The 72089-nt window shown below is 35.3% G+C and overlaps 1 pseudogene; it reads right to left on the reverse strand.

Annotated features, from left to right (window-relative positions):
- Positions 1-5049: 5049 nt before the first annotated feature.
- LOC149545007 (leucine--tRNA ligase, cytoplasmic pseudogene) lies at positions 5050-56876 on the reverse strand (annotated as a pseudogene).
- Positions 56877-72089: the final 15213 nt, after the last annotated feature.

The raw sequence follows: 72089 nt of genomic DNA on the forward strand, positions 1-72089 counted from the left end.
ATTCTCAAAATTCTAATCCAAACCTACTGAATCCCCAAAGCTTCTCCCCGAAATATTCTCCAATTTCATTCCAGCCAGAATTTCCATAACAAAAAGGTAGGTCCAGTATACCAAACATCCTGCAAGAAGGGAGCCAGGGATGGGGGCCTCCCCAGTCTCAACCAAAAATCTGTTAGAGAGGAAGCGTGAACGCACGGGCATTTCCAAACATCCCACCAGAAATGCCATAATTGTAGAGTGAAAGAGAAATGGAAGAATAAATGCACAAAGTCTTCTTCCTCACTACTACAAGGGATACATCTCAACGGGCCAAGAAAATCCCTCTTCCGAATATTGTCCCAAGTTAGGCACCTATTCCAAACCAAGGTCCAAATAATGCAGTTACATTTTGGCAAAGAAAATTGACTCCAAACTTTCTTCCACCATTGAACCTCCCCTCTCACCAGTTGTTGGGAGAGTAACTCCTGATAACCAGAGGAAACAGTATAAATGCCCTTGGGATTAAGGGACCAGTCCAGCACGTCCTCACCCCTAAGAGCATTACGGTCCCGAGCTGAAAGAATGAACTAGAGCTTAGCCTACTCTGCTTCCGAACAAAAAATAGGCCACTCCTCCAGATTCTTCCACCTTGCCTCCACCAGCTGACCCTGAGGGGAAAAAGATTTAAAGTCGCACACTCTTGACCATCCAGCATCACAAAAACTCTGAGCCAACCTGTGCAAATGAGGATACTGAACAACCAGGGGAGGATACCCATCCCAAGAATCATGCCATAACTGAGCCTCTGAGCCACTTTTGTAGATCCAATGTAAGCCACCCTTAATGAGCGTCGCTCCTTTCTTGAGAGTACTCCAAATCACAGAGCCTTTCCCACACAAACCATACCAAGGAATATCATTATGGGGGATCCCTGGAAGGTACTTCAGAGACAAAATTCTATCCCAAACCTTTTCCTTTTCCACACACCAATGCCAATACAATTTAGCAGCTAGAGCAGTACCAGTTAGCACTAATTGTCGTAAACCAAGACCACCAAACCGTTTTGGGTTACAAAAAACCTCCCATTTGATAAGACTCCACTTGGTTGAAGATAGATTACTAGCCCATAAAAATTGTCTTGCTAAGGAGTCTAGTTCCCTAACAAAACTCAACGGCGCTACCTGAACCATACTCCTATAGAGAGGAAGAGCTTGAACCACAGATTGAATCGGTTGGACCCGACTAGCAAAGGATAGCTAGCGGTGGGTCCAATGAGTAAATTTGGCCTGAAACTTGTCAAGATTGACCTACCTTGATTCCTTAGAATGCCTACCACCAAAGATAGGAATGCCGAGGTAGAACACCGAAAGACTTCCAATTTGGAATCTGAGAATATGAGCAATTCTCCCCTGAATAGAAAGTGGAGTATTAAAGAAATAAATGTAAGATTTGTCCTCATTAATCATCTGACCTAAAGTAGCAAGATAAAAATCTAACACTTTGCATATATTAGAAGCCTCCCAAAAGGTATCCATACCCATCAAGGCCGTATCATCCACAAACTGTAGGTGAGATTGCACAAGAAGACCTCCTCCCCATTGCCAGCCCTAAATAAAGCCCCCTTCAACATTATTTTTTATCAACCGGCCCAGACCTTCTGCCAAAAGAAGAAACAAACAAGGAGATAGGGGATTGCCCTGCCATAATCCTCGAGAAGCACCAAAGAGATTAGAGTATTCCCCATTAATCAAGACTGAGAAAGAAGTTGAATTCACACAACTCATAACCCACCGAATCCATTCCTCCTCAAAACCAAAGGCACCCAAAACCCTTTGGAGAAATGTCCAACGGAATCTGTCATATGCCTTAGCCATGTCCAACTTAATGAACATAGCCTTGTCTTTAGAATTGGCCATAGAATGAATAGTTTCAATCGCCACAACCACCCCACCCAAGATCTGGTGCCCTGTCACAAAGCCACTCTGTTCTTCAGAAATTAACATTGGAAGCCACTTTTTTAACCTATTAGCTATCAGCTTAGATATAGTTTTATAAATAACATTGCAAAGAGAGATAGGGTGAAATTGACTAATCCGATCAGCCCCTTCCCCCTTGGGGATGAGAGCAAGGAAAGTAGAATTTAGAGCCCAGAGCATTTGCCTGTTCCTCTGGGATTCTTGAACAATTGCCAGTAAATCTATCTTGATAATATCCCAAAATTCTTGGAAGAACTCAATTGTAAAGTCGTCTAGACCTAGAGCTTTTTCTTTTTTCATCTGGAATATAGTCCCCTCTAATTCATCCAAAGAGATGGTGCTCATAAGATCCTCTTTCATTTCCAAAGAGACTAAAGAAGGAATACAAGAAAGGACCTGGGCCTCTTCAACCGAGTCCCCCTATGAAACCTCCCTAAATAAAGACTCAAAATACTTTACAGCTTCGCTGAAAATATCCTGAGAAGAAGAGAGTGTCTCTCCCCTAACATTCACCAAGGTTGATATGGAGTTACCATGTTGTTTGGCCTTAATTGAATTGAAGAAGAAAACAGTATTCTTATCCCCTTCTTGAAGCCATTCAATACGAGCTTTTTGTTTCTAGTAGATTTCCTCTCTCAGTTCCCACTCCTCCAATGTTTTTAGAGCCCTAGCTTCCTCCCGCAACAAATAATCTAACACCCCCTCTTCCCTTAACAACCTGGTAATATCATTCAACTTAGCCTGGGCTGCATATTTCTCTTGGAAAATATTACCAAAGCAATACCTATTCCATCTTTTAAGCTAATATTTAACATATTGTAGGAGTTTAGCAATGATATACATTGTTGTACCAAAGGTAGGTCTACCATCCTTCCACCACTCAGCTACATAGCCATATAGATATGGGTCCCTTAACCACATAAGCTGGAACTTAAAAGGTGGCTTCTGAGGCAACCAGTTGGAGGATATAACTAACTTAATGGGCTAGTGATCTGACCCTCTCCAATCTAATATCTCAGACCTAGATGACCATAATCCACCCACCCAAAAAAAGGATACCATGAAATGATCTAGTCGTTCCACAATGCAATTATCTCCTATTCTTTTATTATTCTAGGTGAATTGGCCATTACTAGGCTTGATATCTACGAGATTGAGTACTGAAATGTTCTCCAAAAGAAGCATCGAGGAGGGCTCAAGTCTTAAAATACCCCCCCTTTTTTCAGAGAGATCTAGAATAGCATTAAAGTCTCCAGCAATAATCCATGGAAAATAAGGAAATAACTGACAAACAAATGAATATTATTCCATGTAAGGATCTTACCTTGGAGCTCAACAGGGGCATAGACATTGGAGAGAAGAACAGACTCTCCTGACTCGTAGCACAGAGAGACCAGGGAAACAGATGATCTAAACGATATCCACCACATAGGTTGGATCTTTCGTGGGTTCCAGAGGCAAGCTACCCCCCCTTGAAGATCCCTGAGCTCCAATGCATTGAAATTGACCATTCTTCCACAATTTAGGAGCTATACTCATCATACTCTCAACATAAACTTTGGTCTCCTGAAGAAAAAGAACATCAAGAGAATGAATTCTAACCAATTCTCGAACAACTTTTTGTCTAGGGCCGTTGTTCAAGCCCCTTGCACTCCATGAAATAATGATCATTTTTGGGGAGTCGAGAAACGAGAATCCAAGGTCTTGACAACTCCTAACTCCACCAGATTCTCCCCAATCATCTTAATCTTCTCCATGTCCTTCTTATGCCAACTTTTACCACTTTTCTCAAAAACCCCCTTCTTTTCATCCTTCTGAAGAATACCCAAGTGAGGAGAAGACTTTCCATGCTTATCCATATTCAAAACTACACTTTGTGTAGGAAAGGCCGCACCCACTAGTTCTTGACCCCTATCAACATTTAACCCTAGAGTCATCTGAGTCCATGCCTGCCCATCAGTGACCATAGGCATAGCAGGTTCAACCTATGGAGTAGGAGGAGGGTTGGAAGAGACAATCTCCTGAAGAGGCTCCACAACCAATTGAGCCAAGCTACTAGATCTCAGAATAACTTCTCACTGCCCCAGTTCATCTAGGACTTCAAATCTATTAAAGGTATCCTCCTCCTGTCTCTCCATCAAAGTCCTCTTTTGACCTCTATTACGATTGCAAGCCTTGGCCTGTACAAAGCCCTCAACATCCTTTTCCTCTCTTAAATTTGGCTTCTTCCCTTTATTAGCCCCAAGATTGTGATGAGGAGGGGGTGGAGGCTACTGATCAACCAACTTGGCCTTTGGGTACCTATGCAATAGGTGGCCATATTCATGACAAAGTCGGCACTAGAAGCGAAGGGTCTCATAATCGAGTTGTTGCACCCAAGAATGTGGTCATGCGCACATTTCAACTTCATCTAAAAGTGGTCTACTCAAATCAAGCTCCACACATATTCGAGAAAGAGTCATAACCCTCTTCCCAAGGGTTTGGGTTGAGGACCCTACCAGTTTCCCCAACATCGAAGCAAGCATATGGAAAACATCTTCTCGACAACACCCTATTGGAAATTTGGATAGTTGAACCCACATTGGGACCCAATTCGGAAGCTCCTCAGAGTGGTTATATCCTGCATGCCATGGCTTAAAAAATAGAACAACCTGGTTGTAAAAATAGGGCTTGCCCTCAAATACCCTATTACGATCTACCATGTAGGTGAATGTAACCATGAAGAAGTTGTTTGCAAGCAACGTGACATCCATTTCACCCTCTGGCTCCCAGATTCTCTAAGCCCAGTTTTCTAGAAATTTGAGGGATACTCTTAAACCCAAAAATTTACAGTACAGTGAATGCTTTGAATAGTATTCCACATCCTTAGCAATCATCTCGTAAGGGATTACCAATTTAGGTCTTTCTTTGCATTGCTCCAGGCACCCGTTTATCTTTGTGATCTGGGAACTGCTAGATGGATTTGATGCTGTAACTCCTAAACTCTGAGACAAAAGGGCATTATCAAACACCCTCTCCCCTTGACTTGGAAAATGCATGTCCTCCGCATCATGCAAAATAATGTTAGGTGAGACCCCTGACGGCTCACCCCTCATCATTCTTCCACTGGCCTGGAGTAATCACCATAGGGGACCATGAACTGGCCGCCACACAAACCACCATCCCCACTACTCGCAGACCGAACCAAGAGTAGAGAAAAGCCTGCAAAAATGGCATTATAGACTAGATGCCAACCCTCACGCTTACTGAATCACCTCCCCCCGCTGGCGCACGCACAGAAAGCTCAGAACGGAGCTAGGGCATGACTGCCCTAGCTCATCAACCTCACACAGACACCCATCACAGTGCACATTAGTCATTAAAATCTCTCTTTTAATTAAATAATATTATCTTGTTTAATTAAAAGAAAATTTCTCATTTAATTAAATAAATAAATCCCCACTTAAAGCTCTCTTTTTTATGAAAAAAGGAAATAAATCAAATAGAATCTTACAAAGATTCCTTTTACTTGCACATATCCCTAAGTGGTGGTTTTTTCCTCTTAGTTGAATTTTTAGGGATTCATCCCACATTGCTCTTGTGAGACACCTCCCATTTCTACACTTTCCTTTATAAGGAGCCCTCTCATTCTTGTTTGGATAGATGTTAGTTGCTATATTATTGTTATGTTCTAGGTTTGGAGAGCAATTTTAGAGAAGGAGTTTGAGCATTAAGGTTTGAGCCTTAGGGTTTGGACATTGGAGCTTCATTGCAACTTCTCCCTTCCTGTCTTCTTCTCTCATGCATTTATGGCTTCTATCATCATGCTTCATCCTTTTATTTTCATATTATCTTATAGTCATATTTGAGTTCATAGATTAATCTGGCATTGTTATTTCCTTTCATAAATTACATTTCTTTTCTTGTATTGCTTTTCCTTGTTATCATTTAGATTAGCTTGCATCTTCATTTGCATTCATATTTTCATATTTGAATCTTCCATTTTATTGTATGCTTTCATGGGCACAAACTAGGTCAAACTGAGGACCTCCATTATAAACCCTTGCATGAGTAGAGAGTTATGAGTCACCATTTGAGGCCTCATTTTTAAGAAATATTGGATATAATGACTCATAGAAGTGTGTCAACATTTTAGCACATATTTTTTGCTCACACAATGGGGCAACCCACCTTTACATGTTAGTTTTGGCTATTTTTGGAGCTAACCTCCTTGTGCAGATATGTCGGGAGAAAAAACACATTTGATATTATATATCTGATCATATCTCCCAAACGACTTTGTATTTTGGTCTAGAATATTTTTTAAGGTTGGATAAATATCAGACAAGTTTCAGTTAAAATTTTAGATGTTTTTGAAATAATTTGTATTTTTTATATTTTTTACTTTATTTTTAAGGAAAAAATATTTTTGAGATCAAATAATCACATGTTTCAAAAAAATTTACATTTTTGGAAAGGTCTATAAATTCTAAATGATGCAAGGAGGGGTGAAGAACAAGCCCGGCCAAAGGCACACCTAGCTCTCCAAACCGAGCTTGCAAAGTTAACACAATGGAAGAAAACACAAAAAGAGAACAACACCACAGAGAGAGGAAACAATATTCTTTATTGATTCATGAAAATATTAGCATACATGCCCATTTGTAAGGTCTTCTAGTTTACAACCAAATACACAAATTCAATTCTCAAATCCATGATCATTCTTAAGTTCACATTTCCAAGCTCATATCCTCCTTCAATAAACCTCTAAGTTCTCTCTCAGTCCCTCCTCCTCTTCCTATAACTCAATTGTAGGCCTCCTAAAGTACTTATGCAACCATAGGTCAGCCCATCACAAAACTAAACCTTACATTGAATGTATGCACAACCATAAGTTAGCTCACAAAAAATATTAACTACCTATACCAAAATTAAATGTAAGAAAGGTCAGCCCAAACTAGAACCAAACATATACCACTCGACAAGTGAAGATTTCACAAGAACACTAGCGCTTGGCAACCATGCAAGCTTGGCATCCAAAGAGTCACTTGGCAACAACTATGACCTCGGCATCCTCCAATACTCGGGAACCAAAGGATCACTCAGCAACCAAAGGAATCACTTAGTAGCAACTAAGAACTAAGCATCAACTAAATGGTCAGCAATCACGGAAGCCCAACAATGCAAGACATTGCAACTAGGTAGAAAGAAAAATTGAGAACATGTACAATATCAGTGCAACACAGGATGCTCCTATATCAAACAACCATGGTTGGAAGAAATGATTCTCTTGAATCATTGAGACATTATAACCTGAGCTGAATCTAACATAGATTGAGAAATCCATGAAGCATCTTCAATGGGTTTGTTCTTCCACTTCACCAAATATTCATAGTAATCTTTTCCTCTTGTGCTCTTACCAACTCTCTGATCCAATATTTGTTCAACTTCTTCAATTTACTTCTTAAGATAATCATTTGACATAACAACTTTATCATCTAACTCATGATACTTATATAAATCAGCAACATTGAATATAGGAGATATATACATGTCATCAAGTAACTCAACTTTATAAGCATTTCCACTATCAAACTTCTTCAAGATCTTACAAGGTCCATACTTCTTCATCTTTAGCTTACTGTATGTTCCAATAGGAAATCTTCCTTTATTCAAATGAACCATTACCTCATCACCAACTTCAAAAATATGATATCTTCTAGACTTATTAGCATTCTCCTTATACTTGTGATTACTTTGTTCTATCCTCAACTTAACTTCCTTATGCAAAGATTACATAAAATTAGAAAATTCTTCTTCTGTAGCACTTCTCTTTTCTTCACCAACAACATTCTTAAAATCTGTTACTCCTCTAGGCTGCATTCTAGTAACAATCTCAAAAGTTGTTTTTCCTTTACTCCTATTCATAGAATTATTATATGCAAACTTAGCTTGTGCTAACACCACTTCCCAATTAATTGGCTTATCTCCCACTAAACATCTCAGGAAATTACCCAAGCTTCTATTCACAACCTCTATCTGTCAATCTATCTGTGAGTGTAATGTAGAACTAAATTTCAACTTAGTACCCATCTTCTGAGCCACAAAGTCTTCCAAAAATAACCAACAAACTTACTATCTCTGTCAGAGATAATACTTCTTGGTAATCCATCCAATCTCACAATCTATTTAAAAAAAAGTTTAGCAACATGCTCAACATCTAATGTCTTCTTACAAGGTATAAAATAATCCATCTTAGAAAACCTATCCAAAAAAATAAATATAGAATCATACTCCTTCATTGTCTTGGGTAATCCAAGAACAAAAACCATACTGATGTCACTCCATGGTTTCTCAAGAACAACAATAGGCATATACAAACCAATATCCTGGCTTACTCCTTTTGCAACTAAATAAACTACACAACTCTTCACAAATTTTTGAACATCCTTATACATTTGTAGCCAATAATACTTCTCTTTTAGCAAACTCAATACCTTATCCATTCCAAAATGTCAAGCCAATCCACCACTACGCTTTTCCTTGATAAAATTCAACCTCATAGAACTTCTAGAAATACACAACTAAATTCCTTTAAACAACATACCTTCTTGAATTAAATATTCATCATACTTACTTATGCGATCTATTAGATTTGTTTCTTTGCACTCTCTCCATGCCTGAAGAAAATTAGGGTTAGTATCATACAACTCTTTCATTTCATCGAAACCAAGAATTTCAACATTCATTTTAGTTAATAAAGAACATCTTCTGCTCAATGTATCAGTATCTCTATTAGTAACTCCACTCTTATGCTTGATTACAAATGTGAAACTTTGCAAGTACTCAACCCACTTCATATGTTGTTGATTCAATTTATGTTGACTTCCCACGTATTGTAAAGCTTTATAATTAGTATACAACACAAACTCCTTAGGAATCAAATAATGTCTCCACTTCTTGAAGGCTTGAACAATAGCATAGAACTCTTCATCATACACATAATACTCCCTTTTAGCATCATTAAACTTTTCACTAAAGAAAGCAATAGGTTTACCTTCTTGACTTAATACAACTCCTATGGTGGTACCACTAGCATCACATTCACCCTGAAATACCTTATTAAAATAAGGAAAATCCAATATTTGCGTCAAAGTGTCAAAACTCTTAGTGGCTCCATGCATCCACTTTGAATTCCTTTTTATCTCTTCTCATTGGCTTAGTCATAGAATTACAAACAAAAGTGAAATTTCTTATGAAATTTCTATAGAAACTAGCCAAACTATTAAATGATCTTACCTCACCCACATTCTCAAGTGTAAGACTTTCTAAAATTTCTTTAACCTTGTCTGCATCCATTCTCAAACCATTGGCTACAATAACAAATCCCAGATATACAGCATCTTCTTGCATAAAAGAACACTTTTTTAGATTAATCATCAACTTCTCCTCTTTCAATCATTGTAATACTTGTCTAGCATGCTCAATATTTTCTTCTTTAGTCTTGTTGCATATCACAATATCATCTAAATAAACAATAACAAACTTACCTAAGAATCTTTTTAGAATTTCATTCATCAACTTCATGAAAGCACTACTTGCATTAATCAAACCAAAAAGCATAACAAACCATTCATACAAACCATATTTTTTCTTGAAAGTAGTCTTCCATTCATCACCTTATCTAATTCTAATCTGATGATAGCCACTCTTTAAATCAATTATGGTAAAATACTTTTCTCCACTCAAACAATTCATTATGTCATCCATCCTCAAAATAGAGAACCTATATTTTACTGTGATCTTGTTAATAGCTCCAGAATCAGTACACATTCTCCATTCTCCATTCTTTTTAGGTGCCAATATAGTAGGTACAAGTCATGGACTCAAACTTTCTCTAATGAAACCTTTCTCCAACAACACATACACTTTTCTATTAAGTTCTTCATTCTTTGTAGGTGTTAATCTATATGGTATTTTATTGGCAAACTAGCTCTAGGAATCAAATCCATACAATGACTTATACTTCTCATTAGAGGTAAACCATTAGGAATATCCTCTGCACAACAATTTCCTTATACTCATTTAGTAATTCTACAATTTCTTTTCATAATCAGTCAATACTATCATCTATCACTCGGTCCTTACCATCAAAACTTGGTCCTCCAGGAATTATAGAAAAAAAAACTTGGTTCCTTTTCATTTCCTTTTCAAATTGTCTCCCATTAAGCATGCAAACTTTTATTGCAATACAATTAACCTCGTTTGGACTTTCAATCAAAGGTAGCAATATATCTATCATATTGCCAAGGTCTACCCAACAAAATATGACAACAATCCATAGGCATATTATCACATTGTAACATTTCATCAAAGTAATGTCCAACCTTGAATTTCACAAGGCATTGCTCACTTACCAATCTCTTAGGCTCATCTTTGATCCATGAAACATGATAGGGTTTAGGATGCTTTAGCCTCTACAACCATAACTTTGTAACTAGCTCTTCTAATGCCAAATTTGTAGAGCATCCACTATCAATGATTACCTTGCTATATTTTCTAGTCATCTTACATTTAGTTTTGAAAAGACTTCTCCTAATGATAGGTTCCTCATCACTTCTCTTATTACATAAGGTTCTTCTCACCATTAGATTTTCTCCAGGCTCAATTTGTAACTACGCCCACCATAGTGAAGCACGACCTTTTATCCTAGTAACTGCAATCTTCACCTCGCTATTATCAGGAGTATTTTCATACTCAAATAATTTCTCCATATCAGAGACAAAATCCAACATAGCATTGGTGTCCAACTTGCCATCATAAGGGACAACTTCAGTAGTAGGTTTCAAATGCACCCTAAATAATACTCTCAGTAATATTTCCTCATTAGGTTCTTGTAAGATCATAACCCTCTGTAAGTCATAGGTGAGATACATAGATCTACAACCCTACAACCAAATCCAAATCAGGTTTCTACATGATCCAAAGTCCTATTACAAATTGTCCCACACTTTGGTGATCTACTTGTAGACTTAGGGACAATTATGCTCTGATACCACCTGACGCAAGGAAGGGGTGGAAAACTAGGGCCAATGGCATAACCAACTCTCCAAACCAACCTTGTAGAGTTAACACAACGGAAGAAAACACAAAAATAGAACAACACCATAGAGAGAGAACAATATTATTGATTGATTCATGAAAAAATCAGCATACTTGCTTGTATATGAGCAATGTTAGTATGCTAATAGAAACCAAATTTAAATAAAGCTTCTACAAACTAAAAAAAATTCATAAACTTCAAGATAGAATAAGATGAGCTCTCAATTGAGAATATGAGCCATTAATGGGCTCTCTCAATGAAAAGCTCTCTTGTTGAGTGGCTTTGTCTAAATAGATAGGATGTATGCTCAAGCTTATGCTTTAAAAAGGGCTTCAAATAGAGTTGGAATTTGGGTGTGAGTGTATGGTTTTGATGTAAAATGGCTTTTTAAAAGGGCATTATGACTTACTTCATAGATTGTGTTAAAATGGCTTGGGAGAGGATTCCTTAAATAGGCAAAGGGCTTGAGGGATCAAGGGCTAGGATGCAAGGATGGGAAAAAGCTCATGAAGGGCTCAGATTGCATCAGAGGAGAGCACATGGATTGTGCTTCCTTATAACCAATCAGGGAGTGACACATGTCACAGGGTGAGAGGATAGAGGAAAGGGAAAGGATGAGTCAACAAAGGAGGCTCAATGGATAAAATCTTCATAAAGACCCTCATAATGGCTTGTAAGAGCAATAAAAGGGCTTGGAAGAGTCATTTATGGCCTAGTGGACTTTATAAAGTTTTATGGTTGGGATATTTTGAAGGAGATGAGAGGAATTTTGACTTGGGCTTGATTAGGAAGGTTTTAAGCTTGCTTAGGCTTGTGCAAATGATTAGAGGATGGATTAGGATGGTTTACGATTAGCTTAGGGATAGGCAAGTGGATGTCATTTAATGAGGTTGGGTGAAGGAGGAGATATTTGTTAACTTTGGCTTGGGTTAGTAAGTTGTAACCCATGTTTAGGGAATGTGACAAGGTTAGGAGGGGATTAGGATTAGGTTTAAAGACATCTTCTAGAAGAGTCTAGACTTTGGATGAGGATAAAGACTTTCTAGAATAGTTTAGACCTTCCTAGGATGAGGATGAAGACTTTCTCGAAGAGTCTAGAACTTCTTAGGATGAGGATGAATTAGATTTTTTTGGAAATAAATAAAGTTTTATTTATTTCAAGGATGTGGGTTGAGGAGATATTTATTAAAACTTTTTTAATAAACATGAGGATTAATATTTAATCTTAATTAAATATTTTGAGTTGGGATTAGGGGTAGAAAATGATGGGACTAGCCTTTAATCAAAATTAAAGGAGGATTAGAAGATTTTGGAAGAGGTTAGTGGTCTTAAGGAAATTGGCCAAGTTTTGGGCAAAAAATAAATTTTTTTATTTATTTTAGTTTTTTAGGTCAATTTATTAATTAAATAATTAATAAATAAGGAAATAATGTTTAAATAAGATTTAAACATTTTTGGGAGGGATTCTTTAATTAAATATTTTTAATTAAGATAAAGAGATTTAATGGCATAAAAATAAATAAATAAATTAATTAATTAATTAATTAATGATGATGTCATCAGGGACTTTTTTTTTTTCAAAAAATAGAAATATTATTTTCTAAAGGATGTTTAGGTGTCTACATTTTGCCCCTCTTTGATGTGATGCTGCAAGTGGCATGACATCAAAGATAAGAAACTAAGATGCCCAAGGCTAGAGCAGAAGAGCAGAGAATGGACTGTGAGATGCCCCCTCAAGAAGGCAGCGGGGAGAGAAAGTGAGACTCGATGGCTTCTTGAAAAGTACAAGAATCCGAGATGAGCAAGAAGACTCAGATTTTCTTAAGAGAAGAGGTTTGGTTAGCTCAAACTCTCACTATGGGAGAATGATAAAGGGAGAATCAAAGGTACAAGAGGAAGCAAGCTTAAGATCTCAGGTATTGTAGAGGATGAAGGAGTGGAGCGCTATAAAAGGAATCCAGGATGGGGAGATGGATGAGGGGACTAAAAAGATGATGCAACAGGATTTCAAAGAGTCATATTGGTGGAGATGGGTTTTCGAGATCCCTAGGACTAGGATTGTGGATCTCGAAAGATGAGGCTTGGTGGATTGATTTGGATTGGTGGATCGCTAAGACCAGGATTGTGGATCCCTAAAGCTAAAGGTGAGGAGTGATTCAAAGAGATACTGATGCATAAGTTGGGATAGGAGAGATGGATGCTGGATATGGATGGGGGATAATGGAGATGAAGGAAAACCATTGAAGCTTTTTGAGCGGGGGGGATACTTCAAAGAGAAGTACCACCACGTATTTGAGCATTAGATTTGTTATAGGACTGTTGGTTAATTGCCAAGGTTACCATGAACATCAAGGCCATGTCACCAACCATCTAGAGGACTGACAGATTGACTCAAAACAAACACACAAGTATTGCCCCAGCATCACACATGAAACCCGAAGGAAACAGTGTGGAACCAACACTGGGTAACCCACAAGCAAAAAAGAAACAAATTTAAGACTTGATCAAAACCGTATGCTTAGAGTGCCCCATTTGTAGCATACCATGATATGGAAGATCGTGGCAACTTTGAGGAGGGAAAAAAAAGATTGTTTGGAAAAGATACTTGAAGACCCAAAAGGGAAAATTCCAAATCAAAAGAAAGTGAAAATCCAAAAGAGAAGCATTTGCCAATGAGATGGGTAGGACGAGGTACTTGTTAGAAATGGAAAAAGAAATATATAAATAAACAATACCAGGAAAGAATCTAAGTGAATAAATGCATGAAAAGATATTACCATAAAATAGGAGAGAGAAAGCTTCAAGCTCCAACACCATGAGACAAGATATTTGGAAAGGGGAAAGAAAAGAAAACCCCTTGTGACATTATGAATGAGGCAGGAAAAGCCTAAGAAGGAAGAGAGAGATAGAGAGCAATGCTCATACAATAATTGAGAAGAGGAAGAAACCTCATTGTTAATTGAGAGAAGAGGGTCATCTCTTAAATAGAGATGAGAGAGAGGAGTTAGAATGTAACTCCCATGTCTATGAATGCCACCATTCATAAGTGTGGGAGGCCAAGTGTGAGATTCCTCTTAAGGAGGAATAATCTAAAATTAGAAATTACAATATATATTTGTCCTCACATATTCCACTAGATGACAAAATAAGATGTAGTGGAAAAAGGACAAAAAAGAAATATATTAGGATACCTTGGCTTATATCCTAATATATTACAACAATAAAGAAAGGAGTTCTAACCTTGGTTTATAAATACACCAAGGAAAGATTACAACTTCTAACAGTACTAACGGACCAAGATCAGACATGAGGAAAGCTATATTCTACAAGGATCTATCGAAGAGCACCTAAGCTGATGGATCTAGAAGAGTGATGCATCTAGCAAGCTAAACTAAGAAGGATAACACTTTGGTGACAGGAGATCTAGCTAAAGGATGTATTGGAATAGCTAACCAAGGGTTGTCCAATGTGTGCAAGATGCTAAAGATATAATGATACTAAGCTAAAGAGGATGTACAAGCTGACATACCAAGATATTTACAAGCTGAAGCTGACCAAGATAGTTACAAGCAGGAAAAAGCTTAGGATGATAGGATAGTAGGATGGTTCAATGTTGTGCAAGATGCAAAAGCTAAGGGTGGGGTGATAGTGAAAGATATGGATTTGGCAGGATGCATCCAATGATGATGAGAGATTTTGTGACCAAGGATAGCTAGATGAGCAAAATGAGATGGCTGGATAGGATGGTAGATAGCTAGGATTATGATGGATATAAAGAGATGACATTGGGTTTGCATGAGGATAGCCTAGAGCTAGATACCAATGACAAGGGAGGATTGACAAGACAAGATTTCCAAGGAATATAGTGCCCCCAGTCAGAAGATAACATGCCGAAGGAGGTCTTATGATGGATGTGATAGGATTGAAGCTAGGATGGAAAAAGCTAAAGGGGCTAGGGAGATGGATGATAGCTAGGATGGTTGGCTAAAGCTGCAAGAGATAAGTGGATGGTGTGAGATGGAAGGTGGAGGGTGGAGGATAGGTGGATAGATTGGTAGATGGAGTTGGATGCCAAGAGATGACCAAAAGCATGAGGGTGATAGGCTAAGCTGGGGATGGCGAGATTATGCATGACACTTGTTTGCCAAGTTTTCATCATGGTACTTGTCCAAGGAACTTGAATTGCCAAGCTTTCACCAGTGGATGCTTTATTTTTCTTTATTTTTTCTGACTTTTTGACTTTGGACTTAGCCGGAATGATTTTGGCTTTCTTCAGCTATTTTGGCTTTTTTGGAAATTTTCATTGGCTGTTGGAATGTTCAATTTTGTTGCTAGCTATAGGTACACCAGATGCGTGATTTATGCAATAGATTGGATTAGATGGGATTGATGGTAGGAGATGGAGGGATGAAAAGGTTGGAAAGGAGCATGAGATGGGGATGCTTGCAAGAGCAACATTGGCACATGTTGGGACGGGTGTGAAAAGAGCATATGGGGGATAGATGGTAGATGCAGGTGTGATGGAGGATTTGTGGAAGCGTGCTTGGGGATATAGGCACCCAAGATGGAGTTAGGAGATGGGGGACATGAGTCACTAGATGGGGGATTAGCAATGGTGGATGCCTTTATGCATTGGGTTTCAAATTTTTTCTTTGGGATCCACATGGTTTCGATTTTTCTTTTCATATGCGTTTGCATTATTTTGCATTCTTTGATTGGATTTTTCCTTTTTGGAGTATGTCTTTTAGAATAGACATATGATTGCCTAGGATGTGGATATTTAGCTTTATGCATTTTGAAGTTGGCATTTACATTGTTGTGGTAAGCTTTGGGAAGATGGTTAAGAGAAGCTTTGTGAGATGGAGAGGATATGGGAGAGCGTGTAGGGGGATGATGATGGATGATGTGCCTCGATATGTGCCTTTGTTGATCTTTCATAGGAATGGAGGGAATAGGATTTGAGTGATGGCTGATAGGAGGATGGAGGATGGTCGATTTTGGGGCATAGGGACCCAAAATGGATTTAGCGGATGAAGGGGGGATATGGTAGGTTGTTTTAGTTTGCAAAGATGGTGGAGGGGGGATGACATAAGCTTTCTTGAAGGAGTGATGGGAGGCTGGCATGGGGGGGTTTGGACATAGGCTTGGTTTGGGGTGTGGTGTACCAACACCTTTAGATCGTGAGCCTTTGGATACATATCCAAGACCATGAAATCCTAGATTTTTTTGTCCAATAATAGGCTTTTTGATTCCTTGCTCTTGTGGTCCTAAACCTTGACCTTGATAATGCCATCGATTGAGCATTTGAACTAGCTGAGGATACTTTTTGCTTGCAGAAAATGGTGGAAGTGCTTTATCAGATGTACTGCAATAGGGAGATACTATTCTTAATTCTTCTACTGAGAGGAGGCCACTATGGATGAATGTAAGTCAACCAAGAGGGTATATTATAGATGGTGAAATAGCTTGGATAGGTGGTAAGATGGAAGCATGGAGTGGAGGAGATGGTAGGATAGGATCTTGATTTAGCTGATGGGATGAAAAGATATCCTACAGTAGAGGAGGTATGGCTTGAGGTTTTGGAGATGGAGAGGATAGTGACTACACTATGGATGGAAGACATGGTACGATGATATCTTCATTTATGCTTTGGGGGATGTCAACATGCTTTTGGGTAGGATCTTGATAGGATTTTTTTGGAGTGGATGGTGCGATAGGAGGTGAAGGGGTGGACTCTTCAAAGGTAGTAGATGGATAGATGGGAGATTCAATATTGGAGATGGGTGAGTAGAAGATGGATGCATAAGGGTCATTATGGGAGATTTGGGAAATGGTTGGAGGTGATGTGGATAGGATTTGGAGGGTTTTGACAGATGGTGGGATTTTGATGCTTGTGGGAAGTGGAAGGATTTTAAGAAATTTGATGGATGGTATGGGGATGATAGCTATGGGAGATGGAGGTGATATTATAGATGGGGAAGCTTCATTACTGACTACTTCACATGGTTGGATTAGATAACATGGCTTATCGACTGCTGGAGGTGACTTTTCTTGTATTTCCCCTAGGATATTCCTTGGAGACTCGTGTGTCAGAGGTGGAGGTGGATTGACAGGAATAGCTAGTGTGATGGGGGTGGAAGACTGGAAGCTTGGTTGATTGGGTGATGGAGGAGAAGCTGGGATATCAGATGGCATGACTAGATAGTTTGGAAGAATGCATGGATTTTGTGGGATGCTTGGGGGAATATTTCTAAGGCTTTCAATATACCCGTCATAGTCAACAAGATTTTCATCATCATTGGAATAGGAGGTAGCAGGAGCAAGGACAATATGACCGAACACATCATGATAGCTTTGGGATTTCATGTTTTGATGATGACTCGGATGGGGATGGGGTCTTGCATATGGATGAGCATGGAAGCTCATGGTTGGATTTGGATTAAGTGCAAATTTTGGATTGGCTAATGAAGGATTTCCTAGGGAGAGTCAAAGCTGTATGATAGACCTAAGGAGGATTGGCTAGAGATTTTTGGCTTTCCTATGGATGGAAGACTTCAAGGGCATGCTGTCAAAAAGTGAGAGTTTTGCTTTCCTATGCACTAGATTGGTGGAGATTGTGTCAACTTAAGGATAGACTAATGATCCTATGGGCATGACACGAGATTGACGACTTGTGGATCTCAACCTTTAGCTCAAGGTGATGAGGGATAACAAGTGACAAAGCTAGATTACCCTAGAAAAAGCTCTATCAAAGGGATAACCTTGGTCAGGTTGGTGGATTGGTCAAATTGATTGCATAGAAAATTCTAGCAGAATGACAACAACTCTCTAAAGGCTTGGGTGTGATTTTGGATTGGGTTGCTAGCTGGCTAGGGGGATGATTTGGAGAGACTTTGGATTTGGGATTGTTCTAAAGCAAGGAACTAGATAGATTCAGTTGTAGTAGGGGAGCTTGGATGATTTTCTGATGAGGCAGTGACTATGCTAAGTATGCCTTGAGCTGGGAGATTTCTAATTTTTTTGGGATTTTGACCAAAGTTGGCAAACATTCATTCAAAAGCTATGAACAAACAAGAAATTTTTTTTTTGGAGCAAGCACGTCAAACACACCAACATCCTAGGAATCTTTCTACAAGGATGAAATTTTTTATAGCTAGGTAGTCCTCGATATACGCAACGTACATGAGGCCCAAATCCGTAGATGAAACCAAAAAGATGTCACACAACCGAGAGGAGCGGTAACCCACTTCTCCTCTTTAACTTCTCAAGGGTATAAAGTTCCTTGAGGCTTAGCCCGAGTGACAAAATCTTGATTCCAAGAGAGGTGTCTTTAGATTCACCTCCCGATTTTTATACTCCATCGAAATGATGGAGTTGAGGTCATCCCAAGGGGCTATGAAATCCCCAAGTAGGCCTCCTAAAAACTGTAAAACAAGACCACATACATGATCTTGGGCTTTAAAAGACACGCATTTATTCCAATTGATGATTTACATTTTGTAAGCTATGATTGAAGACACTTTTGATTATAGCATACAATGTTCATTCCAATTTGACAGAATCGTTAGTATAATGAAAGTTGAGAGATCGTCAACATAAGAAATGCGAGCGCCATTGAAAATGCGTCAAAACCATGCAATGTTCATTGATTATTAGGCATTCAAGATTGAGTGTGAGTTTTTTTTAAGCCCAAAACAAAGATGTGTGAAACTCGATTGCCAAGCGCACACCCGAAGGCCCTCCATGTCAAGATTTGTCCAATTTTTATGCCCAAATGAGGTGTGAGTGAGGTTAATGAGCATTTAAGGAATTTTCTAACTTAGAAAAATCACTAAAGATCCAAGTGAGTGGAGTTTTATCTTTGTGGAGCACTTAAAACCCTCTTAGGTAGACCCATCCCCATAGATGGCGCTGAGATTGCAACCAATGGTTAAATTGATAGGTGATTAAAGAGGGTGAGTCCAACTAAAAACTCACTTAAAGTGTCTTTATTTGGTTTTCATAATTTAGGAAGTTTCTAGAATGTAGATTCTTTTTATGCCCCAAAAGATGATTATTTGATCTATGACATTCAAGATTGGATTTGTTGTTTTAATCATGCATTCCAAGAAAAAATTGATTTTAATCCATGGAACTCAAGAGTGATTTTTAGCAATATGCATTCAAAGACAAGTGATTAAACATTCAAGTTTTTTCCTTTGAGCATTCAAGATTGAGATTTTGTGTGTTGTTTTAAGAACTTTGAAGTGCTTTGTTTTAACCTTAGATCATTCAAGATTATTTTGGACTCAAAAATGAAAATGACTCTTTGGACTTTGGTTTTCATTTAAGATTTTGTGTTCTAGTTTGCATATTTTAAGCCCAAAAATGATATTCCTAGATTGTTTTGATGCATGAAAAACCTAAGAAACATTCAAGATTTTGCAACAAGACATTTGTTTGGAATAAATAACAAAGCTTTTAAGACAATTTTTGGCAACCATTTAGGACTCTTACTTTTCATGAGACTTTTAAAAGAACTTTAAAATATTTGCAAATGAGGTTCATTTTATCCTTGATTAATGCTTTGAGTTTGATTTAGATTTTAGTGTGCACTTAGTGTTGATTTTGAACCTTTTGAAATGGAAACTTGAAGTTCATTTTAAATTCCCAAAAATGAAGTGTTCCTAACTTTGCATGAATGCATCTAAAACCTTGATGTTGCAAGGATGCAAATGATTGGATTGGTTTTGTTTCACTTGTTAAAAGATTTTTTCTTTTTTGTAAGTTTTTAATTTTTAATGGATTTAAGTATGATTTGGGGGTTCATTTTAAGCACTAAAAAGAAGTGTGTATGATTTTGCTTCCTTAAAAAAAAAAAAAATGGCCAAGATCTCCCACAAGAAGAAGAAGAAGAAGTAGATGGAATAAGAAGAATATAGACAAGAAGAGGAAGAAGAATTCCAAGTTGTTTGTCCACCTATAAGCTTGAAAAATCTGCAAACACTATGAGATAGATTATGAGTTCCTTTGTCTTTTTCATGCTCATGTGGACCTACAAAACCAATTTATACAATCCTATCAATCACAAAAACAAGAAAAATTAGCCAAAATTAGCAAATGACATGCAAAACTTGACTAAAAAAGAAAATGAAGATGACCCATGTAGGGTCCCCACTAGGTGTGCCAAAATGTATATGAGCAATGTTAGTATGCTAATAGAAACCAAATTTAAATAAAGCTTCTACAAACTAAACAAAATTCATAAACTTCAAGATAGACTAAGATGAGCTCTCAATTGGAAATATGAGCCATTAATGAGCTCTCTCAATGAGAATCTCTCTTGTTGAGTGGCTTTGTCTAAATAGATAGGATGTATGCTCAAGCTTATGCTTCAAAAAGGGCTTCAAATGGAGTTGGAATTTGGGTGTGAGTGTATGGTTTTGATGTAAAATGGCTTCTTAAAATGGCATTATGACTTACTTAATGGATTGTGTTAAAATGGCTTGGGAGAGGATCCCTTAAATAGGCAAAAGGCTTGAGGGATCAAGGGCTAGGATGCAAGGATGGGAAAAAGCTCATGGAGGGATCAGATTGCATGAGAGGAGAGCACATGGATTGTGCTTCCTTACAGCCAATCAAGGAGTGACACATGTCATAGGGTGAGACGATGGAGGAAAGGGGAAGGATGAGTCAAAAAAGGAGGCTCAAGGGATAAAATCTTCATAAAGACCCTCATAATGGCTTATAAGAGAAATAAAAGGGCTTGGAAGAGTCATTTATGGCCTAGTGGGCTTCATAAAGTTTTATGGTTGGGATATTTTGAAGGAGATGAGAAAATGTTTGACTTGGGCTTGATTAGGAAGGTTTTAAGCTTGCTTAGGCTTGTGCAAATTATTAGAGGATGGTTTAGGATGGTTTAGGATTAGCTTAGGGATAGGCAAGTGGATGGCATTTAATGAGGGTGGGTGAAGGAGGAGATATTTGTTAACTTTGGCTTGGGTTAGTAAGTTTTAACCCATGTTTAGGGAATGTGACAAGGTTAGGAGGGGATTAGGATTAGGTTTAAAGACATCTTCTAGAAGAGTCTAGACTTTGGATGAGGATAAAGACTTTCTAGAATAGTCTAGAACTACCTAGGACGAGGATGAAGACTTTCTAGAAGAGTCTAGAACTTCTTAGGATGACGATGAATTAGCTTTTTAGGAAATAAAAAAAGAAAAAATTATTTCAAGGGTTTGGGTTGAGGAGATATTTATTAAAACTTTTTTAATAAACATGAGGATTAATATTTAATCTTAATTAAATATTTTGAGTAGGGATTAGGGGTAGGAAATGATGGGATTAGCCTTTAATCAAAATTAAATTAGGATTAGAAGATTTTGGAAGAGGTTAGTGGTCTTAAGGAAATTGGCCAAGTTTTGGGCAAAAAATAAACTTTTTATTTATTTTGGGTTTTTTGGTCAATTTATTAAGTAAATAATTAATAAATAAGGAAATAATGTTTAAATAAGATTTAAACATTTTTGAGAGGGATTTCTTAATTAAATATTTTTAATTAAGATAAAGGGATTTAATGGAATAAAAATAAATTAATTAATTAAATAATTAATTAATTAATAAATGATGATGTCATCAGGGACTTTTTTTTCAGAAAATAAAAAAATTATTTTCTAAAAGATTTTTAGGTGTCTACAATGCATAGCTGTAAGGCCTTCTGGGTTATGAGCAGATATAAAAATATAGTTCTTAGATCCACTATCATGTATAAGTTGGCACTTCCAAGATCATATCGTCCTTCAATAAACCTCTAAGTTCTCTCTCGTTCCCTCCTTCTCTTCATATAACTCAATCCTACGACTCCTTAAGTACATATGAAGCCACAGGTCGACCTATCATAGAACTAAACCTTACATTAAATGTATGTGTAGCCATAAGTCAGCTCACAAAAAATATTAACTACCTATACCAAAATTAAATGAGCAAGGTTGGCCCAGACTAGAACTAGACATAGACCACTCAGCAAATGAAGACTGCACAAAAATATTGGCACTCAAAAACAACATGAGCTGAACATCCAAAGAGTCAATTGGCAACAACTACTAAATTGACATCCTCCAATGCTCAGCAACAATGGAGAACTTGGAAAGTAAAGGATTACTTGACAACCAAAGGAATCACTCAACAACCAAAGGAATCACTCGGCAATAACTCAAAACTCAGCATCAACTAAACGCTAGACAACCATGGAAGCTTAGCAATGCAAGACACTACAACTTGGTAGAAAGGAAAACTAAGAACATTTAGGATATTAGTGCAACCTAGGATGCTCCTACATTGCTAAATATGGCTTTTTCTTTGTGTTTTGAGTTTAGAGCTCATATGAGGGCTCAAACACTTGCTTTAGAAAAACTATTCTATTTTGCAAAAATGGGTCCCTAGGGCACAAATGAATATATTTTTCTAAAATTTAGACTGTTTTTGAAAGGTTTCTATTTTTTGATAGGGCTATTTTTTTGTATTTAGGGTTTTGGGTCCAAATTTATGGCATATAGGTAAAATCTTGTTGACTAGGTCAAAAATCAAAATTAAAAAAAAAAGACATTTAATTAACTTGTATTTAATTTTCACATGGTTCAATGCCTGATGTGCTTTTTTATTTGGGTTATTTTCTAGTTATTTTTACTCCTAATAATTAGATTTTTAAATCTAATTGTAAGGTTTACATAAGACATATCTATCTTGTATTAGTTTTCTTCTTGTTTTCTTGGAGTACTTGCTTAGTTTGTTAGATCAGTGGACTGATATGCACACATTGCTTTGGATCTAAGATATTATTATACATCTCTATAGTATTTGGGCTTTGAAATTAAAAGTGAACCTCTCATGTGTTTGGGTTGAGCTTTTTACATACTTTCATGCTTCAAATTTCAATTGGTGCTCTAAATTTGGACTTAGATTTGCTTTCTTGCACACATGTTTCACATAGTAATTATGCCCTATAAACACTATTTGTGGTCATCTTGAGAGATTGGGTTTTATTTGCATGTGTTACATGAAAAGATTTTCTTGAAAATAGATCTCCTTGTAGGTAGGGAAGGATTTGATATTATTTCATTGTCTCACTCAATTTTTCTTTGACATTTGATAGTAATTTCTCTCTTGAGATTGGTAGTCATTGTTGTTGGCTTACCAAACCTCAATGAAATGATTACAAATTGTCATGTCAATGAATCTATTTTCTATGTTTGGGTGAGGTGAAGAGGCTATAGGAGTATGTTTTGTTCCCTTTTGGGCACATTAGAAACTTGGAACTGTTGAATCTGAACTTAGTCCCCATGTGGTCCAATTTTATGTGTCTTCCTTGATTAGAGAGGGTTACTATAGCAAACACTCCCTTTATTGGGTAAACCACATAGACAGAACCTCAAGTAGTAGAAATCATTTTCATTATGTTAGGAATACCTGCTATATATAAATTTCCTTATGGAACAAATCTCCATGAGTGTAGTCTTTGTTGGGGCTATCAGATTTCCTTAGCTTCTTCGATTGATTAAATTATTGGAATGTGTCAAAACTCTGGTGCACAGAGATTGGATTTGGTCCACTTGAGATTGAAAGAGTTTCATAATTGACCATTACTAAGAACCATAGTGTAGCCCATCTTTTATTTTCTATGACTATGTGTGTGATTGAAGAATATTTTGAGAACATACACAATAGTGGTTCTATGGATTGGATTCATACTAAGATGCTATTCTTGTTAATGTGTAAGTTTGTTTTGTCCCTTGCCCATTGCTTTTAGACATTTTCTTGAACTCCTTGAGTGTTTTCTTTCATTCTTGATTTATGATAAAAAAAATTTGATGCATATAGTTGGTCAAATAAAACAAATAAGAAAACTAAGTTCTTAAGTTGAAATCTTTCTCAAATTTTTATTTTGTCATTTCTCACCATCTTTGGTTGATCCGTATTAAATTAGGTCACTTACCCCACTATTTGGAAGCTTGTTTTCACCTTGGATTATTGTGTTTTCAAATCTTGAATTAGTAATCTTTTATTTTACGAGTGACCTTGCTTGGAGTTGGTGAGTTAGAATCCATCCTTGTTGAGAAGATAAACCTTTGGATTCTTTGATAACACACTTGGAGAGTCTTAGTAATATCTTGTCCATTCACTTCCATTCAAATTCAATTTCAATTAATTATAATTTTGGTAAATCATCCTCTTGATCCATATGTGCTACAGTATTCACCCAAAGTAGGGGGCACTTCTGTGGTAGTGTTGGTTTACATCTATTCCAAAAAATCTATCTTATCATCTCTCTTTTGGACAAGTGAGTGCTTTTACTATCCTAGTTGGGTACTAACATTTCTTAGGTTTGTCCTATCACTTAGTACTTTTCATTTCATGTTGGCTACAACAAGATATCAAGTAGATCAAGGAAAGTGACCTAAAGTAGTCTTAAACCAATTACCCTTAGTTCAAACTTGTCAAAGATGTAAGGGAAGAAAACCCATATTTGACCAATCACCTAGGAACCATGTAAAAGTTTGATTTCATCCCAAGAGTAACCTTAGTGAGTTGAGTACACCCTTAGCACCACCTCACTTGGATATGGATATGAGTTATACGATGACTCAACAATAGAGGGAATAAATGGATGAATTCCTTGATAAAATATTTTGAAAATATTAATATACTATTTTTTTGGTAGTTCCTCTCATGAATATAATATCAAGAAGAACAATCACAACATAAAAATCAAGATGATGAACCTTATGGCACTTGTGTGAATGGAACATACACCAATAATTTGTTTAGACATTCAAGACTAATTTCACCACTCAAGACACCTTAAAGATGCATGAGTGAAAGACTTAAGAGAATTGAACACAAAAATAAAGCCTTCCTAGATGAACAAGCTACAAAGGAAGAGCAATTTAGACTCCTAGAGTTGGAGAGACAAGCCTTGTTAGAGATAGAAGAGACAAATGATCCTACTTACTTTTATGTCACTAAGTGCATAATGAGAATGCAATCTAAATTTAAAAAATTATTAGAGGAAAATATTACATCATTACATGAATCATCTTCTTTAAGGTCTACATGTTCTAGTGCATGACATCAATTTTCTTCATCTTTTAGATCCAAAGACCTCTTGAGAGAGAATGTGAGTAATAAATCCTTTGAGAATATACCAATATTTCATGATGAACCTATCTTTGACCAAGATGAGAATGAAAAAAAAGGTCCTAGATGTACTTTTGAGAGAAATTTTACTCCTTTGGGATTTTCATATGATATGGTGCTTGGGACCATAGTTGTGAACAAGATAATTACTTTACCATACAAATCTAGACATTATGAACCTAAGGTAAAATCTCCATGGTGGAAAGATGATCACTATTGTGGTTACCATAGAAATAAAGGTCATAAAACTAAATATTCTATTATGTTGAAATGTAAAATTCAAGATTTTACTGATGATGGAATCAATGATATTGAAATTCCTAATGATTTATATAATGAAGATGCCTCTCTTGATAAAGACCATGTTGGAGAATCTATGTCTAGTGATGGTCTCATTGACAGCTCAACTTGTTCTAGTACTTATGAAACTCCCAAAAGTTCAAAGATATCGAAAATTCCTCCATCAAAAAAAGAGCCTAATGCTTTCCTCACTATTTTTTTGTATCCTCAAGGGATACCTCTAAAATAAAATCAAGATAATATACACTTGGCTGAAAACTTTTTTCATGCTACGAAGACTAAAGATGCTCAACCTTCATGTGATGGCATGCCTCCTATGCTCACTTCAACTAGTCATTCACTATCTCTTCAAGATGGTATCATGAAAATTTTGAATATTATCCATTGTCCATAGAAGTGACTCCATGTCAAGAGCACTCTCAAAAGGATAAAGATAAAAATTTCAAGAAAGATCAAGATCAAGAACCCTCCATGCTATCCAATCCTTTTTATGATGTGTCTTATCTGTTTCATGGTTATTTTAATTCTTCATGCCCTTTCTCATTCATTATGTCATGTCTTAAGTCTTCTCCTAAGAAAAATCAAGCTACTACTTATAATCATGAGCCTATTGAAAATCAAGAGAAAGATTCTACACTTATTTTATTCAAAGATCATTTTCAAGATCAAAGTATTATATCTTTTTGTTCTACCACTCCATGCTTGCTTCCACTTTCTAGTCTTCTTAATTCTTTTTGAGCTCTAAATAATCCTATCAAAGAAATTTCTCATACTTTAGATGATCATGATCCTATTGAAAACCCTAATGCTCACTCTAAATATTTTTATGTCCTTGGTTTTTATATAGATGTTGATGGACTTATTGATTCTCCTTTCTCATTTTCCATGTCCATTCTTGGACTTCCTCCACCAATACCAAGGGCTTCATGTCTGTGTTCCATCTTGGGTCCTTATGTCCCTTCATTTTCCCCTCCTAACTCTCCAAATTCATCATACATCTTGGGTCCTTACGTCCCTCCATCTCCTACCTTTCCTCAAGATAAATATAGATGCATATCCTTGAATCCTTTTCATCCACCCACCCATCTAAAAATAGCATAACCTTTTTCTTCTTCCACAAGTCCCAAGTCTTTTGGAAGTAACTTGAATGTTTCAATACAAGAAAAAGAAGAAACACAAGAATCCATCTAAAAAAAAAGATCACAATGTCTCCTCTAATTGACATTGGGGCATAAAGTCAAAAGAGATATCTAAGTAGAAGATATTCTCTCTAAATCATCAAAAAGAAATGAAAAGCTTATGGCTATATGGATTCAAAAGAATCTCTTGAAAGAGTCTAATGTTGAGAAACAAGTGAAGTTGACATTCAAGCTTCCAAAGACTCCCACTTCATCTTCTTCCAAAAGAATTCTTCCATTCCATGAAACTAAACCACAACCTCTTCTATCTATTCACCATATTCCTTAATTTATTTTTCCTCCATCCTCTCACCACCCTTCAAGGTCTATGTTGATGCTAATATTTCCTTCCTTTCTATCTACCCTTTCATAATCCTTCCAATCACTATACTTCTACCTTCCATCATTTTTCCTCATTTTCCTATTCCTCCTATCTTCCAACCTCACTCACTTTGCATAAAACCTTATCTATTATTTTTCTCTTCCATCTTCCTTTTCTGATTAGTATCTTTGAGCATATCATTTTGAATTATTGGCATATCCTGGTTTATCCTTTCAAGGAGCATTATCTAAAAGGATTGCCTTCTTCCAAAAAGGAGGAAAAAATTGAAAACTTGAAAGTGTGCCTTGGTGAAAACCTAGAAATAGGCACCTTGGTAGAAAAATTAAGAGAAATATTTTTTTCATATGGTGAAATACACTCCCTTGTGGAACTTAGCATAAGTATCGTGATGAAAACCTGGCAATCAGGCATCATACATAGTTCTTCTACATCTTTCATCCACTAGTACATTTGGCCTCTGTTTTTGAACAAACTTTTCGTTTAGAGGCCAAATTGGCTTGTGAAATTCTTTTTTTTTTGTTTATGCTCCTGAAAATGTCAAAATAGTGACAAACATGGGATTATATTGGAAAAAAATGAAAATTGAAACATAGCTTTCATTGTTTCATTGTGTTGAAGCACTTTTGGGCAAGAGGAGGTGGGTACATATATAGATCTTTTGGCATCATAGATTAGTGGTAATTTATTTTAAAGTTAATGTTTTGATTGCGATGCATGAAATATGGGTTGCTCCTTGATGTGCATTGAATTTGAGTAATTAATTTGGAAAGTTCATCAGAGTAGAGATGCAAGAAGAAAAAATTAAGCTCCCATTTGCTCCTTTGTTACAAATGTCCTTCAATACTACCTCCAATGGACTATTGTGATACCTAGCCACTATTGAAACCATAGAGGTTTGTAAAATTAGGGTAAATAGTATTTATCATGTTCCAAATATCTATAGCCTAATATAATCAAAGGGATCACACACATTTTTTAAAACTTGGAAAATTAGATTTCTAATGTAAAAACCAAAATACTAGATATATTTTGTAATAGAACATAATGGAAATAGGAATGATGAATAGAAAAACCAACTAGGCATCACAACAATTACATAAACTAGGAGGAAACAACATATCCAATCATTAACCTAGATAATGAACACCAAAATATTAACTTTATTACTGAATCTCATTTAATGATGTTCACATATAGATGCATTCAAACATTTGTCCATGTAATTGTTTGGCCAACCCTTTCCTCCATTATTCTTCTATAGCTTTCCATTGTTCTTGTACTTCTTTCTTGACTTTGCATACTTTCTTCCCCTTTGATCACAAATGTATTCCTCTATTAGTTTTCTTGGAAATACTCCATGAACTCTTCAATGATGGGGTCTCTGGCTTCCTTCTCTCTCTAACACCATTTCCATTCCTTCTATTGTGTTCATCCTATTTAACCTCTCTTCTATTCACTTCAACACAACCTCATTGTGATTTTGTTCAGCCTCTCTATTTACCAACTTTTTCTCTTTATTGTAGAGATAGCCTTCCTTTCTTCCATCATTCACAACCAATTATTTTATCCATCACATTTCCCTCCAAAATTATCTATTTTCAATTTCTCTACCTCCTAACCTTCCAAATATCAACCCCTTATTGTCCTCAAATTCTCATTACTCTTTACTCATTCAATTTTTTTTCTAACTTTCTACTCATGTGTTGATAGAAACTATGGTTGCTCAAAGAAAATTCTAGATGCACAGAACTAACAATATGAAGACTTTCCTGTACCTAGTCACAACTCCAAAAATATTACATAAGGCCAATATCTTTCATGTCAAATTCAAATGCCAACTCCTCCTTGCAATATCCTATTAGCTCCTAATCACTAATAAGAATAAGGTCATTCACACATAAGACTAAAATTAATAGATCAAATCTATTTAACTGATAATCACGAATACAAGTTGCATGAGTTTTTGTGAATACTAAACTAGTGTTAGTTACTTTAGCTAGTATGAGATCTCTAGCTTGCACATGTGAACAAAATTAAAATTACACATTCCATATAGTTGGTCCAAAGGACCTATACATGTGTTTCAAATATCTTATATAGATCCCACCATCAACTATGATATATAATATGTTTACTAATTTTTTTGAGAAGGTTTATGAAAAATTCATAAACTAGGTTTTGTAGGACTACAAGGAGATTCACCCATTTGTTATCATTTTGGTATTATTCATTATATTTTTCTTTTGTAAGACTTTTTTAGAGTTTTAAACATGTTATAAGTGATAAGATCAACCATAGGAGATGTGGTGAGAGCCTTGGGTAGTGAGAAAACCAATTAATTCTATTTCAAAGTAAACCTTTAAGCAAAGTTGGAAAACCTTGTGGTTTGTTATACATTCTGTAGAGTGATTTGGTCAACTGGTTGACCTATCTTTGCATCATATTGGTATCAAGGCATGCAAGATATATCTCAAAGATAACATACTTATACCTAAGGCTCAATTGTTTCTATTATATTTATAAATTTTGCATGCTTCTTTAAACCTACAACTTTTTTCTTCTAATAGTGTAATTATTTTCACTTGGCTTCTATGAATTTCCATAAGTTTATCTTGAAAAATGTTTTCCCTTCTTTTTTTTCAAAATTCCCTCATGATTCATAGGCTATCAAGATTTGAGCTTTGATACCATTTTAATAACATAGTATTGTACACTAGATTTGTGTCACACTCTAAACCATTCTATCCAAACGATTCCATGAGTTTGGAATGCTTGGATGCCGGCTTAGAGCTCCCTATCCACGGAGTGCAAGAGAGTGTATTTCAAGTTCAAGGGCTCTCAAATGAGCCTTAGAGATACTCTTCTTGCTAGTAAACCATGCAATGGGAGGTTCCAAAGACAAGATGCAAGAATGCAAATGTCCCAAGGAGTTCCTCAAGAATGCAATGCAACTAAAGATTAAACTAGAATGATAATGCAAAATGCAGCTATGCTAAAACATGTATGAGAGTGTTACAATAACATTATTAAGCTATGTGAGATTAAGATACATGTAAAAATGAAAGCTAAGCTAAGATGCTATGGTATGAGAGAATGTAGACAAGAAATAGAAATTCTCCACAAAGCTCCAAAGAAACATGTTAGAAAATCTGCAGCATAACAATATTCAAAATATGGATTGATTGAGGGGGAAAGCTCTCTCCATTTTAAAGATGTATGGACAGTAGAGATCAAGATGAAGATGGTGGATGATCAATGGTGGAATTCAAAAAGAGGAGTGATCCATGTGCACACACAAATCAACCAATAGAATATAAGTTGACTTGTCATATAAGACAAAAGTCACAAAGCCTTTTATTTTAATTGCAAAATAGAAAAAGGACTTTATGTGTGCACTTTAAGTGGGTTAGAAGAATGGGGTCTTTTATTTAATTAAAAGGGGACATGTTCTTTTAATCAAATAATGAACTTAGGATAGCATAGTCAAACTATAGGTTATAATCAAATAAATTGATTATTAGCAATTTGGCTTAGGTAAGTGATTAAATTAATTTAGCCAAAATGTTGAAAAGGGAGCTAATAGTCTAGATGACCATTTTTAGGTGATTACATTTGCACCTCTTTGACTAATGTGTGATTGATTTGGGAACACATTATGTCAAAGAAAATCGAAGCCAAGTAGGCGATGATAGATATAGATGTCTAATTCCGAAGAGTGAAATGCAGAAATAGATAGCAAGTCCTGAATGCATAGCCTGATAGCAGTAGTACTGAACACTAGGAAGAGATGATGTCAGAATTCAAGAAGAATACTAAGACTTAGAAAAGAAGATAGAGTGAGAGCAAGTGAGAAGATCAAACAAATGCTCCTAAGTAGTGATAGAGTATTTTTGCCCCCTCGGGATCGAAATTGAAATGAGGTAAGGGGATGCAAAAATTGGCTAGAAATGAGAAAATTAGAATATAGCAATGTCCAAGATGACAGATAGATGATTAGAACCCAAGAATGACTATATAAAAAAATTGATAAAATGCCCCAGTTTGACTAGAGTTGACCTTGAAGGATATAGCATAAAAATAAGGTCAAAATGAGTAGAAAGGTGATTTTAGACATGAAATAGTGAATTTAAGTAGATATGAAGTATGGAAATGATGAAGACATGAAGAAATGAAGATGTCCCAGTGATGATTCAGACATTAGACCTCAAAAGGTCAGCTAACTACTCAGAAGAAAGTAGAATTTTAAAGACAATTTTGACCATCAAGATGAACTCGAATTTGGATTTCGATCTCGAAAATGAATCTAGGACATCAAAATTATTTAAGAGGTCAAAACTTTATATAATGTGATGATAAGATAGAAAAGAGATGAAGCGAAAGATTAAGAAGCTGAAAAGACATGAACAAGAAGAAAGTAAAGAAATATATGAAAGGAGTTAGCTGATATGTCCACAAAAAGATGAAGAAAGAGAGCTTTCCCCATATGCAAGAATGCAAGACTAAGCTAGAAAATGAACCTAAAATGCAAGCTAATATGCAAAGTGGTTTACCAGCAAGAAGTGCATAACATTTAGACTCTTAATTTCATCATTGAGCATTTATTAGGGACATCATGAGATCATACAACCATCACTAGTATAACTATGAGGATATGAATATGATCGATATTAGATAGGTATGTGGAAATCCAATCTAAGCATCAGATACATGTAAGTCAAGATAACTACACGATTAGATTCCCTAAGTTTAATTTAGCAAGATTACACCTGTATCAAGCCATAAGCGCCAGGATAAACCCTGAGTGCGGTCTTGCAAAAAAATCAAGGATGATACATTTATAAGTCAAAGTGTTGAATAGGACAAGCATGAATGCTTACAACACTATAGACAAACAAAAGTATACCCACAAGCAGAAATCAAGAAAATATGTCCCATGCCCCCAGTCTTCTAGTCAGTGACATCCTTGAAAGACTATTAGGGAGGGAATACATGGCAAAGAACTCATCATAGACAGCACACAAAGTAGATAAATGTCAGCATAGCTCAGTCGTTTAAGTGTTAAAGTGTGTGTGTGCAAGTTACTTGGCCATTTCTTCAAGACTTGATTCTGATAGTGAGAAATATCATGACATCGAAGACCGTAGGTAAACTATCTATAAAGTGTTGAAAAACACTTGATGTCAAAGTGGGGGAAGTGTTGAGAAACACTATTTTCTGAGTTGTCAGAGAAACCCTAATGTACAAGAATACCTCAAAAGGCTAAGAAGCTATGCCCCTACGACAAGGACAAGAAACAATTCCAAGCTAGGAAATGTGTAGCAAAATAGGTGATTGAGACTGATAGACATAGGTGCGAGGGTTTCAAGTAGCACCTATTTCCAGGTTTTCACCACTTGACAAATTTTTTTCAGGTTTTTTTTTTTTTGATTTTTTTTGATGATACATCAAAGTTCCTATTGCTAGGTTTTCACTAAGAAGATCTTTTTTTCCAGGACATTTTTTGATTTTTAAGACTTTTTTCAGGATCATATATGATTTTTTTTGGAATTTTTTAGAAGGTTTTAGAGATCACTAGTTCTCAAGCAAGATCACATCATTTTCTCCCAATGTCTAGCAAGGTATAGGACATGATGGAGAAACAAGCCGATAGATAAGCAAAGATGCATAAGAAAGGAATGTGAAGCAAGTGAAAGTGATCCTCAAGGACTGACTCCTCAAGAGTACCCAAGCTAGGGAAAGATAGCCATATAAAGTAGGTTTTGGATAAGCAATGGAAGAAATGAGCAAGATAGCATGTAGGATAAGCAATGAAGCCAACAAGTGAGATAGCATGAAGTGTGTAGTCCAAAAGAGTAGCCATGTCAAGAGACCTATGAGAACCATGTTTCATTTATTATGATCAAGACCAAGGGGTCAACTAGATAGTATAGCAATGGGATAGAGCAATAAGAATAAAGCTCAAGATAGAGGCTATGAGTGAATGGGAGAGCACAATAGAAAATCTGGTGGATAAGATAGCCAATATGCAAAGATAGCTCAACATTGTCAAGATCAAAGAGAGAAGAAGGGATAGATGGATGATGGAAGAATTACACATGACGCTTGTTTGCCAGGTTTTCATCATGGTACTTATCCAAGGTGCCACAAGAAGTAGTTTTCACCATAGGATAAATTTATTTCTCTTTACTTTTACTACCAAAGTGCCACAAGAAGTGGTTTTCACCAAGGCACATTTTCATTTTTTTTTTTTTTTTTGCTTTTTTTCTTTTTCTATTTTTTTTTTTTTTTTTTGAATTTAGATAGAGTTCAAGCTTTTTGAATGTAGATAGTGCTCCTATAGGAAAGATAAGACATGATAAGCCAAGACCATAGAAAGGTATGCTCAAAGATGTTGGTAGGGTGATGAAAGAGAAATGGTAGTAGGAAGAATATATGGAGGATAAGAGTTCATGTATAGAAATGAGGTGTAAGCTTTAGAGGATTTCATCTGGGTAGCTAAAATGTTGGACAAGATCAACATTGACACACACCTTGAAGGGTATTGGAACAATGGATGAATCATGGATGAAATAGCTTGAGATTTAGATGTATGAGGTGGTAGAAAAGATTTGGAAAAAAGTGGAGTGGAAGGCTTTGGAATATTTTTAGAAAGATTTTTTAAAGAAGATGGAATGAAAGCCTTTGGAAGCTTGAATGTCAACTTTGAAGTATTTTCAATATTCAAGTCTTTTAAAAGAGACTTGGGAATCCATATAGCTTTAGATTTTCCTTCAGATACTTCAAAACACATTTCTTCAATAATGGGTTTAGGAACCCATATTTTCTTTGATTTAGTCTTTTTAATAGTTGACCTTTGTAGTCTCTTTCGTGAATTCTCCTTCTTAGCATTCACATGTTGATTAGATGGGACATAGTGATCTTTCTTTTTCAGTGGATTCTTATGTTTATTCCAACTTCCAAAGGACTTGGGATTTGTGGATGAAAAAGGATGATATGACTGGTTTAGATGTATAGATGGGTGAAAAGTCATCAAGGATGAGTGTCTTTTTTGATCTTGAGGTATTATAGGAGAGCTAGGGAATGAGCTAGGAGTGAATGTAGGAGATGAAGGAACATAAGGTCCCAATATAGATGGAAGGTTTGAAGACTTTAGCTTTGATGGATGAGGACCAAGGATAGACTTAGGAGATGCAAATGGATAGTGAAAATGGATATCAACATCTTTAGAGTGAGCAACGTGGTCAAAGTCATCAATAGACTCATGAGTACCTTTGATAGGAACAACATTTTTAATAGAAGCACTTAAAGCTTGAGCACAATTTTGAAGTGGATGTGGAGAAGTAGAACATGAGGGGATGCTTTGATCTTGACAAGTAGCTTTGGATAGCATATGAAGAGAACTTTTCTCATAATTTTTAGTAAGCTCAAGGGAGATAATGGAAGTGGTATCTTCATCATATTTAGGAGGTGGATAAGACATAGGATATGGAGGAGTGACATTTTGAAGGAGATGAAAGGGTGCTTGATCTTGATCTTTCTTAACATTTATAGCTTTTTCATTTTGAGAGCCCTCTTGACATGGAGCCACTTCTAAGGACAAGGGAGAATGAAGAGTGAATGGAGTAGTGCTTGGATTAGGCATAGTAGTGCATGAAGGTTGAGGATGTTTAGGATTAGTAACATGGAAAAGGTTTGTAGCCAAGTGAAGGTTAGCTTGAGTTTCTTTTAGAGGTAGCCCTTGAGGGTACACATATTGCATATGGAAAGCACTAGGTTTTTTGTTTGTTGGAGGCAAGTTGGAAAGATTTGAAGTGTTGGGAGATGCATGAGTGTTGGGAGAGGTGGAGGTATCAAGGAAACCATCACTAGACATAGGTTCATTCATGTAATCTTGCTCAAGAGAAGTATCTTCACCACATGAATCATTAAAGGTATCAATAATTCCATTATCAATAAGATCTTGGATTTTATGTTTTAGCTCAATGCAGTCTGAAGTACTATGCTCATTATGTTGATGATAAGCACAATAGATATCCAAAAAGGGGTTCCATATGAGCTAGACTTAGGTAACATGATGATCTTATTTCCAAGAAGTTTTTGCAAAGTGTCATCATAAAAATCTTCCAAGGGAGCAAAAGTTATATTAGAAGTATGTCTAGAGTCCTTTTGTTGTTTCTCAAGTGAATGGTATGTATCCATGTATTCATCATTATCTTGGTCAAAGATAGGTCCATCATGAAATTTTAGCATAGGCTCAAAGTAGGCATCACTTGCTTGTCCTCTAAAGAGGTCTTTAGATCTAGAAGATGAAGAAATTTGATGTCTTGAAGTAGAGCATGTAGACCTAGAAGAAAAGGATGACCTTAAATAAGGTGACTCACATGCATGTAAAGACCTTAAGGAAGATTGATGTAATGATGCAATCTTCTCCTCTAACCTTTCCTCCAGTTTAGACTTCATTTTTGTCATGCGTTTAGAGAGATGAAGGTAAGAAAGATCATTTGTCTCTTCTAGTTCTTTGTATTGTGCATATAGATCTTGAAACTCTTTAGTGACATGGAGGATATCATAATCATCTAGATTTGGTTGAAGTTTGGTAGCATAAGGTTTAGATCCCATAGTTTTAGATGCAAAGCCAAGCATAGAGGATAACTTGATGTTGAAACTATAGGAGGTAGAGTGTTCACTTGCCAAGATAGTAGAGAGAGATTAAAGTGACTTGTCAAACAATATGTCCAAGAAACTTACGACATGAATGACTCAAGTCAATAGCTAGGCAAGATGCCCAAATAGCCAAATAGATAGAGCAAGCGGGGTGACAAGTGAACAAACTTTCCCAACCCAAGAGTGTAGTCAAGAAATCAAGGTAATCATTTCAGGAAAAGGATAACTAGCAAGCATGCATAGACCATGAAGTTAGAAAGGCCAAGAGCACCAAGACCAAAGAGTCACTTTAAGCATGTTCAAGAACTAGAAACATAAAAAAATAAAAATCAAATGATGAGACTCCCCTTAGAAAGCAACACAAGAAAATGTTTGCATTTGATGTTTTGACTTGGTTGACAAAGTTTGACAATAGTTGATAGCATAGCAAGTTTGATGTTCAAAGGCAATTTCTTTCCAAGCAAGATAGTGACACATGGAGTAGTCTCCAAACAATCAAGAAAGGGACAAAGCAACCTTGCATGATACAAGCATATGTGACGTCTCAAAAGAATTCCTTAAAATTATCGTCATGTGTATGTTCCAAAGATTTCCACAGGTCTAGCACATTCGAGAACACATAAAGCAATATCTACCTAAAGGACATGGTTCTTTACTCAACAACTTGGCCCACACTTGATGCTCTTTTGCCTCACACCAAGTGGTTTTCCACAAGAGATATTGGCTTTATCATGGAAATGCCATAAGCATAACCAAGGGAACACATATGGTGAGTGTAAATCTTGGGGTGATCCGGGTAGTCCACTAGGATCAATCCTTGCACCAAGAAGTTGAGCGGCTAAAAAGGGTAGTTACTAACTTAGGGTGTTTAGACATGGCTTCCATTCATAGTGTTCCTCTTGCTCCCAATTATGGGACACCTCACCTTGCGATGAGTAACCGATCTCGCGATCACAAGAGTACCTTAAGCATTCTTGCCTAGTGATCTCCCTATGGTCAAAATCCCATAAGCGATCACACTAGGTGAAGAAAAACACTATGTCTACCAAGGTTTTGTGTCCTTGATAGCCTTGAGTTTATAGTGGGTTGGAAGAGCTGGGTAATCTGCTTGTCCCCACTTGGGTTGTTCCTCTCAGGTTGTCCGAGAGCAGGCCCTCTAAAGAATTCTAACTACACAAAGTGGATCAACTTTTGGAAGTCAAGATTTTTGGTTCACCACAAGGGTGAAGAGCATACTCTCCTATTCCAATCATTTTCTCCCAAACACGCCAAGAAGATTTAGTTACCCCTTGCTTTTGAAACCAAATGGCAAGTCAAGATTTCTGATTCACCACAAGGGTGAAGAGCATACTCTCCTATTACCAAAAGACTCCAATCACAAGTTTTATGTGCCTATAAAAAATAAATAATTAGTCAATGCCACACATGAAAAAAAAAAAGCAAGAAATTTTGAGTTTTTATGCTTTGGGCAGCCCTGCAAACAATGTTAGTAGCTCTTGCGCATTTGAAGCTTTGACATGCGTTCTTTTTATGCAATGTTTCAATTTTTTTTTCATAAGGATGGCAACCTGTAATCACAAATTGTTAGCACCAAAAGTTAGTATGAAATAACATAAAAATATGCAGTAAAAAGTGGTGAGTTTCTCAAAAATCCAATTTATCTTCTAACCAAGTGCATGCAAAGAAAGTGCAAGTTAATCACAAATGCTCTCATTTTTACTCTTTGATTTTGACCTAGTCAACAAGATTGGACTTGTTTACTATGATTTTGTATCCAAAAATGAAAATGAAAAGAAGACACCCCTATTAAAAATCAGAGAGCTTTCCAAAAATTCAAGAAATTTTAAAAAATCTCTTCATTTGCGCTCTAGAGATCAATTTTGTCAAAACAAGCCAAATTTATCAAATTGAGTTTTTGATCTTTAATACGACCTCAAAATTCAAAACATAAAGAAAGAACCCCCATTAGAATTGAAAAAAAATTCTAAAAATGTAAGTTTTTAAAAAAAAATCACTAATTTGCGATCAGAAATGACTTTTTATGAAAAATAATGAAAATGTCATAACTTCCGCAAATCACGTCAAAATGTTCTAAAAATTGGACTGAGACATTTGGAAGACATAAGAAACTTGTAAAAAATAATTCAAAATCAAATGCCAAGTGGTTTAAAAGATATGGTCAAATCTTTAAACCAACTAGATTTTTGGCCTTCAAACCAATCTACTTATGGGTTGGCCTTAAAACCAAAGTAATAATTCTACAAAAGAATTTGATTAGATCCAATATGCTGCTATAAAAAACCAGAGATGAAAAATAAAAACAAATGGAGCTAAAAACTTGATTCAAGCCCCACGGTGGGTGCCAAAAATGTACACTCGAAAGTGTCACACTCTAAACCCTTCTATCCAAACGATTCCATGAGTTCGGAATGCTTGGATGCCGGCTTAGAGCTCCCTATCCACGGAGTGTAAGAGAGTGTATTTCAAGTTCAAGGGCTCTCAGATGATCCTTAGAGATACTCTTCTTGCTAGTAAACCATGCAATGGGAGGTTCCAAAGACAAGATGCAAGAATGCAAATGTCCCAAGGAGTTCCTCAAGAATGCAATGCAACTAAAGATTAAACTAGAATGATAATGCAAAATGCAGCTATGCTAAAACATGTATGAGAGTGTTACAATACCATTATTAAGCTATGTGAGATTAAGCTACATGTAAAAATGAAAGCTAAGCTAAGATGCTATGGTATGAGAGAATGTAGACAAGAAATAGAAATTCTCCACAAAGCTCCAAAGAAACCTGTTAGAAAACCTGCAGCATAACAATATTCAAAATATGGATTGATTGAGGGGGAAAGCTCTCTCCCTTTTAAAGATGTATGGACGGTAGAGATCAAGATGAAGATGGTGGATGATCAATGGTGGAATTCAAAAAGAGGAGTGATCCATGTGCACACACAAATCAACCAATAGAATATAAGTTGACTTGTCATATAAGACAAAAGTCACAAAGCCTTTTCTTTTAATTGCAAAATAGAAAAAGGACTTTATGTGTGCACTTTAAGTCGGTTAGAAGAATGGGGTCTTTTATTTAATTAAAAGGGGACATGTTATTTTAATCAAATAATGAACTTAGGATAGCATAGTCAAACTATAGGTTATAATCAAATAAATTGATTATTAGCAATTTGGCTTAGGTAAGTGATTAAATTAATTTAGCCAAAATGTTGAAAAGGGAGCTAATAGTCTAGATGACCATTTTTAGGTGATTACAAGTATGAATGTGGACATGCAACAACTTATAAATGTTCATGAACACTATATTTTGTATATTTTGTATTGTTTTGAAATATAACACAAGAAAATTGAGATTTATTAAACTATTACAACTTATTAAACATTTTTACTATTAGGAATAGACACAATTGTTATTCCAAATGTTAATCTAAATGGTGATCTGCTCTTAAGGGTGTCCCTTTTCAAAAAGCTTGATCACTAATCAAAGAGGGATAATGTTCAACACATGAATTTTTTTCTTCTTCTTTTTAGATTTGAAGTGAATCCCTTCTCTTCCTTGCATATTATATAACTCAAACTCTCCTTTCTTTGAACATCTTAATTAGGGAAGACAACCCTTAAATGTTGACAATAACTAGGCAACTTAATTGACAGGTACAAGTGTAGCTTCTCAAATTGTGCTATGAGCTGACAAATAAATACTTTAAAATTAAGGCAGATCCAAAATTCTTCTTATTCCAATTTAATTAACTATAAGCAATAAAGAAAATAAACTGCAAGCTTGATGGCCCTCCTGCCATGCTCATAAAACATGTCAATATCCAACCTCAAACACTGTACTCCCAAACATTCTATAAGAATTTAAAGGATTTTTACATGATTTTTTTGTTATTAAGAAGAAATTTAGGAAACTCCAATTGCTTCTCAATTTCTCCATTTTGGTTAAGTGTAATGTCCCCCTTATCCAATCTTCTACATATATAGACTCCCATGCTTCCATTGCTATGACAATGAATGTGGAGAATGCTTCTTTAGGATGCTTAATATCCTTAACACAATACATATGCTTTCCTTTGCCTATTTGTATTTTCTTTGACCTTTTGATATGGTGCTAGCATATGTTTGATTATGTCTATTGTAATTTCTTAGATTATGATTTCCAATTTTATTATATAAGAATTTGATATATTGAGGAAATATAAAAGGGGCCTTGCAAAGTGTATTAATATCCTTTGAACTCAATATGTAATATAGAGGTTATTACAACTTAACTACCAATTTGAATAACATTTATGTCTATTTATGACATCATCAAAAATGATATGTGGGACTTTAGAATATACTAGCTTGAAGTTGTGTGTTGTATCTATATATAGGTAATTAACAAGTGGGCTGACATCACATCAAAATTATACTAGCTAGTGACAAATTCAATTTCATATTCCACATGTATTATTAATCAGAGTATTGGATTACATGTTGACTTGGATGATTCAGTGAATGTATTAATGGTATTTCTTCTCCATTGTATAAATATCATGTACTATGATAGCCATGTATGATGACTACTCCATTGTATAACCACTCTAAGATTTTACTTGTATATGATAATTATTACTTTTGGTGTATGCTAGAAGTTACATGATAACAATGATCAGAGGCAGGGATATGCCATTTGTGATATTTTGATGTTATATATATATATATATGTATGTATGTATGTATGTATGTATGTAATTGTCTCTATTATAGGAATCATCTTTGATGTGTATTTGATGTTAAATATGCTCTTCAATGGATGTTGTCTTTGATATACAATTGTATTGCTTGCACCAACAATTGCTATTGCAACCTTCAATTCTCTATAGCAGAGAGATTCCACAAAGGGACTGTTGGTATAAATACGTATTTACTATTTATACTTACTTAAGTTTACTTAGGTTAATGCATTATTTTATTATTTCACATTATTTTATTATTTTATATTTCTGGGACACTTAGGAGTTTGCACACCTTTTTGAGTTGTCATGTTGACAACATAGAAGTATGCAACTCTATTTAACCACATGGTGTCTACAACACTGGAGTTTGCATCATTCATTGAGTTATCATGTAGAAAACACAGTTATTCGCACTCCCTTTTTAGCACATGTTGTCTACAACACTAATTTGCATTTTACACCCTTGTAGGATTATCCTTTCATCATTGCACTTACTTCCATGCTTAATGGAGGATAACCCATATCTAGAAAACATGTGCTTGGTTGTATGACTTATCATGTAGCTGATTTTGAGGCATTCTAGATGCATCTCAGAGGCCTTTATATACAAGCACTCCTAGTGTACTCTTATGAGGTATATTGAATGAATATATCATCATTCTAATCATACTCTCTCTTTCTGGTCTACAATTGTTCTTGTGTTTGAGTTCTTAGTTCCTAGGTGAATTTTTCCCTAAGAAAAATTCTTACATGGTATTAGAGCTTGGAGATTTAATCATCACATAGTTGTTCGAGACCATTGTTGCTTCAGCACCTCAGCCTAAATTCAGAGTACTAGAGAAATTGGGAGCCTCTAGAGCTAGATCTGACCTTTCTATTACATCCAAAATGTTGATTCAATGAAGATCAACTTAAAATTGCCTACCCTAGGCCAAAGTCTACCATGAGAATTTTTTTTTTTTTTCAAGTATGGTCATTTGTAGATATATTTGATTGATTTTTCGAGTCTACAATTTTTTTCTTTGTATTATTTCGATTTTTTTCCCCCTCCAGGTAGGTGGTAGAGAATTTTTTTTTGTAGGTACCGAGCTGTCAGATCCAGGCCCTACATAGGAGAATATTCTTTGCACAATGGAACATTCCAACTAAATCTAGCATTCACACCATAGACTAGCGATCACTTCTTTATTTACTCCCTATGGCATTTGGGTTTTATCACACATTGTATGTGCTTATCCCTTGCATATGGGATTAACCTTTGGCAAATCTAGTGACAACTGATAAACATCTCTAGTGCATGGCTTTAAAACCTGACATCAGATAAACACCCATCAGCCCATGTTTTTGGTTTTTGATGCTCACTATTTTTAGTAACCCCCACACAAAAAAAATGCCCTTCCATAGTGGACAAGTGGCCATACACCAAACAGACATGTGGAGGAATCCCAACACACACCACATGGCATAGAGCCCACGTTAGTAGTCAAATCTAACTTAGTGCACTATTGTATAGTAAGAGGACACATCATCATGTACATTCATTGACATGATAGCACCACCTAAGTTGATAGGTAGACTGCCATGTGTTAGAAATCCATACATTCCATATTTTGACTCAGCAACCTATACTACTACATTAGTAGGGGGCCTGAATTTTTTTTATGACATTAGCATTTTGCCAGGTTAAATTTGATGGCCATTTGAGCATCATTTCTAGACAATTTTAAACTACTGTGACAACCTTTTGACCATCAAATTTAAGCATGTAGTTTTCCTTCCAGATTCCTCTCTAGATTATTTTTTGATTTGATAGCTTGACTTTCCATGCCCATAACTTGGTCCTCTAGACTCCAATTTAGGTACAATTTTTTTTGAAATTGGGTAGAATTTCTTAAACTTTCTAGTGGTGGTTTTCTTTGCTTTGGGTGCAAAAGTTTTTCAAAAATTGCATTTTTTGGCAATTATATGGCAATTGTACCTACTTAATCCTACATTTTCCAACCTCAAATGTTGCATACGGGCTCATCTAGTCACCTTTTCAAGTTCCATTTTTTTAAGTGCATTAATTTCATCTACTTTCTAGATCTACAATTAGATTCTAGGGTTGTGTGGACAAAAATCTCACTTTCAGAATAAGGGCTTTTTATGCATTATACTATTTCAATTACTTTTCAAAATTGTTGAACATTTGAGCTACAGTGCTTAGTGATAGATTTGTGCCTCAAAAGGTAGTTGTAAAAGAAAAATCAAAAAGTCCACTTTTTTTCATTTTCACAAGTGGCCCATTGTACATGCATTGTACATGCACTACTTATAAAGTGCCAAAAGCATCTTGTTTTGTTGGGGGGGGAGTGGGGGCTTTGATTGACTGAAAAGGGGGTGTGTGTATTATGTTTTTGTGTCTCTCTTTTGTACTATTTTCATTATCTGCATCACAGGTTCATTTAAATTTCCACCTCTAACTTCATGCAATTATTCTACATGGAAAGATACTGCATGGAGTAGATTAATGGAAAATGGTTATAGTCTTTATGTTGATGGCATGATTACCAAACATACTGATGCTAAAGAACTCATTGAATGGAAAAAACAAGACCAACATGATTTTGGAACTATTAGGAGTTGTGTACACAGAGATCTCTTCTTCCAAATTGCTATTTTCACAAAATCCAAACTAGCTTGGGATAAAATTGAATCATTGCATGGTAAGGTGGATGAAGAAAAGGGATTTCAGATTGTGGAGAACTTTGAGACAAATCAAGATTACATCAACAAAGCCAATGAGTATAGGGCACTAGTTAAAGATTGTGGATATCCCATGAAGGATGACAAATTGATTCATCACATCCTGAGGAGGCTACCTTCAGATTATGCTTCCTTTGTTCAAGTTTTAATACTCACAGGTTGACCATGGGAACTTCTTACTAGAAGCCTTCATTTGATGCATTTGAAAAGATGTTGGTTGTTGAACAATCTCACTTGATGGATTTAGGACTTCTCATAACATCAAAGACCAAAGTCTTTGCGGCTAGGGATGAGCACCAATCAAGTCAAGGAGGGAAAAGTTCTGGCAACAAGAAGAACAAGCAATGGAAGTAGAAATCACAATCTAAGACACAACAATCCTCCTCATAGAAAAACAATTCTTCTTCCAACAAGAAGGGAAGTAATGAAAAGAAGGAAAAAAATATTTGTGCATATTGCAAAAATCCAAATCATGATGAGCATCATTACAAAACTAAAAGAATCGATGAGTTAGAAAATATCCTCTGGAAGAACAAGATTCAAGTGCCATGTACTTCCAAAGATTCAACTCCACCCACTTCAAAGGATATAGGGAAAGCACTTATAGAAAATACAAGTTCTTCTTCAGAATAGATACCTGACTCAGGTGCTTCCTATCATATGAGTTCTTCAAAGGGAGACTTTTCTTCATTGAAGCAGTCAAAGGTACTGCACATCTTCGTGGAAGATGGTACTAAAATGGAATTTGAAGGAAATGGACATGTGGAAATGGACAATGGGGAATTCAAATATGTTCTCTATGGTCCAGACCTTAGCTCCAATCTCCTCTTAGTTTACCAAATCACTCACCTTGGAGATGATCACAATGTTGAGTTTCTTCCAGATTTAGTAATGGTGCACAATCTTAGAGATGATTCATTGGTTGCAGTGGGGAAAGTCAATGATGACAAGAGACTTTATTCCTTCTCCCACTTTATACCTAAGTCTCCTTCTCAAGCCTTTTTAAATCACTCATATTCACAATCTACATTATGGCATGAGCGGTTTGGTCATCTTGACTTACACTCTCTTCAACAACTTTGCTCCAAACACATGATCAAAGGTCTATCTAATATAAATCTTTCTAAGGGAAAGTATTCCTCAAGTTTAGTGGATATCCATCTTTGGGAGAAGTATGATAAAAGGAAGTCTACAAGAGTTCCAGTTGTTCTCTAGTTGGTTCACATTATTTTAGCAAGACCCTTTGCAATGACTTTAGTTGGCCAAGGTCACTACATCCTTACCTTTTTTAATGACTTTTCATATTTCACATGGGTCTACTTCCTTCATCAAAAGAGTGAAGTGGTTCATAGGCTTCAAGCCTTCAAGATTCATGATGAATAGAAATCCAAGAAAGCCATCAAGGTTCTACAAGTGGACAATGAGAATAGATATGTAGATAGAAGACTTAGGGACTTTTGCAAACTTGAGGGAATTGATCTTCATAATCCACCAGCATTCAATCTGCATAAGACAGATGTTGCAACTATGAGGATAAAGACTCTCGAGACCATGGAAAGTTGCATGACAAAGGCAGAGTCTCTTGATCCTACATTAGAAGTTGAAGCCATTAGTAGTGCTACTCACATACTTAACAGGTCTCCTCATAATGCCTTAGATGGGAAGACTCCTTTTGAGGCATGGTGCAGCAGAAAACTAGTTGTGAGTCACTTTAGAGTCTTCAGTTGTCCACCATGGGCAAACCTATCTTACAGAGGTTGCAAGGCATCGACACCTAGGCCTTGTACTTTCATTGGATATGAAGATAGTGCTAAGGCATACAAACTTATGGATCTAGAGACTCATGAGATCTTTGTGGAGAAGGATGTTCACTTTGAGGAAAGTTCACCCAGCTTATCCTCTACTCCTCTCTAAACTTCATATATTGTGGAAACTGATAGTGACACTAGTGATAGTGCTTCAATAGATTTAGACACATGGGGTTCTATCAACAATCACAGCAAGAGGTCATGACATTAGTCTAGTTCACGTGCTTATATTGCCACAGTGAAAGGTCTAGCATAACATGGTAAATCTTGTCTTCTAGCTCCAACTTTAGATGATGACTACATGGTAGACATTACAAGCTTGTTCATGGAGTCACACACCATAGACTTGGGAGAGAGCCTTGAGGACCTACATCTTCTCATTGATGATGATGATCCTTCTACAACTATTGTGAGGGCTCACTCTGACCCTCATGTCCATTCTCTACATGATCAATCTTTATAGGTTGGCATGATTGTGGATCCTTATGAATAATAGTTGTCAGAGGTCTCTTTATCAGTTGAGGAGATAGATGGTTCATTGGAACAGGTTCAATAGGCATCCTTGCTAGATCTTCATTTGTTCTTTTTAGTACATTTGGAAGGGGCAAACATCAGCATCAACACAAGGATACTTGAGTAGGTTTCAGGGCCACCATACATCTTTAGGATTCTACCTTTGCCTTTGTTTCTTCCAAAGGGGAGGAGCATCATTTTGCACTCTTGGACCAACTTCTTCCTTAGACCAACTTTCACTGACAGACACTCTTCATTTGGGGGTGGGGGTAACTACCTTGTCTCTCTTCCTCTTCTGTCTTATGGGGGGAACTTTTTCTTCTTATGAGGTACTTGTTCTTCTCCTTCTTCACTTATGTATATACTAGATGAATGTCATAATGGGGGGGGAGGGGGTCTTGATTACTCCATCCATCCATACCTCTCTTTTCATTTCTCTTTTTGGGGGAGGGTTTTTCCCATGAGGTTTTTCCTCTTTCTCCACTTTATGAGAGGTTACATTTCATTATGTACATGGGTACCTAACATGGCCTAGTAGTCAAGAGCCATCTTACAGTTTATCCTAGTTTTCATAAGCTTCAGGGCATTCCCCTAAGTTGCATTTAAGGGGGGGGTGTTGGCGTAAAAATGTATTTATTATTTACACTTACTTAAGTTTACTTAGGTTAATGCATTGTTTCATTATTTTTCATTATTTTATTATTTTATTTTTGTGAGACACTTAGGAGCTTGTGCACCTTTTTTAGTTGTCATGTTGACCACATAGAAGTATGCAACTCTATTTCAGCACAAGGTGTCTACAACATTGGAGTTTGCATCATTCACTGAGTTGTTATGCAGACAACATAGTTATTTGCACTCCCTTTTTAGCACATGTTGTCTACATCACTGATTTGCATGTTACACCATTGTAGGCTTATCCTCTCATCATCACACTTACTTCTATACTTAATGGAGGATAACCCATATCTAGTGGACATGTACCTAGTTTAATGACTTATCATGTAGCTAATTTCAAGGAATTCTAGATGAATCTCAAAGGCCTTTATATATAAGAACTCCTAGTGTACTCTTATGAGGCATATTGAATGAATATATCATCATTCTGATCATACTCTCTTTTTCTGGTGTACAGTTGTGCTTGCGTTTGAGTTCTTAGTTCCTAGGGGAATTTTTACCTAAGGAAAATTCTTATAGGGACTATATAATTTATAAAATCAATTCTTTTTATTTTCCTTTGGAGAGTCGATCAACATATAAAAAAGATACCCTCTTGTTGCTTGGGAGAAGGTTTGCCTCCCTAAGAGGTACAGAGGTCTGGGCATTAGAAAGATCACCCACCTCAATAAGGCTCTCCTAGCTAAACAAATATGGCGGATCTTTAGTAGCACCGGTGAATGGAGGGACACCCTGGTAAACAAGTACCTTAGAAGACCCACTCTTCTTTTCACCTTTTTTAATGAAGATATCCCAAAAGGATCGAACATTTGGAATGGGATCATGAAAGCCAGGGACCTGGCTAAGGCCAGGATATCATGGAAATTGGGAAATGGGAAGGACATCCAGTTCTGGTCGGATAGATGGCTTTCCCAAGATCCACTTACCAATAACCCTATTTTTGAGAGATGGATGCAAGCTTGTACTGATCAAATTGGGTCCAAAGTTTGTGATTATTGGAATGGCCAGGAATGGAGTGACCTATCCCTCATCTCTGAGGACTTGACTCCTATAATGCTTATGCTCAATTCCATGATTCCTATCAATTTGGGGGATGAGCTGGTCTGGAGGGATAATCCCAATGGAAGATACTCTATTGCCTCAGGCTATAATTCCCTTTGGAGCTTAAAAGAGAAGGCCCCTTGGGCGGAGGCTTGGATTCTGGGTCTCACTCCAAAGATCAACATTTTTTACTAGCTGGCTCTTCAGAACAAAATCCTTACTCATGACAATCTCATGAAGCGAGGACATGTTATGCCCAGTAGATGTCCCTTGTGTAAGAATCAGGCTGAGACCGGAAATCACATTTTCATCTTATGTGACTATGCCAGGGAGGTGTGGAATGTCATCACACATGATAATGAAACCCTCTGGTGTAAACCGAATAATCTCATGGATTTTTTCCATCAGTGGAAAGGTCTTTGTAAGATTGCTGGTCGGCAGGATCACTCGGACTGGATTTTACCCCATTTTTGTTGGGGAATTTGGAAGGAAAGGAATAATAGAATATTTAGAGACAGAGAGGAGCCGGCTATAATCCTTGGCAGGAAGTTCTCGAAGAATATAAAGGAAAATCTCCAAGTGCTGAAGGAGGAAGAAGAAGAAGAAGGGGACAGAAAGATAGCTAAAGAAAAAGACAGGAACCTCAAAAGGCAGGATGCTAGCTAGCTTCTCCCCCCAGATGGTTGGTCAAAAGCCAACTTTGATGGGGCTTCGAAGGGTAACCCAGGCCCTTCAAGTTGCGGTGGAATCATAAGAAATAGCTATGGGGAGGGAATAGCTACCTTTGCTTCCCCGCTGGGAATCCAGACTATTCATCTAGCTGAAGCAAGAGCTACGAGTAAGGTGGTCAAGTTGGCTTTTGAAGCCGGGATTACTAAACTCTGGCTTGAGGGGGACTCCAAAAACATTATTAATACCATTAATGGTATTTCCCCTCCATCATGGACGATTGCGAACATAATTGCTGAGACTTGCGCCACTCTCACAAAGTTCAATAAGGTCCACGTCACTCATGTTTACAAAGAGGCAAACCCAATCGCTGATTGGTTTGCTAATAAAGGGGTTAACGCTACCAATAATCTGACCTGGCATGCCAGAAAATATTTTCCGGTGGAGGCAAAGTTGCTTATCGACCAAGATAAAATCTTGGGAAGGACGGCTCAAATCCAATGCAATTATGGATAATAAAGATTGCTTAATAAATGGTAAGTGCCATTATTGGCATCGTGATTTTCACCAGCAAAAGGGGTTTCCTCTGACATTTCAACACATTCGAAAGGACGATACCATTATTTTTAGAAAGGGGTATATTCACGGGTATCATAAAAGAAACATCACCATTTTTTCGAATGCAAATAACTTGCACAGTTCAAAGTTCATGAGAATTGTGGAAGTTGATCAGGTAAACATGACGAGTGAGAGGAGCAGAAAGGAGCCAGTGGGGGAAGTTTAGAAGTGGAAGAACAAGGCCAAAGTTTGGAGAGAGCTGGAAAAGGGTGGGGTTACTAATTTCTTCGAGAAACTTCATGGCTCGAATCCTGAGATCACTAACAGCATGGTGAATTCGTGGAATAATGGTAAGGTTAAGGTGAATGGGGTCTACTTTCAAATTACTGAGGATGTGGTTGCTAAAGTCACGGGGATTCCGATGGAGGGGCATAAATTCTTCAGAGACAAGAAGATGTCTTCTAATGCAATCAAGGATTTTGTGAAAAACACTGAAGAGCTGAACAAGCTAGGCAAGAAAGAGACATTTTTTGTAACGGATACTATAAAGAAGCTCTGGAGGTATGTTCTCTACGCTGTCATTGAATATATAACCCTAGACCCCAGGTTTGATAGGGTTAGGACTCACCATTTTGTGATTCTGAATCATTTTCGCCATGGTAGTAAGATCTCCTTCCCGTATTATCTTTTTAACTTGATGAACAAGGCCATTTCTAGTTTTAAAAAGAAAGCTACCATCAACCCGGCACTGCATGAGGGTCTTCTGCTTCTGATTCATGAGCATTTCCACGCTCAAACCATTAGCAAAAACCCTATCCAGGGGGCGGATGTTGACAAGAGCAGCTCCAATTTTTCCTCAGATTCTGACGATGTCGAGAGCATCAGCTCTGATGAGGTTTTTGAGCATTCAGGTAAGAAGACTAAAATCCATAAGAAGGATTACCCCTCTATCAAATTACCCAGCAGAAAGAGCCCTAGAGGTCATACCCCAGCTAAAACTAGCTCTGCTGAGGTGGAGGAGGAAATGGATACTGATGATTCTGACAAGGTTTCGAAGGAGGAGCTGGATGAGGAGAAACTGAGAAAAAGATAGAAGAGGGAGGGAGAGAGCATGGAGTGCTCCAGTAGTCAGGGAAAGGATTCTCTGCCCATTCCCCTCTCCCCTATACATCCTCAGCCTCCTTTGGAGGAAAATGACAACTCTGGATAGATTGAGGGGGAAGTGCAAGTTAATAACAAAAGGAAGGCTTGGAAGAACTTGAATGTGAGAACGGCCACTATGGGAATCTACAAAGAGGCGATGAACCCCCAACTCTTGGTGGATGACCTCGAGAAGCCTAGACTCAATGAGCTAATTGACCCGGCTATGGTGGCTATTTCTGATAATGCAAGAGAAATGGGCATGAATCTGTTGAACAATGCCCGCAATAGCATGATTGACAACTTCAGATCAATTAAATGGATTTTCCATGAGCTTGAGGATGTCAGAGATAGGGTTTCCCAAATGGAAAAAATCAAGAGCAAGACAGGAGCAGAAAGCCAAGGTGACCGGAACAACTGGGAGACTCTGATGGAGAGGAGAGTAAAAAATATTGAGAACTAAAATCACAACCTGGCAAGTCAAATGATCTCCCTCCTCGCTTCGATCAACGACAACATCCTCTCTCTCTTGGAAAATCTCAAAGATAGGAACCAGATGGAGGAAGATGATAAACAGAACAGAGACAAAGATAGGCTGGATGTGGATAAAGCCAAGGACAGCACTATGGAGTAGGATTTGACGAACGCCCAGGATCATAAGCCAGAAGAGCAACAAGAGTGCACCGAAGCTGCCCAGACCATGCTCGAGATGGAGAAGTAGTCTGCTAGGTTGGGTCTCTATCCTTTGGTTTTTGTTTCTCCTGGCTTTGGCTTTTTTTCTGGTCTCTGTTTTTCTGGTTGGTTCTCTGGCCTTTTTAGTGGGCAGTTGTTTCGAGCTGGGCCTTTGGGCTTATTTTCATCCGTAAGGCTTATGTTTTGGCTTGGCATTTTTTCGCTTATTTTCAGCCTTTCTTGTTGTTAAACTTATGGGTTTCAGGACCCCTTAAAACCTGTTTACCCTATCAAAAACTTATATAAATATGTGCTTTGGGATATGAAGAGACATGGTGGAAAGTTATCACCTTTCATAACTAGTTTATTTATTCTTCATGAATATTATGAATAAATCATGGATGATTACCCAAACATTATGAGCCATTAAGGACAATCAATAATGTAAGCCCCATAATGTTGGCTAGTATAACAACATAGTAACAATGCATAATCTAGTACATCAATTGGAAGTGAGGCTCGATTCTGTTGATGCATGGAAATACCAGTAGTGATGGTATATAGATTCATCAGCTTAATATCTAATAGAGGTTTTTATAGAGATGATTTTTTTGTGAATTGAGATGCCTATACATTGGAGTATTTGCTAGTGGAGACATTGATTTTTATCATCAATATTTATTAATGTTGATTTGCTATTTATTAATATTTTCCCTATTCTCATTATGGATCTATTTGTTTCATGTATTGTTGATTGATACTGGTCCCTACCATAATCAATTATTATATTATTACTGGTGATGTAAAGATATTCCTGACTAGTCTTGTAAAATAACCAAGGAGAAATAATGCAAGGTTAGATAATATATGATTAGTTTATAATGTCAATATTAATGATTGTTAAATATTAATATATTTATAGATTTTTTTCAATACAACTATCACCCTACCAAAAGGAATCTAATTATCAATGTTGGATGTTCTTTTAATACACTTGATATAGAATCTAGATGTTGCAAACAAATCATCCTTCTCCCACCAATGAGTTATTCCATTCAAGAAAGACCATGTTTGATGATATCAATGGACAACAAAATAGGGAGACAATTGCTAGATTGTGGTCTAACTTAAAAGGACAAGGTGATTTAAAATATTATTGTTCTTGCAAAATTTTTAAGGGCTTAAAGACTCGAAGATATCTAATCAAAACAACCAAGGAACATTGTAGGCAACATGGTCACATTGAAGGGGGAAACAAATTTCATCCATTTTTATGTATTTGAATAATTTATAAAATACATCAAACATGATTTTATGTCATGGTCATGGTAATTATAAGGTCATCATTTTGCTATAGGCCAACCACCCTGGGTTTCATGTTAAGGCCCATGACAATTCAGAGAATGTGGATTTCAAAATGAGGGAACATGGAGGTGTGAATATAAAAGTAGAAGGTAGTTATCCAATTGAAGAATATCTAAATGATGAAGAAGATCACGATGATCAAGATGATGATGATGATAATGGTATTGACATAGACCTTGATGTACCTATACTTGAGAAGGCACATGTTCCCTTATACAAAGGCTCCCAAACAATTCTTCTTGTTGTTGTATTGTTTTTGGTGAACTTGAAAGTTATGAATGGTTTATCCAACATAGCAATGGCATGTATGTTAAGGTATGTCATCGTTTCTAATTTTTTAGTCTTAATTCCCTTACAATTAACATTGGGTGAATTGTGTAGCAATTAATATTCTTTATATTAACAAATTTTAATTTTTTTTTGCATAGGTTTATAGGTGAGTGTTTGTTACCACCATCAAACATTCTACCTCACTTGTACTAAGAATTTATTACCATTATGAAATTACATGATTCTTAAATCAAGACATTTTCCTATTTGTAATACAATCCAAATACTATGAACAACCACTTATGAACATCATAATGGATGCCAAGATGTCATCTCTTTAGTTTGGACTACAATGTCCTCTTTTTTGGTTTATGCAGTGGAAGAGTTGATATACAACTTTATATGTATGACATATTTTTATCTACCATGATTGGAAACCTTAGAAGCCACTATATTCAATAAGATTCTAACTTTTCCCTTGTGGGTATTCATTACTCAATGTTGTAGAAAAGCATTATTATATAAAGCTTATCTTTGAATTCATTTAATACTTTTGAGTAAAGTATTTAGTGTGACTACAACACAATGGAATGGAATAAATAACATTCTCAAAGGGTCACTATCATGTCATGTGCTCTGCCACTAACATCCTTGTGCAAAATACAATCATATGACATAAAAGTATATATTTGAAATGCATTATTGTGTGTATGTATTATCATTTAACACATTGATTAAACTAAGTTTTACTTTGATGTTCTAATTTTCATGCCACTAGTAGGAATTAAACTGGATTTTATCAAGTTCTAATTACCATGCTATAGTGGGAATTTCTACTTTATTGAATATGTATATGGACAAATGGCCAAATAGGAATTTTGGATCCTTGTAGCTTTATATCTAATAAGATAGATTCCCTTTTGTAGATGACCTCTTCGAAAAATAGGATAGATTGCTTAAGAGAACAAGATTCTAACAAGAGAAAATATGAGAGAGACAAACATGTTCTCATATCTGATGTTCCTTTCATATTGGTTATGAAAGTTACACCAGATCAATAATGATAGAACCACTATTACAATAGTTTTAAAAAACTAGGGTTTTATAACAAAGCATATCTCTTCTATTTTTATGAACCTTTGCATTACCTATTCACTAGGAAAAACATAACCTATCTCTATTTTCTCAAAAGAGTTGGCTGATCCAAATGCTAAGAAGGGAATATCTTGATGTTCATCAATTTGAGTTTGCTAAATTTCATTATTGTGTAAATAAATAATCTTTTAGTAGGTAAGTCATTTACATTTGTATGGAGTGTAAGTCAGGTTGAAGTTTATTGTTTCCTATTTTGGAGAATGTGTTACTGTTAATTTTCTTTCTAAAACATACTTTTGTCTTGTTGTTCAAATTTGAAAATAATGTGTTACTGTTAATTTTCTTTTTCAAACATACTTTTTTTTTTTTTAAATAAAGATTGGTATTTTTTTTTTCCATTCAAGTATCATTTGTGAATTAGTTTCTAGTGATGCAGCCTATTTCTTTGTTATGTGTTTTTCTTATACATCAAAATGGGCTTCTTACTTAGTGTATATGTGGCTTCAATATTGTTAATTATGTTTTTATCCAACTCTCTAGTTGTTCTTGCACAAAATAATTTTTGGCAATCAGCTCATTCTACCTTTTATGGTGGCAGCGATGCTTCTAGCACTATGGGTAACTATTTTACCTACTATACCTATCCCATTGTTGTGATATACTATTTGGATCTATTAGCCTATGTCACTAATAGATCCAAACAATATATCACAACAAAACTCAAAGTAATCAATGAGATTTTGTTTGTTCTTTTATCACTTGTCTTTTCCATTGGCTCTCTAAGTGGCATGGGCTTACTAAAAAACAACAAGATAGGTATTGTTATTTTCTAATCATTATGAAGATTGACATAGGACTTCATAGAACTAGCTATTTTTTGTATCTAATTAATGCAAAGAGCCATAATAGAATTTTCCAGATTAACAAACAACTATCTTGTAAGCCTTGTAAAGAAAGTTGTAATGCTTAGTCATGTTGCTTAACTAGATCATGTTACCTTTCCTTTATCAAGAACTGCAACACCAATAAACCTTGATTAGGTACTTTATGAAATTTTTTGTTAATAGCTACATTTCGATACTTTTATTCACATATATATTGTTTACTCAGTGCCACTTATGCTGATAGGTATATATCAATGTAAGTTGCAAAATTATCTATTGATTTTTTAACATTTAATAAGGTGATTCTCATAAATGATATTTCACCTTAAATGCTTAATTATTCAATAATATTGGTAAATTTTCACTTATTTAAACTAGATAATGGTAATTGTATTAATTATTTAATTTAGTTTTCTATCAAACCTTTCAAATATGTAGTGTGAAATATAGACTCTTTAACTAAGTGACATTTTCCATTTGTGTTAATGTTCACTATTAAACATTATTGCGGTTCTTTTTTTGAAAGTTCAATATTGTGATATATCATGTTTTCTATAAATATTAGATTGTATGAAAAAGATGACATCTCCAAGCATCCCCATCTCCTATTTTCAGAAATAGGTGATCTGGTCTAGGTGCTAGTTTCCTATAAAAGTACTAGTACATGTCTTTTGACAACCTAAGGGTACATTGGTAATATAAAAAGCTACATTTCAGTAAGTCTCTATATGGTGATGTTTAATTATTCCTAGTTGACATAATGCTCAAGTAATGTGAATCATCTAATTTGGAGTAATCTAAGGTGCATTCCTTTTTTTAAAAATCATTACAAAGTGCAGAAGTATTTTATACATATTGGAGAAAAATATATGTTCTACATATTTTTACAGAAAATAAGATAGTTTACATGACTTTATAGACTTCCATTCTCATTATAATCAAAATTATTTTCTCTCTAAAGTGCATAAGGTATAGGAGTTTGCAAATTTAATTAATTTATGATATAGAAAATAATAAAGGGGCATTAGAGAAGGGGAGATTAGACATGCAAGTGATAGAACTATACAAATGTAACAAAATAAATTATAACGTATACAAGAATTGAAATACTTTTCTAGAGGAGAACAAAAATAGAGGTAATGACTGGCATTTAGATGTGCACTAAACTCTAGTAGATGATGTTATTTTTTAGATGAATGCACCTAATGAAAAACTCACTATTGTAATTGGCTAAAGAACTCACTAGTTGACATGCATAGTACTACTTCCTTATCATTCTCATATTGATTATAGCTCTATTTTTTATATAAACAACTTTCTTATGCCATCAAAGTCTATTCCTACCACAAATATGGGTATGCTATTGTGGTAGCCTATTGTCAATTTAACTACCTAAATTTAATTGATATCTCTATTTATATTGTCTCTATTTTATATGAAGTATATGGATTTTATCTTTTTTTTCTAAGTTTCCAAATAGAAGTGGATTTTTACCTTCGTATAGTGGTGCCATGTCCATTATGCCTAAATGAAAGTGGCCATTTCTCCTCTAGCAATATTGTTGTGTAATTATAAATGAAAAAGGTGAATACTAATCCCAACAACAAGAGTCTCATCATTTTTAAACCTCAAAAAGGACATGCATTGTTTAAATACTTCCTTAAAATTAGAATGCCTTCCAATGTGACTTTCCTTCAAAGAAACTAATATTTCCTAGTCTAGAGCAAAGGAGTGACTATTTCTATTATACTTATCCTAGAGAATCATAAGACATATTGCCTTGTAATATTCATATTCCTCTTCAACATAGATCAATCCTATTGATGGCTTTAACACTTCAAGTATTGCTATAGTGTTTGATTTATCTTTTTTAGCCTACTTAGGAGGAAACATCTAATTCTAAAAAAGCTTCCTCATCAAAACATTTGTGTCCTAAAAATTCTTGTTAACATGTTGCAGTGTAAAGTTAGGTGACTGTGCAGATGGCCACCCTAATTTGATAATAAATCATTCCCTCTTTAAAAAAAATTTCCATACATGCTCTACATAGTGAGGGCATATGGGAGTGATTAACCATGTCTAGACATCCATGAAGTGCCATAAAAAATATTGATTCATGCAACCTAAACCACATGACAACCTATACTCATCTGAGCTACCTGAAGATCATAGAAACCAATCTTCAAGGCCTCCCTAAACATCATTTTGTTGTAGTTATTTTCAATCAGCTTAATGGAAATATTTATTTCATTAGGAAACACCATATGTTCATAAGTAGAAGGAGACCCTTTGCCTCAAGGATTTTACTGAAGCCAAAATCTTATCCATCCATATGATCTCTTTTGTAAGCCAAAGAATTGCAGCATTAGTAGTCTCAAGAAAAAAAATTGGCATCATCTATTCCATCACCTACATCAGCTAAAGAAAATCAAGTAGCATCCAGGAAGAGAAGTCCTTTGTTGCTTGATGCAGATTTCTAAAATTGCCCGTAGACTTTGACATCTTTTTCAAGTTGAGCATCACATGCCCATTACACCTAAATGAACATCACCATTTCTCCTCTGGAAACATTTTTTTATGTGTTTATAAATGAAAAAGGTGAGATGGTTTTGAATCAAATTCTTACCAGAAACTCATAAATCAAAGGGGTACTAGTACTCAAACTCTTTCTTCATGCACTTTAGCAAGTTAGCAGGAATATTTGAGTGTGGAAAAGGACCCCCACAAAACACATAATTCCAAACTTTGTCTGCCATCTACTCATCTTTTATTGTAGTGGTTGTCTTACCATAGATATCCCCATTTTGGAAAAGGTGAGCAACAGTGTACAATATGCCATGTATAGTGTGGAGTTAGATAAAGATTCTACAAGAAACTATTCATCACATGGAATTCTTGTTCCAAGGCCAAATGATCTAGTAGCAAGAGGTGACCTCAATGGAAGACCAATTACATCATGTCCTATCAACTCAATCGTACATGATGACTTTTTGGGGACCTTGGACATATTTGGATAAGCAATATTAATGGTATCCCTCTAGGTGATAATATAGTCTTTAGTTGTACTATAATCTATACATATTTTAATCGATAATATTTTCAAAAAAAAATTAGAACTAAATGTCACAATTTTGACACAAATGAGCATAGCATTTCAATGAGGATGCTATACATGCCACGTGAGTTTTGACCAATAATCATTGTAATTTTGAGGCACATATGCATAGCATTTCAACAGTGATGCTATACATGGGATGTGCATAACAACTATTACTTGTCACAATTTTGACAACCATTGGTCACATAGGTGGAAACAATGTTTGTGGGTTGAGGTGGATATCCTAACAATAGTTCTTTTGATATATCTACCATAGTAATGTTGCAATTTCATCACAAGATTCGGCTGGCATAAAATTGATGAAAAAGTACAAACAATAGTGTTGGTCATTTTGTTGACATAGTAGAGTCAAAACTGCAACAAATCCTCGCCAAAAATTGAGTCCAAATTTACTATTGATCCATTCCATCATCTTTCTTTGATATTGACAATGTTGACCTATACACAAACATTTGGCTATCTTGTGAGATATCTTACCATGATTTTTCTTACATTCCTTTCATGCTTAGCCTTCATATCAATTTTCCTCCGTTCATTTTAGCCTTTCACTATCCTTTTTTCATTTGATTTTTGATCTAATAAAAAAGAGTAAAAAATTATGCTATGAAGTCTCTTGAAATTTCTACTCCTTTGGATTGCATCCTTTCCTATTTTTCATTACACTTTCATGACTTATCCTATGTTGGCCTTTAATATCTTATCCAAATGTTCTTTACAGAAAAATTTTTCTCTATCTTGGGTACTCTTGAGGATTTTTCCCTTGAGGATTTCTTCTTTTCATTTTCCTTCATTCTCTTTTCTTCCATCTCTTCCACTAGCTTGTTAATCCCTCTTGTCCTCCACCTTGCTAGATATTGAGACTACATGATGTGATCTTCCCTAGGAGTTTGGTCCTTGTTTGATGTGTGGGGGCATCCTTTGTAGATATTTATTGATCCTAAAAAAATCAAAGAAAGTGATATATTTAAAAAATCCAAAAAAATGATATATTTCAAAAATACAAAAAAAGATATATTTCAAAAAATCCAAAAAAACTGATATATTGTCAAAAATTCTAAAGATTGGAATGTGTCATGAAAAAATTATCATCTTAGTGAAAAACCTAGCAATAGGCACTTTAATTTATCTCCAAAAAAATTATATATTCGGGTATGTGCAGGATCATGCTGTGCCAAAAAGTGGCAATCTGAAAAATATGTGGTTCAGAAATGCCTCAAAGAATTTAAAAATCTATTCCAATTTTTTCCCCACCCATCCTGATACTAAATGAAAACAATTAATACCTTTATAATTCCTACTATATCGTTCGATACCAACCTTATATAGTCATCTTTAAAACATCTTGAAAATGTGTTTTTGGCATGTTTTTATGTGTTTTTTACTTCAAGCATGTAGCTAAGGACTTTTTTTTAACCAAAATTTGATGTAATGAAAAGGATTTCTTAAGAATGTTCTTAGCTTTTCATAAATGTAAGGTTTTTCAAATTACAAGTTAAGTAATTATTACTTATTTTCTAATGGAGTTAGCTACAAAGTGCTGATTGACATACTGGTTGAAAAATAGCTATAACTTTCAAACCATATAAGATTTGTGAAATCCAAAAGATGCGTCACATTCTATGATTCGACTAGTATAAGAAAAAAAAAAGAAACTTAATTTTGATTTTTCTTGAACTAGTTAAGGTGGCCGGACATGAGAGTTTTTTAATTCTAAAAATAGTATAGTAGAAAATTCATAATTAATTATTTATTTGGAATAAAAATTCCCAAAAATATGTGTCACATCCAAGCATGAGTCTAATTTATATATATATAATTATATTTAAAAATATTATCATTTGATTATGATTAAGGTGGTCAGACATACACCTACTTTTTATTTTTGCCTTGAAATTTTTGTAGAATTGCATTAAAATCCAAACTTTTGACCAATCAAATATTTTTTTCTCTAGATAAGGCCTTGTATTTTAGAAACTAGATTCAATTTCCTACAGATTATTTTCTTACAACTTTTTGATATAAAGTCCAGAACCATTTTAAAATTATGTGTCAAGTTGACATAACCCTGATCTACTAGTTTTTCACTGCCACTTAAGGCCATAGTTTGGTACACCATGATCTTGCCCATACCCATTCCAAAAATTAAAAAATTGATGAAAAATAATTGCAATAAAATCCAAGTGGTGAAAACTTGGAAACAAGTGCTACTTGAGACCTTTCCACCCCTATTTCTTAGTGTGTGTCCTCGACAATTAGCCTTTCTCCGTCATGCCTTTTCCTTTTTACCTTGGTTTGGAGTTGTTCTTTGTCTTTGTCTAGGAGGCATAACTATGTTAACTTTGGTCTCTTGGATGTATTAGTCTTTAGGAAACCTCACAACTGATGTTTTCCAACACCACCCCCACTGTATTTTTCAATGCAACCCCTAACATCAGGTTTTTTTCAACACTTATTGGTTTGGTCTCACCCATTTTTGTCATGTGATCTTACTTACTTGCAATAATTTGATCCTTATCCTCAAAAATTAGTATAAGTTAACTCACTTAGATATTTAAACACATACACTTAATGCTCGAGATATATCACTACCTTTTGTTTTTGTGCTGACTATTATTGATTTTTGTTAAGTGTTCTTGTCTAGTAAGTCTTTCCAATATGCCTAGTTAGAGGACTTGGGACATTGGGCATGTTATTTATTTTCTTTCTTCTTGTGGGTGTGTTCTTGAAAATCTAGAGCATCTCTTGTTGTACCATTAAAACACGTGACTATTTTTGCACAAACGTTCTTATGGTCATCCTAGCATTTATGCCTTGATGCAAGCATGGTTTTGCTACAATAAATTGGGTAAGCTAACATCGGAGTCATCTTGACCTCTATGTCTTTGATGATTATGTTAGAATCTTTCCACACTTTAATCTGATATAAATCACATTCATATCTTCATACTTGTGCTTGTGTCTATTGATGATTGTGTGATCTTCTAATGTTCGTTAATAATGGCCCATTGATGAAAATAAGTTCCTTAACATTTTCTAATGAATTATGAACACAAAAACCATGTTAATGTTGCTCTATTGCAAATACACCTTTGCATTTTCATGTAGCTTGCATTATTAGACTTCATTTTTAGGTTACATTATGAGTTTGAGAGGGTTATTCTTCATCTTTCTTGTGGACTTTTAATCAACTATGGTTATGTCTTGATCTTCATTTCCTTATCTTCTTTCATAATCTCAATCAAAAAAATTTACCTTAAACAGTTGATTGATTCTGAGGCATTCTCTTTCTTGAGACAAAATCTCTTTCTTCTTTCCATTTCTTTCCACCTCTTCCAAACTTCTATCTTCCATTTGCTTTCACCCCACTCTTTCCTTCTACTTCAACGCTGGGTCATAATCTTTCATGTTGGACAATCTACCTTGGTTCTATGATCCTTATATTGTTCATCTTACATTAAGAACCTTATCTTTAGTTTGATTTGATCAAATTTATCATTTTTTTGTTTCTCCTCTATTTCATTTTGATTTTGATCACGAGGAGGCAGTACCTATTTTTTAGAATCTTTTAGAATAAGTGAGAGGGGGGGGTGAATCAGTTACTCAAGGTCCAAATGCCCTATTTATACTACTTTTAATGAATTCATACACTCTTCATCCATCCAAACTTTAATCAACCATATTAGCAAGTTACAGTAAATCAACATGCAAAAATAAAACATGCAAGATCAACACATGACACAATGATTTATGTGGAAACCCAATTTGGGAAAAACCACCAGTAACATGCTACTTGATTCTCACTCTTCTGAAGTGATGCCCTGTTAAAAGCCTGCCCTGTTAAAGGCTTACAACACACTGTTAAATGTGATCTTGTTAGAGGATTTCACCAAACTATTAGGAATGGGCCTGGTTAAATGACTTTAGAACATTCACTTGGAATGTCACCTTGTTAAAGGATTTATCTCATGATTATCAAACCAACCTAAGTCCATAGGATTTAAACTAACTGTTACAATTGCTAGAAACTAACGATAATGGTCTTTTTGATCTTATATAACTTACAATATACTTTGCAGATTTCAGATCACACTTTCAGTTCAATCCTTATGCTTGGCTTTAATCACTTCAACTCTAATTTCTTGTCTTCTTCTCAAGTTTCATCTCCTTGAGTCTTCTTACTCATTCTACCAATGCAATCATCCTTGTGATTGTCTTACTGAAATAGAATAACTATGCTTTATTTCCTCCTTAGCACTTTCTTTAGCATTTCATGCTTTCATGCTTGACCACCTCTCTCTCATTCATTCCCCTCTATCTTTTTATTATTAACTAATGAATCCTTAAATAGAAATTTGACTTCCCTTTGCTGTTCGATTCTCCCTCTCCAATTTTAGGGTTTCAAGATGGATTAGGTAGGATACAATGTATCTACCCCATATTTTGTTCTCTTCTAGAAACTTTGCCAGCTATATCCTCAAAAATGTTCTACATGGTGTTCTATACCACCAGCTCATCATTCTTAACTTCCATTTAATTCACAAACTTCTAAGTAACAATCTTGTCAGCTTAGATCTGGCGAATCTTTGATTTCCAGAATAATGCAGCAACTCGGCATTATTGAGTTACTGGTGATTGGCACCTCTATATTACTTGGCACTATTGCTTTTCCTGGTGCTCAGCACTTGGTTCTGCTCGGCACTTATATCTGCTCGACACTTGGTTTTGCTCGAAACTTATATCTGCTCGGCACTTGGTTCTACTCAGCACTTGATAAACTCTGTGTCACTCAACATCTGAACTCACTCGGCACTTGAGGTTTACTCGGCACTTAAAGTTTACTCAGCACTTGAAGTTTACTCAACTTTAACTAGGAATTTACTCGGTTCTTACTGGCTTGCTCGGCTCCTTCTCTCCAATGAACTTAGTTGAACTCTACAAAAGATTTATGTAAAACCTTATATCTTTGATATCTTTTAGTGTGCCCATTCTTTGTATCTTATAGTATGTCATCAGATACACTTTTTCATCAATGGCTTAGCTGACTCTTGTACTTCATTATAATATCATAACTTTAACCTTTCTCTAGGTGTTCTAGTTACATCTTATTGATTGCCTCCTCTAGAATCAACAAATTGATAGTATTTGGATCACTAAAGCAATTGTCATTCTTGCAAGTAGCAAGTTTGACATCAATAATAAAACAATGATTGAGTACATTCTTTACTAGTTCAATATATCATTCCAACAACTTCTCTTATGATTATTTTAGCCATTTTCAAAAATATCCCTCTTTGGCATTGATGGCAAACCAAACTGATCAATTAATCAACTTAGTTACGACCAAGATTGTATACATTGTCTGCTACATTTCTTTTCTGCTGCATTTTTGCTACTGATCTCATATATATCTCCCTCTTTCTTTGTATTGATTAGGTTTTTGCATATTTCTCCCTCTTTGACATAAATGCCAAAGGTGTAGCATCTTTATCATGCAAAATATGAACATTGGCTTCTTGTTATTTTCTCCCTCTGTCACCATACTTGTGACTTATTCGGAGTTTCTGTTCTTGCTGTCATCTTCTGCATCAATTTATTAATATTACAATGATTTGTTCCTGTTGACGCAGGGCAGCTTCCTTGTTTCCTTAAATTTCTTGAGTTAGGGGTATTACCCGCAACTTGTCTCTTAGATATTCATAGGCATCCTTGGGCCATGGTTTGGTGAAGATATTTGCAACTTGTTCCTTTGTGTGAATGTATTCCAACTTCACTTTTTTATCTTCTACCAATTCTCTGACATAATGATACTTGATTTCAATATGCTTGGTTTTTGCATGCATCACTAGATTTTTGGATATGTTTATAGCACTTGTATTATCACAATACAATATCACAGGTTTTGTTACTTCTTCTTTCATTCCATTCAATAGATGTGTGAGCCATACAATGTTTGTGCAATTGATTGCAGCTGCCACATATTTTGACTCTGCAGTGGACTGGGATGTGCATGTTTGTTTCTTACTAGTCCAGGTAACCAGCCTTTTGCCTAGAAATAATGCACCTCCACTTGTGCTTTTTCTATCATCAATATTTTCTCCCTAGTCTACATTTTTATATGCATTGAGCTCAAATTTTCCATTCTTTTTGTATTATAGACCAAAGTTATCAGTTCTTTTAAGATATCTCATTATTCTTTTAACTTCTATGAGATGATTTTTTTAGGATTAGCAGAGAATATGGACACTATTCCAACTATTAATGCTATGGCTGGTCTACTATGTACAACATATTGTAGTTTTCCAATCATGGATCTATACATTGTTTGATTGACTTTAGCTAACTCATCATTTTTGGATAGCTTATTTCCTATTTCCATTGGTGTGTTGACTGGTTTGGATTCCTCCAGTCCAAACATTTTAATAATCTCTTTGATGTACTTTGATTGTGTAACAAATATTCCATGTTTGAGTTGATGTACTTGCAATCCAACAAAAAATTTGATTTCTCCAAACATAGACATCTCAATTTCACATTTCATTTTGTCAGCAAAACCTTTGCAAAGTACTTCCTTACCACCAAATACTATGTCATCCACAAATATTTTAGGTACAATAATGTCTTTACCTTCTTCTGCTTTAATGTACATGTTGTTGTTATCATCAGTTCTTTCAAATCCAATTTGCACTAGATACTTGTGAAGTCTCTCCTACCATGCTCTTGGTGCTTGTTTCAAACAATAGAGTGCTTTATGTAGCTTACACACCATATCCCTATTGTTTTCATCAACAAATCCTTCTGGTTGTTCAATGTAGACTTCTTCTTCCAGTATACCATTTAAGGAAGCAGATTTTACATCCATCTAATAGACTTAAAAATTTTTGTAGGCAGCATATGCAAGTAAAGTTCTTACTCCTTCCATTCTAGCAACAAGAGCAAATGTTTCCCTATATTCTATTCCTTCTTCTTGAGCATAACCCTTGCATAGTAGTCTAGCTTTGCTTTTGGTAATCTCACCATTCTCATCTAGCTTGTTCCTGAATACTCATTTGGTGCGAATCACATTCTTGTCAGTTGGTCTGGGAACCAAACTCCAGGTTTTGTTTTTCTTTATTTGATTAATTTCTCCTTCCATAGCTTTATACCAGTCATCATCTTGTAATGCACCATATACTGTCTTGGGTTCAAATTTGCTGATCAGACATGATTCATGTCTTAGTATGTTCCTTGTCATTGGTCTTGCATCTTTGTCACCAATTATCTGTTCAGCAGGGTGATGTCTTTTTACATATTTGGATACCCTTGGCTCTATCCTGGTTTCCATGTTTGATCTCTCAGATTCAGGTTCACTATGCACTTTGTTGTCAGGTTGTTCTTCATCATGTGTTCTGTCTTCAAAATCAGATTGTTCATTTCCTTCATTGTGCAACTCAACTTTTGAATGCAACTCGGTATTCACTGGTTGAGACTTGGCTGAGACTTATACTTGTTGTTGAGTTTCAATTTGATTGACATCATCCTCATCAACAGTCATTCCTTCATAAGAATACACAAAGGTTCTGTATTCTTCCATTTTCTTTGGTACATAAGCTTGAACTTCTATGTGCTCATCAAAATTTACATTTGCACTTTCCACAATTTTGTTAGTGTTAGTATTCAAACACTTATATGCCTTACTTCTAGTGGAGTAACCAAGAAATATGCCTTCATCACTTTTTGCATCAAATTTTCCATTTCTAGCATCTTTAAGGATAAAGCATTTACAACCAAATATTTTGAAATGTTTTACATTAGGTGAGTGAACATACCATAATTCAAAAGGTGTTGTATTTGTACCTTTTTTGATTTGTACTCAATTCAGTTTATTAATAGCTACACTTACAACTTTTCTCCAGTATTTTAGAGCAACAGTCTTTTCCATCATTAATGTTCTGGCACAGTTAATTATAGATCTATTTCTTCTTTCAGCAATTCCATTCTGTGGGGGAGTTCTAGGAGCTGACATTTGTCTTTTGATTCCTTTGTCATTACAAAATATCTCGAATTCATTTGATGTGAATTCACCACCTCTATCTGATCTTAGGCATTTCAAACTTTTTCCTGTTTCCTTTTCAACTCTAGCCACATACCATTTAAACATTTGAAAAGCATCATATTTTTGTTTTAAGAACATAACAGTCATCATCCTGAAATATTCATCAACAAACAACATGATGTATTTATCTCCTCTGTAGCTTTGTACTTCCATTGGACCACATAAGTCAGTGTGAGCTAACTCAAGTATCTCTTTAGATGTATAGTTTTTGCTTTTGAAACTTGACTTTGTCATCTTTCCTAGCTGACATTGTTTGTACATGATATTATTAAGCTTCTTCAATTTTGGTAAACCTCTGACTTTCTTCATTTTACTGATGTTGACTAGATTGTCAAAGTTGACATGACATAATCTTTTATGCCATAACCATTCATCATCAAATTTTGCAATAAAACAAGAAACATTATCCATATCAAGGTAAAATAGATTACTCTTTGTTTGATCTCCTTTTCCTATTAGTTTCCCATTAGTATCATAGATTTTTGCAATTTTGTTTCCAAATTCCACTTTGCAACCTATATTGCCTAACTGTGAGACACTCAGTAAATTGTAGTTTAAACCTTCAACATAGTATGCATTGTCACATGAAATTTGTTTTGTGAGCTTAATGGAACCTTTTCCTTTGATTTGACATGGAGCATCATTACCAAATCTAACACTATTTCCATCATATTGAGTAAAGTTAACAAACTTACTTTTGTCTCCTGTCATGTGATGTGAGCATCCACTGTCTATGATCCATCTGTCATTCTTGTTCATACATGTTACCAGTGTTGTGGGCTCTTCTTCATCAGATTGGTCCCACATGGCTACATAAACAACTTCATCATCATTGTCATCAGAATTTTCTTCAACAATGGAACACTTCTTACCTTTTTCTTTGTAATCTCTTTTGTGATCATCTCTTGTGTACTTATATTTGTTGCCTTCCTTGGAATCCTTTTTCTGTGGACATCTTGCAGCATTATGACCTACTTCATTCCAATTAAAACAAATGATAGGAATCTTACCTTTGAATTTTCCTTTGCCCCTATGAAATCTTCTAGCAAGTAAAGCTTCCAATTAATCTACATCTTCCTCATTAGTGCTACTATCACTGGATACATATTTTATTTTTCTTCCTTTCTTTGATTTCACCTGTTGAGAATCTTTCAATGATAGCTTGGCCTTAAAAGCATATTCAACATTTTTAGGTCAGTAGTTGCCAAAGTTAGATAACTCAAATGCAACGAGTCTACCTATTATACCTTCAAAACTTAGATTGTTTCCTGGTATACATCTTAGCTCTTATATTGCTGATACTCTAATAGCATAGATAAGGAGCAAGGTTCTTAAGAACTTACTATTAACAATATCTTCATCCAGTTGACCACTCAAGCATCTTATTGCACTTACCACTTCCTTTATTCTTGCACCATACTGAGCAGCGTTCTCATTTTCCTCCATTTTCATGTCATCAAACTTTCCTCTGAGACTTTCTCTTTTTTCTCTTTGTACATTTTGATCTCCTCCATAGATGTCTGATAGGGCTTTCCACATTTTTAATGCAGTGTCACATCCTTTAATATCATCAAATTCAGCATAACTAAGTGTAGAGGAAATTTCTAGCATTGTCTGATTGTGTTCTTGCTTGTTTTTCATATCTTCTGTAGTAGGAGCACTTGTTGGATCTACATGTTCAGTGATGATTGCATTTTGGGCATAGTCTCCTATGGATCCAAGATGTAGCTTCATCAAACTTTTCCATTCAACAAAGTTGTCTTTGTTGAGCTTGTGAACTTCTCTTTTTGGCATTTTAATCTTTTCTACTTGTAGTCTTTTTAAACTGAATCAGCAGTCAAGCTCTGATACCAATTTTTAGAATCTTTTAGAATAATTGAGAGTGGGGGTGAATCAGTTATTCAAAGTCCAAATGCCCTATTTATACTACTTTTAATGAATTCATACACTCTTCATCCATCCAAACTTAAATCAACCATATTAGCAAGTTACAGTAAATCAACATGCAAAAATAAAACATGCAAGATCAACACATGACACAATGATTTACGTGAAAACCCAATTTGGGAAAAACCACCAGTAACATGCTACTTGATTCTCACTCTTCTGAAGTGATGCCCTATTAAAAGCCTACCCTATTAAAGGCTTACAACACACTGTTAAATATGACCTTGTTAGAGGATTTCACCAAATTGTTAGGAATGTGCTTGGTAAAAGGACTTTAGAACATTCACTTGGAATGTCACCCTATTAAAGGATTTATCTCATGGTTATCAAACAAACCTAAGTCCATAGGATTTAAACTAACTGTTACAATTGCTAGAAACTAACGATAATGGTCTTTTTGATCTGATATAACTTACAACATACTTTGTAGATTTCAGATAGCACTTTCAGTTCAATTCTTATCCTTGGCTTTAATCACTTCAGCTTTGATTGCTTATCTTCTTCTCCAGCTTTGTCTCCTTGAGTCTTCTTACTCATTCCACCAATGCAATCATCCTTGTGATCGTCTTACTAAAACAGAATAACTATGCTTTCTTTCCTCCTTAGAACTTTCTTCAACATTTCATGCTTTCATGCTTGACCACCTCTCTCTCATTCATTCCCCTCTATCTTTTTATTATTAACTTATGACTCCTTAAATAGAAATCTAACTTCCCTTTGCCGCTTGATTCTCCCTCTCCAATTTTAGGGTTTCAAGATGGATTAGGTAGGATACAATGTATCTACCCCATATCTTGTTCTCTTCTAGAAACTTCGCCAGCTATATCCTCAAAAATGTTCTACATGGTGTTCTGTGCCACCAGCTCATCGTTCTTAACTTCCATTTAATTCACAAACTTCTTAGTAACAACCTTGTCAGCTTAGATCTGGCAAATCTTCGATTTCAAAAATAATGCATCAACTCGGCATTATTGAGTTACTGGTGCTCGGCACCTCTATGTTTCTCGACACTATTGGTTTTACTGGTGCTCGGCACTTGGTTCTGCTCAGCACTTATATCTACTCGGCACTTGGTTCTGCTCGACACTTGGTTCTGCTCGGCACTTGATAAACTCTATGTCACTCAGCATCTAAACTCGCTCAGCACTTGAAGTTTACTTGGCACTTGAAGTTTACTCAGCACTTGAAGTTTACTCGACACTTGAAGTTTACTTGGCTTTAACTAGGAATTTACTCAGTTCCTATTAGCTTGCTCAGCTCTTTCTCTCCAATGAACTTAGTTGAGCTTTACAAAAGACTTAGCTAAAACCTTATATCTTTGATATGTTTTAGTGTGCCCATTATTTGTATCTTATAGTATGTCATCAGATACACTTTTTCATCAATGGCTTAGCTGACCCTTGTACTTGATTACAATATCATAACTTCAACCTTTCTCTAGGTGTTCTAGTTACATCTTATTGATTGCATGCTCCTTGACAATCAATAAATTGATAGTATTTGGATCACTAAAGAAATTGTCATTCCTGCAAGTAGCAAGTTTGACATCAATGGCAAAACAATGATTGAGGACATTCTTTACCAGTTCAATATGTCATTCCAACAACTTCTCTTATGATTATTTCAATCATTTCCAACACTATCAAACTTCAATCCTTGATTCAGATTTATAAATCATTGTTCTACCTAGGACAACCTTGTCTTTGTCAAGGCAAAATTGTTATAATTTTTTTTTATTCTTTGTCCTTATGTGTTCCTAAGTTGACCACACATCTGTGTTGTCTTCTGATCCCAAATCAACCTCACACTTCAACTACATTCTTTGACTAAACATGTTCCTAAAATTATTACACATTAGTGAAAAAGGGGCAAATGTATGCACCCTAGAAGAATTGCCTAGACTATTGGCCCCAATTCTTCAATTTATCAATTTCCTGAATCAATGCATTACAATATTTTACTGAATCAATTCAAATCATTTTTCTTGATCAAATTGCAATGAATTTAATTATTTCAATATTTCCTAAGGTTTGATGATTCCATCGATATTCTTATTTAATTAAAAGAAAATTTCTCTTTTAATTACATAATTTTATATAATTTAATTAAAATCTCTCTTTTTTATTAAATTATCTTATCTTATTTAATTAAAAGAAAACAACCTTTTAAATAAATAAAAATAATCTTATTTAATTGAAAGAAAATATATCTTTTAACTAAATAGTTTTATCTTATTTAATTAAAATTTCTCTTTTTATTAAATAATCTTATCTTATTTAATTAAAAGAAAACATCCTTTTAAATAAATAAAATAATCTTATTTAATTGAAAGAAAATTTCTCTTTTAATTAAATAGTTTTATCTTATTTAATTAAAATCTCCCTTTTAATTAAATAATCTTATCTTATTTAATGAAAAGAAAGTCCCTCTTTTAATTAAATAAATAAATCCCCACTTAAAGCTCTCTTTTTGATGAAAAAAAGAAATAAATCAAATAAATAAAATAAAATCTTATAAAGATTCCTCTTTTGCACATATATCTAAGTCGTAGGCTTTTTCCTCTTACTTCCCTTTTTAGGATTTATCCCACATTGCTCTTGTGAGAAGCCTCCCACCTCCACACTTTCCTTTATAAGGAACTCTTTCCTTCTCATTTGGATAGATGTTAGTTTCTATAGTATTACCATGTTGCAGGTTTGGAGAGCAATTTTGGAGGAGTTTGAGCATTAGGGTTTTAGCTTTAGGATATGAACATTGAAGCTCCATTGCAACTTCTTTCTTCTTGTATTCTCCTCTCATGCATCCATGGCTTCCATCATCATGCTTCATCCTTGCATTTTCATATAAGCTTAGAGTCATATTTTCTTTCATAGATTAAACTTGCATTGTTATTTTGTTTGATAGATTAGATTTCCTTTCTTGCATTGCTTTGCATTGTTATCATTTAGATTAGCTTGCATCTTCATTTTCATGCATATTTTGACATTTGAATCTCTCATTTTATGGTGTACTTGCATGGTAACAAACTAGGACAAACTAAGAGCCTCCATTATAAACCCTTGCACTCCATGAATAGAGAGCTACGAGTCATCATTTTAGACCTCATTCTTAAGCAATCTTGGATATAATGACTTGTAGAATTTTGTCAATATTTTAGAACATAGGACCTTATAGCACTATTTTCTACATACAAAATAGATGTCCTCACTCTAGTCTTGACAACATAACTCTTGAAGAATCTTTCACTGGAAAAAAATGTCTAACATAAGTCACCTCATAATTTTTACTTGTCCCAACTATATTCACATTCCTAAAGAGAAAAGGTGAAAGAAAAGATATTTTTGTGATATATTGAATCATCCTAGGCTTACATAATATATTTTCCTCATTAGGAAGAAAAAAGAACTAATTAAGGATGTAACCATTGAAGATGTCATAACATTCAAAAATTCATAAAACATTAGATAGACAGAATAAGAGACACCTCAAAAAATAGAAGAAAACCATGATACTGAACTTTTAAGTGAGACACTAGTAGATAATTTTGAACCTATATGGTCTACTACTAAGCCTTCCTAATATGCTAATAATAGTATAAAAAGCCACTCTAGAAACAAAAGTTCTCGAAGAAAAATAAAATTATTTTGCACACAAGGCTACATTATGAGAAAGAAAGAAGTGGATAAGTTTCTCAAATTATATTTCTCTTCTGAATGAACTTATTAACTATGAGCCAAAAAATGCTAAAAAGTGCTAAAAAGGTAAGTTTGGAAAGATGTCATGGTCCAAGATTACTAATTCACCTCGAAGAGCGATGTCTAGCACATAGTATCCCAACTTATAAGATAATCAATTCTCTCTTCTTTATAGGTATTTAAAATCAAACACAATAAAACACATAACATATGAAAAATATAGAGACAAATTTATTGCTCAAGGTTTCTCCCAAAAGGAAGGAATCAAGTATGAGGAAATATTTACCCCAATTTCTAGGCACACTTCAATAAGGACCATCATTGTTATTGCGGCCTCAAATTAGTAGAAAATACATCACGTGGATGTAAAGACTACACTCTTGAATGGTATTATAGAAGAGGAAGTATATCTAAAATAAACCAAAGGGTTTATTATTTATAATAGAACCTCTCATGTATATCCATTATAGAAGGCTCTTTATGGCCTTAAGAAAGCCCCAATATCCTGGTATGATAAGATAGGTAGCTATCACACCATGTTAGAATTCTCCAAAATTTAAGAAGATCTTAAAACTTACTTCAAGGAAACTAATGGTGATATGTAAATCATTTTTCTTTGTGTTGATGATTTAATAATCATAAGTAAGGATCATCTCATCATAAATGAAAATAATATCTTCCATTAAAATTTTATATGAAGGACTTGGGTCTTCTACATTACTTCTTGGGTTAATAAGTATTGAAAGAAGAGAAGTGTATCATTGTAAACCAAGATAAATACATCATTCATAGAAAAGAATCTAGATGAGTTAAAAAATGTAGCCTCCAAGTCAGAATTCATTGATCCTACACTCTATCATCAAATAATTGGATCTCTATTGTATTTGGTGAATGCAAGCCCTCAAATTTTTTATGCTACAAATACTTTTAGTTAGGTCATGTGTGAACCCAAAAATATACATCTTATAGAATAAAAATAAATAATAAGGTACATCAACATGGAATGATTGAACTTGGATAAAAAAGGATAATATTGATATACATGATTTCCATGGATATTCAAGCTTAGATAGGGCACTAGTTTTATTGATGATAAAAAAACCACTCGATATTGTTTCAACTTAGGTTGTGTCATAATATCCTTGTTTAGCATAAAAAAATATTCAATTATAGATAATTACATGAAAGAAATTATATTGCAAAATCTTTCAGAGATAGGGAAGCAATATGTTTGGAAAAATTACTAGTATGATTATTTTGACAATCGATAGACCTCACTATTATACACTATTATAACCATAGATGTATGAAAATTTTAGTAAATCCAATGTTTGACAATAGAAAAAAATACATTGAGGTCACCTACCA

This window comes from Cupressus sempervirens, chromosome 8 (assembly GCF_028749045.1).
Source record: "Cupressus sempervirens isolate cs-2001-9-10 chromosome 8, ASM2874904v1, whole genome shotgun sequence".
Classification (NCBI taxonomy): domain Eukaryota; kingdom Viridiplantae; phylum Streptophyta; class Pinopsida; order Cupressales; family Cupressaceae; genus Cupressus; species Cupressus sempervirens.